At 40.5% G+C, this 72089-nt stretch overlaps 2 protein-coding genes across 4 annotated transcripts in view; one reads left to right on the plus strand and one right to left on the minus strand.

The window, feature by feature from the left end:
- The first annotated feature begins 6652 nt into the window (after nt 1-6652).
- Nucleotides 6653-38315, plus strand: rspo4 (R-spondin 4). The gene is made up of 5 exons (XM_085407129.1): nt 6653-7110; nt 14324-14512; nt 15447-15584; nt 18869-19075; nt 38159-38315. Exons 1-5 carry the CDS (start codon nt 7032-7034, stop codon nt 38311-38313), a joined length of 768 nt encoding a protein of 255 aa, XP_085263255.1. The 5' UTR covers nt 6653-7031; the 3' UTR covers nt 38314-38315.
- A 9579-nt stretch (nt 38316-47894) lies between these two features.
- The window catches only part of chd6 (chromodomain helicase DNA binding protein 6), a 97278-nt gene continuing 73083 nt past the window's right edge, over nt 47895-72089 (minus strand). For all 3 annotated transcript variants that reach the window (XM_085407125.1, XM_085407126.1, XM_085407124.1), the window contains exons 29-45: nt 71021-71150; nt 68001-68079; nt 65694-65751; nt 64150-64522; nt 63758-63966; nt 63100-63197; nt 61684-62514; nt 61089-61343; nt 59186-59507; nt 57321-58862; nt 57081-57232; nt 56433-56696; nt 54943-55581; nt 54518-54757; nt 54193-54333; nt 53819-53923; nt 47895-53261 (exon numbers count right to left, since the gene is read on the minus strand). In XM_085407125.1, coding sequence (XP_085263251.1) covers nt 52014-53261; nt 53819-53923; nt 54193-54333; nt 54518-54757; nt 54943-55581; nt 56433-56696; nt 57081-57232; nt 57321-58862; nt 59186-59507; nt 61089-61343; nt 61684-62514; nt 63100-63197; nt 63758-63966; nt 64150-64522; nt 65694-65751; nt 68001-68079; nt 71021-71150 — 6686 coding nt within the window. In that variant the 3' untranslated portion in view covers nt 47895-52013. The remainder of the gene's footprint in view (nt 53262-53818; nt 53924-54192; nt 54334-54517; nt 54758-54942; nt 55582-56432; nt 56697-57080; nt 57233-57320; nt 58863-59185; nt 59508-61088; nt 61344-61683; nt 62515-63099; nt 63198-63757; nt 63967-64149; nt 64523-65693; nt 65752-68000; nt 68080-71020; nt 71151-72089) is intronic.

Raw genomic sequence — 72089 nt, forward strand, 5'->3', positions numbered from 1 at the left:
CAGGAAGCGGTTAGTAGCTGAATAAGTTCATTACAAAAGTTATTAGGTGAAAAGTCACGTAGACATGTAGATTGCTTAGTGATCAATAAAAAGCACATTTCATGGAGCTGATCACATTATATAAAAACAATTTTCCTTTGACAGGGTGAATGCAAATATCTGACCAACACTGTAAATGCCTTCCTGCCTCGTGATTGGCTAATTTAATATTTATGAGCACTTCAGTCTACATGTAGGTGTAGTTTTTCCCAAGTGAATGGTGAGTAGGGATGAGAATTGAAAACTGGTTCCCTACAGAAACCGTTAACAGTATTTCAATTCCTTGGAAATGTTAGTCTGCTTGCTTATCAATTAGTTTCACTTGCACTTGTGCTACTACAGCTGATTTCAGTGCGTGTTGCAGGAGGGATAGAGTGGCACAGTCTATAGCATGGATATGGATGTTACTTTTATTATTATTGCACAGAATGACAAAAGTGCAATGTTAAAGTGGAAACTGCATCCAGGAAAGAAAAAACAGCATTATGCAACTAACACAACTTTGGCTCTTTGCAAGCATCTAGGCTGATAACACGAAAGTATTTTAACAAGTATTATAATGAATTACTTTTGCCTCTGAGTAATTAAGTAACATACTGCATTACTTTTAAGAAAAGTGTGTAATATGTGTCATACATTACTTGGGGTCATTACTGTTTGAGCGATGACCCCAACACTGATCGCAATAATATGGTGAAATACTGCAAACTAGTGCTGTCAGTGCTAATCTCATTAAAATGGCGCTAACGCGTTGACGCCGTGCAGCCCCATGCACGGGGCGATTCGTGCTAACTTGCTAACGAGATTTGCCACGTTAATGCGGTTATGGCTTTAACATCATTTTAACGAGATTAACGCTGACAGCACTACCCCAAACATGTGAAAACATTTAACCACACAGCATGCAATTAATTAACTGCGGAATGTAATGTCTTTAATATGCTCCTTAGCTGCTTTATTCTCAAAGCAGATCCAGTGAGAATAAATAAGGAATCAAACTGATACCTGCTAATTGCTAATTTCTTATCATTTCACATCTCTACTGGTGAGTGTATTTTTCACATAACTATGAATCTAAGTATTCTAAATGTGCAAAGCACCCATTTACTCACTACATCACATTGTGGTAACTGACTGTTAGTGAAATACTACTACAGTGAAGAAAATATTTTCACCCTCCAACTCCCAATGCCCAAACCAGCGCTAACTGTGTGTATCTGTGTTGAGTGTGTGCTAACAATGTGTTTAGTGGCAGTCTGTCAGCAGCTGGTTAAGTTTGTGTCTGTAGGATAAATGAAGGTTGGTCAGTCAATAAAAAACAGCAGTTTGACATTTTAATAGCCTGCCTCAGTTACCATGATGGAAGACTCTGTGCAGTCAGTTGTGGTGATAAGTTGGTCATGACTCATGACTGACTTTTAAGATCAAAGTATCATTTGCTTAAACACACACCACCTCACATTGACTGTTAAAAAAACATTTTCTAACACATTTCGTTGTTTAGTTGTTGATAGTGACAGATTCATGTTGTGCAGTTTACAAAGGAATTAAACCCATTTACTTTGCACATTCCTGATAAAAGCAGCACCTGTGAGGAACAGCAAACTTTCCACTCTGCCATTTCTTTGATGGCCTTTCTTTTGAGTAAAAGTTTACAGCGTTCCTTAGCTTTGAGAGTCAGGAAATGCGTGCAATGAAGCATTTCTGAAACAGATCAAAATACCATTTTTCTTTTTGCTAAACATGCAGACCCTTTTATGGTCGCTCACCTAATTGTTTTTTGGACTCTAATACCTGGTACTCTGCATACTTCAGTGAGTTGTTTATATGTTTTTTGAGCTCGCTCCTCTATAAAACATATTTTCCCCATTATCAAATGACATTCCAGATTTTTTTTTCTTTTATAGATGATGGAGAGCTACACAGCACTGCCTACCAGGAGTAGGCATGAAGCAGGGAAACCTAATATCAGTGCATTTGTTTAGACTTGATCATTTTAGTAACACAAGGGAATATTTTTCTATTAAATATTTTAATGTAAATATAGCTAGCATACTTCCAGTATAGTAGTTTTTCCTTTCAAATTCTACTTAATAGGATCTTTTTCTGTAATCTTTTCTGGTTCTCATACTTTATTTTTATTTTTGGGATCCATTCGGTCTTAGTATAATTATGCTAATACATAATCTTAATGAATTGGATAAACGGAGGAGAATGCATAGTTGGCTATATGGTAACTAAAAAGAAATGCATGTAACTAAGCCGTCTACAAAATTCAGATCTAAAATAGAGGGGACAGGGAAGTTTGGGGGAAATATTCTATACCCATCATATACCTTCTAGTTTTTCATTTTATTTTACAATAGCTTTTAAAACCTGTTTGTTTACTTTAAGCCGAGCATTTTGGGTGTTTAAGTCCAATTTATTGACAATGCTCATCTTATCCCACTTTGGAAAGCAGTAAACCAAGATCAACAACGGCACACCCTCACTCTCATCCTTTGTTACATTTGAACAATATCTCATTCAAGGTGTCTGTGCAGCAGAACTCCAAAGTACAAAGTAAAACTCAAATTCGGCTTTGTTGCAAACTCTAAAAAACAATACAAAGATAAGTAAGCCAGGAGCAAAAACCAGAAACCTTCACTTTTTATAGAAAACACAGAACTAGGACAGACACAACTAAGAGGGAGAACTCAACAAAGGTCAAGGAAAGACTGAGACAATATATTCATACACCAGATAATTAGAAAGATAGGAAACGCAAGAGAATACAGCTGAATGGAGTTAAGCTAAGAGACAAGAGGAAGCAAAACAAGACAAGGGACTATCAGAATTAGTAACAAAGGACGTAACAAACACTTCTTTGTTACTTCCTTTGTTACTTATTTATTTACTACAAAAAAGGAAGTAACAAACACTGAGACGAGAACCAAGACACATGAACTTAATACAGAGACGGGAGATAAACATGAAGACATGATTGACTGGGGAGACAGAGAAAGGGAACACAAAAGATAATAACTAAAAATGACATAATTTAATGAAAATCACAGACTGGAAACAAAGGGAAACTAACAAAAAACTAGAACCTGTGACCTGGAAATATAGATAATAAAAATCAGAGATACTAGGAATATAGCACACACAAAGAGAACAAAACCAAAACTCAGTCACAATTAAAAGCTAGGGAGTCAAGATGTGTTTTCAGATGGGATTTTAAAATGTCAAGGGTTTGGAGAGATCCTAATTTAAATGGGCAGACTGTTCCATAGTGTAGTCACAGCAATCACAATGGCCCATTCTCCTCTGTGTTTAGCTTAAAACCAAAACTCACCATAACCTAGAATGAATCTAAAGACCTGACAGCATCCTTGTTACATGTCATCAGTAGTTGTTCAACATATTAGTCCACTAGATGCATTAACACAACCTACAGGACAGGGGCAGCTTGTTATAGTGTCTCACTTCAAAATTCTATGGAAAACTCAGGCTGTTATCATAAAAAGCTAATGCTATTGTCTAATAAAATTATCTAATAAAATTATTGCTACTGCTAATTTCCTTAACTTAGTGTTTTTGCAGCAGAAAGTTAACACATGAAAAACGATCTGCTTTTTAGAGGCTACTCTGTTTCATCTTATTATGTTTCACATTTCATGTTTCATATTTTTATCAAATATTGTGCCCAACATTCTGAAAACACAGTAAACAATCCAATAAACTTTTTGGTTCTTTTAAAAGTTCTTTGGGTTGAAAAGCAGCTTTAGTCAGCAGATTTTCTCTTGACAGCAAAGGTTTACTAGTTGTTGTTGCAACACTGTGACAGCACTATCGTGCTTTGTGTGCCTTCAGGAAAAGTTTGTTGCCATCTGGGAGTTTTTCTCAATAGTTATGTCAGAATTGAAATGGCACAGAGGACCCCTTCAGCAGACAGATGAAGCACACAGTAGACAGTAAATTCTCTAAAACCAGTATATTCAAGGCGTATAATTTCAAGTAATTTAATTAGAGGCTGTTTTACAGTTCACCATGTATGTGTACATAGTGGGACACTAACTAACACCCTGCTGAACATGTTTAGAACAAATAAATCTCAAATCAAGACTAAACTTACCATCATCAGTGCAAACACGGGCAGAGCTTCAGACACCAATTCTTCTTACTTGATGTCTGTCTTCTTCTAATTTCACCACAAGCCACGGTTTACTCTGTCCAACTCTGTAAAAAGGCTGTGGTCTGAAAACATCTTAATGTGGAAGCCTGACAGTCAATCGAGGGATTGCAGTATTGCTAAATGTGTGCAGAGGGAAACGAATTAAAACCTTGTATCTCCATAGAGTCATCTCTACTGGACCTCAAGAAAAACAAATTCTATTTTTACAGACTGAAAGCTTTTGTTTTTAACATTTCAGTGGTTTGTCTATTAAAGCAGATTCTAGAATCCCAAAATTATTTGTTTTCATAGTTCGGTCACATCACTGATTTTATTTTGTCAAACTAACAGTCCAAGTCTAAATAATTTGTATGACTCTTGATTCATTGTAAACATTATATTGATTGGTTGATGCCATTAGAGAAAATCTGTTATTAAATTAAAATTAAAAGCAGTGGCATAGAATAGGAGGTAGCTGAGGAGGTAGGGCAGGTCACCTACTAATTGGAAGGTTGGTGGTTCAATCCCTGGTTGCTCTGGTCTGCATGTCAAATATCCTTGGGCAAGATACTAACCCCAGATTGTTCTCCAGTGTGTTCACTGGAGCATAAACATGTGTGAGTTAGATAAAAGGTATATGGAGGTGTGAATGCAGCAGGTTGTATAAAGTGCTCAGGTGGAATAGAAAAGCTCTATATGAGAACCAAATTCTAAAAAGGAAATTGTTTAAATACAGCTGAATCCTTGCAAACTATTTTACTATCATGGCTACTCGCATTCATTTTAAACATTTTCAATTCACTTTTTCATCAAATCACAATTACAGTTCTCTCAAGGCTATTTATATTATAAGATAAATACCCTACAATAATACAGAGAAAATTCCAACAATTAGCTGACCCCCTTTGAGCGAGCACTTGATGACAAAGGGATGGAAAAACCTTCTTTTAATGGGAAGAAGCCTCTTGTCGAACCAGGCTCAGGGAGAACCGGGTGAAGAGAGAGAGAGACGGGACAAATACACATCTGTGGTTTTAAGGAGGTTCTGAAATTACTATCTTACTAGTCTTAAGATTTGGATCTGTTAGCTGCCAGTACATTTAAACATGTAACCTTTCACTGATGGGTTCTTAGATCGTCCAAACTGCTGGAAAAAGCTCCGTCTCAGAGACATAAAGTTGTTTATCAGTGGTAGGCAGTATGAGGATTTAAAAATATTTTTAATATGTAATTCTTTCCCATAAGAAATTTGCCAGTGAGCAATGGGGTTCATCCACTGGTGCCAGCAACAAATCCAAATCACCATAACTGTTTTCTTTTCTAGACTGTAAAAAAACAAAAAGATTTTCTCTGCTACATAAATCTGTATCTTTGATCTAGTAATTAAGGCTGCTGTGAGTCAGTCTTTAAATCAGCTTCAGTTTAAAAGACAATTAGTCTAAATAGAGACATGACATGAAACATTAAGGTTGTTCTTAATAAACAGGATGAAAAAAAAAACAGAACAAACAAAAGGGAATAGCATGCAACATGTGAGTCAAAGCCACAACACTGCCGGCCATGCAGTGGGATTTTTTTGTTTCTTTTTTAGAAGGGCTTAATATTGTGAAATATAAATGTGTATTAAATAAAATAAGCCATTCTTTCTAGTCTACATCTAGAAAACAAATGAATAATTTTTATGGTGACAGTGTCTCTTAATGTCATATTATTATAACATTTTACACCAATAATTAGAAAAAGGGAAGCATGTTTTGAAAGACTGGATAATGTTTTTTATTAGTATGATGTGTAAGTTGCAAAACATGTTGATGCCAAACATATTAGCAACTAGTGCAGTAATTTTGACCAGGGCTGACTTGCTGTTAAAACATCCTAAAATCCAAATGGTGGATTCTATATTTTATATTAAGTTAAAAACCTACCAAATCAGACAGACTAACAAAAATGGGTGTAGTGATGTATTTTGTCATATATTTGTATAATCAAAACAAATTCCCAGCGACTGAGGTTTGGGGTCCACCAAAGAGATGAATTTGCCCTGCCCTTGCCCACTTACCTGACTACTTACCCAAACAGGCACAACGAATCAATTGCCAAAACGTGGCAGGCTATAATCACATTTTAGAGTCTTAGCTCTGCTGTTTCCAGCTGCTTTTTTTTTTCAAGGTGGTCAAATTAAGTTTACTGACTTTGCCATAGAAAACAAAGCTGCCCAGTACTTGCACAAAAATAAATAAACAGGGATAATAAAAAAAAAGAGACTGAACAACAATAGACTGAGCCAGGAGGAGGAGGCTAAAGATCAAGCTGGAAATATGGAACCACTTAGGGCTGAGAGTGCAGCCTTAAAGGGTTAAAGATGGTTGTGGGATAAGTGGAGCTCGTTTATCGCAAATTTGACAGTGGTAGTTAAATGTAGAGTTTTCCCTCCAATCTGCCAGTCTGAGGAAGCAGACAAGCCTCTCTGCTTTCTTCACCACCTATCCGTCTCTCTCCTGTGCTCTTCTTTTGTTGTCTATGGCTGCCTGTCTCATCATCTCAGCCCTAAATCATCTCTGCGAAACAGGACAAAGAGAAAAAGGATTTTTTTTCCTTGTGTTTCCTCTCTTCTCTCACGTCAGCACTCATTCTTATTTCTGCTTTGGTCCCTCACGTTTATCTTCTTCCCTTCATCTCCATCCACCCCTACGTCTTTTAAACCCTGAGTCTTTGCCCCTTTCTATTCTCGTTTCTTTCTGTGCCTCACAGTGGAACTATATTTTCAACTGAAACCCTGGAGTCTTTGCAGATGTCCGCAACCCGGCGCTGAAACGGGTGCTTACCAGCAGCCCAGATGCATTTGCCACTCCTTGTGATGTCTTTGTTATGTGAAGTGATCAGGATGGGGTCCGGCATCATGCAGAAGCAAAGTGGTGAGTACACCATGAAAAGACCACAAAGAGGCTGTTAGCATGATAGCATTACAACAGCAATTACAGCAGTTTCAATTTTTTCCCACTTTCTTAACAAATGAACTTATGTTCCACATGTACAACAAAACAGGAACCAACTGGAGATACTTGTGCATTATTTTAAAAACGTAACGATACAGACAAACGATACAAATATATATTTATTCATCATCATCATCATCATCATCATCATTATCATTTAGGACATGCTTACACTAGAGAGCAGGTGTCATTAAAGAAGCTTAGGTTGATGCAGTTCTTGTTTACACAGCTCTCATATAACTTTATCATCATCATAATGATATTTATCTGGTCTAATTAAATCACCTAACACAGAAAGATCCATTTTTATGTTAATTACTCCAGAAACCCACAAAACAAGTATTTCAGAAACATTCTACAGAACTTATTGTACATAGATTATTTCTTTTAAATAAGAATCACTTTTTATTTCCACGAATTACTTTATTTCCTCGGTATTCAGTGTATAAACTAGCCTGTCTTTTCTTGTTAAACTCTGTACCAGCATATAGTCACAGTGTTTGGGAATTATCTCCAGATCTGTCTCTAATCACTTTCTTATCCAATCCCTCTGAAAACAGTCCAGACCACAGCCACACAGGTCTGTGGTAACCCTCATGCTCACCGGTGTCTGGTATTTCCTAAGAAATCAGAGACTAATAGAGGGGGATCCGGTCTCAATTAGACCAACATTCTGGCTTGTAACATTTTTCTCTCTGCCCCCATCACCCACCTAGAGGTCAAGTGTTAAGATAATAATTATAGGGGCTTCATAAAGCCATCAGTTGCCACTAACACTCACTCAGGTTTATGCGCTTCCAATTCAGGTAGTGAAAAGGCAAATTGAAAGAACGAGAGATACATTTTCAAAATCTTAATTCTGTCATGTGCGTATGATAAACATGTGATGGCACTGGACGCACACAGATGGTAACATGACACATGAATAATTTATTATTTAGTCATCTTTATCATGTTTCACATTTAAAATTAAATCATTGCCACAAAATGGCTACTACTGTACAGCATATGTAAACAACTTCATGCAATTCCTAAAGTGGAATCTTTAATCCTCAATGTTTCCCAAATTAGGCAAGAACATTAACCAAACACATTAGAAGATAGCCTGTAAAATATGCAAGTTATAATGACTTATAAAAAGTCCTACTTAAAAAGTAATACATTATACGAGCTGAACATTGCATACTGGATGACATTTGATGCTAATACCTTAGAACAGGTTAATGTTGGATTGCATTTATAGGTCTAAAGGGTTAAATGCTAGCTGTTGGAATGACTGCTTGACCTGCTGTCAGCATTCATCTCTTTTTACCACGGAGATTTATGCTGTCATTTGATTTTTCCTTCCCGGGAGGAGGCACAAATTCCTCAGGGGTTGTGTCAGGAAAGGGAGGGCATCCCATGTAAAACTCTGTCAAATCAAACATGAGGAGCTACCAGCTGGGACGACCACTTGTGAATTAGGGAGCAGCAGAAAGTAGCTTAATTTTAATCTGTCTTTTCTCTTCATTCCTTGTTTGCTCTTTTTTCTCCTGCAATTATCCCTCACTCTATCAGTATTCATGTTTATGACCGACTGTAGTAAAAAAAAAAAAAACACTCAATGGGGGAAAAAACAACAGAAAATTGTAGAAAAATGCTTCCACCTACTCCTCTCACACACTCAAAAGGCTTAATATGACAGCATAACAACTTGCAAAATAAGTAAGAACTGCACCATTATTATGAGACACATCATCCAAGTCTGTAATGTGCAATGAAGCAAAGTACCATTTAAGTTTGGATGACTTAAGCCTTTTTTGAGCAGCACACTGAGTTTTAGTCAAATCATTGCCTGTCTGCATCTACCAGGTCTGTCTGTATTACTCAAAGTAAAGACTTTGTGGGCACAGGTGTTAGAGAAGTTGTTTACCCAATGTTTTATATTTTATACTGTAGCAATGGCACTGGGAACTTTGAAAGTAGTTAGTACTTTTCTCACTGGCTACACATTTATGATTATACATTAAGGGGTGAGCCACGCATCTTAATTTTTTAATTCTGGTGTTTCTGGTCCGATTGTTACAGGTGTATAAAAATGAGCACCAAGTCTGCCTTTACAAATTGTTGCTAAAAAATGAGTTTGGTATTCTGATAGGATGCCATCATTGCAACAAGTCAGTTTATGAAATTTCTTCTCTCAGACTCTAAGTGGCATTATGGGAAAGTGGAAGCATTTAGGAACCACAGCAACTCAGCCGTAAAGTGGCAGACCACGTAACGTTACAGAGCAGGCTTGCTGAAGGGAATGGTGCAGTAGCTGCAGAGGTCCAAACTTCTTTAAATGTGCATTAATAGCAGCACCACAAATATGCAAATACTATATAAAGCACAGACTTCTTTGATAGTTATTGGTCTGGTTTGCAACCCAAAACTCAAAGTCGCCCCCCCAGTAATGCATATCTTTAATCATTAATACAACAGAAATCAGTGAGTTACAGGAAAAAATCATAACACATACAGTCGTTACGATTGGTAAAATAGTTACAGAGACCAAAACTATTTGTCATGCTGTAAAGTTAAGCGTTTTAACATGGGAGTCTACAGGGAATGGCTCATTTTTTGGTACCAGCAGTACAGTTGGTGGAGGTTCTGCAAAGGCTTTATGTTTCACTTTCTAAGACTGCCACTTGGATGCTACTAGTGATCCATGTCTGTTCACCAACAATTTTGGCTAAATGATTTTGCCTTTTGGGAAAACATAAATAGGTAAAGAATAAAGTCAAAGAATTTTAAAGAGTCAAAATCTTTAAAAACGAGCCCCAGGAAATTGGGGGGGGGGAGCATTATGTTTTAGAAAACTACTGAATCAATGCCCCTGTTCATCAAAGTGTGTGTAGCAGCATTAAACATGAAATCATCAGTCAATATTAAGCAATTGCTGCTACATCTGCAAGAAAAGTCTGACTAATTATTGAGCAACCTTCTTTGAAACAGCATAGAAGATGAAGAACATTGCATCATTGCACTGAAAACAGACAGTAATCAAAACAAGTATAACATATAAAGAGAAAAATCTACAGAGTCTCCTTATATTTCCCATTTATTATAGTTAACATAAAAACAATTAAAAACAAAGCTGCATCAGAAGACAAAACAGCCTATCAGGACCATCATGCAGAGCTCTAATGTCACATAAGGTAACAGTTTTATGCACTCAAATCAATAATGTTGTGCAAACACCTTATGAAGGTTTTACAGATCTCCAGGGGCTCCATAACAACATTTAAAGCTAGTAGAAAGTAGATGAAAATGTAACACAAGCTGGGAGATCAAGAGGTGAAAAAGATGTTAAATTGCAGCACATTTTTGACTCGGCTGCTGTCAAGTGTCTGGACATTGGGACATGACGGTAGCACCCCTACAGCTTGTGTTTTTTTAGTGTGCATCTCCACCTTTTTCTAGTTAATGTACACATTATGGAGCACTGTTGAAACATATCTGTTCCTGTTAAGAATATATTTTAAAATAGATGTGATCATTTTAACTTAAATATATAAACTTATAGCATAACCAGGATTTGTTTGTTTTTTGATTGGGTTTTTTAACTAGATTACATATACCATGTAAAGAAACACAACTTAGATTTTCATTATAGGGTTCATTGCATTTTTTTTAAAGTTCTTAACTTACACACAAATAAACAGCATCATATGTCAACTCAGCTGCAAGCTGAAATTTCAGACATCAGGAACAAACTGCTCATATGGATATGACAAGTTGGAGAACTTGTTAGCTTCAAAACCATTATACAATATTGTTTCCTTATTTTTCCTATTTAAACTTACTAATCTCAGTGATCGTTATGCCGTCACTTTCCTTAAATACTCCAGTTTTGTGAATTGTGTTTTAGGGTGTAAGCTCTTTCCAAAATGTTAACATCTTTCCCTGAAACCCCAACAGATCTTGTTACACCTGGTGCTTGTTAAAAACCCAGGGCAATCCCATACGAGGTCAAAGTTTAGCGTTTTACGCTACCTTAACCTGCCGCTCCTCTGTAAGTCCCTTAAGCCTGCAGATCGATAGCATATGTGTAGAGAACTGTTTTTCAGACAATGAGCTGAGAGCTCAGCGGGTCTCAAAACCCAAATGGATCACTGAGTTATTCTGGGGAAATCTGCTCTGTTCCACTCTGCACTGGAGTTGAAAACTCTGTCTTTGGAAATCTGTTATCTTTAGTAACTCTGCCAAGATCACTTGAAAACAAATCTTCAACACCAGAAATTTTAATTACCTCTTCAAAGGAGTAGAACCTATTACATTTGATTTAGTGTTTTATAAAAAGAAAAATTACCAAAGCACTATTGTCATGTAGGGCTAAAGATGTTTTCATAGGTGAAATATATATATGAAAACAGAATATATATTATATACATTTTGCATTCTGCTCAAATTTTGGTGAATGAAATTCCATTATTTTATTTATATGATGGTTAAGACAAGTTAACCTTATTTGCTAAATCCATGTAGCTTGTATATCTTTGCGATGCAATTATATTCAGTTCTCAACCAAAGTCACCTCGAGGCACTTGATACAATAATTAAGAGAAACGCCAAAAATGAGTCCCCTGTGAGCAAACATTAGGCGACTGTGGGAAGGAAAAACTCTTTTAGCAGGAACCTCATGCAGAACGTGTCATCTGCCACGACAAGCTGAGGGTGATGGGAGGACCAAAGACACACAATGGAAGAGTGCCAGAGATTAATAATAACTAACGATAATAGTGTGAATGCATTAATTTAGCTCCACTATCTCATTCAGATATGGTGAGCTCTGTTTCTAAAAATTAAAGATGGTGACAGATACAATGATTAAATAGTGCCTTCAAAACAGCAGACTGCAAACAGGTGCTGGATCACTCTTCTTATAAAGTCTATGGTCATAAACGGACTATTGACAGACGTGAGAGGAACAGCTTATTTAACATTAATAGACTGATAGTTTGTCACAAAATGTCTTTTTATGGTATCAGGTGCAGTTAAAGATTTTATATGTATGAGAACATACATACGTACAAAAAAAATAATTTTAAACTTTTCATAATGTAGTCCACTTTTTAAATGTTTCTGAGCTTTTTAACTAATCGTTTTATTTCTATTTCACTTAAAAAAAAAATCATAGTCCTAATAATTAACAGAAGCTCTAAAATGAAATCTTTGCCCTTTCTTGAAAGATGAAAGAGTTCACAGGACACGTTTTTCCAACTAGTTTCACTGCTTCTCATCTAAACTAACAGGACACCTATTAAAGAAATCTGTTAATCCAGAAAAGAAAAAAACCCGCAGGAAAGGAAAAGCAAAGGGGAACCCACACTAATGTGGATGACACTAAAAGACTGATATATACAGAAGAGGAATTAAGGAAAGAGGAAACAGCTGGGGACCAAAACACAACTAAAGACAATCAAAGCAGGGACAGGAAGAAAAGCTGCACATCCCATGATTTAGGAAAACTAAGCCTCAAAGTAAACACAGGAAGTAACTAAAGAAAACAGACAGAAATATTGAGAGTGAGGCATGGGACAGTGATGAGGAAACAAATACAGATGAGACAGAAGGAGGAACAGAATGGAAACCAACAGGGGAACTAACTAAATACAACCCTCAAATCAGTAACTAAAGCTCAGGACTGAAAAGAAAGCTAGATTTCACCAATTTACAATCCAAAGAAAACCAAAAATTAAAAACTAAAGATAATTATGCACAAAACTTAAAACGCCAGCTCCAACCCTTGAATGATTATAAGAAAAAACTGTTAAAAAGCTGTTCGTAACTCTTGATTTGACAGTCAAAAAAAGGTCAACATTTAATGAGAAACTAAACAAGACTATACACGATTAAATGTTTTCATAGCTGCCTTGACGTTACATGATCTTCTGTGTCTTTATCTATGAATGAATAACATGATTTGGGTTTTTGAAAACTTTTTAAGACAGGTTTCACTTTTGCTTTTGCACACAAACACATCCTAAACCACAGCCACACATAACAAGGTGAATGTAGTGACCCACAAGGATCAGAGTGTGATTGCTCAGACTCACGCACACTCGCTGTCTGCTGCTCAATCCAAATTTCCATCCTACCTTGCTTGTCTTTCCATATCCCTCCTTATCCCCGATGGATTGAAAGCATTCTTTCTTTCTTTGTCGAGTCTTCTCTGTACCTGGAAGCAGACACAGCCACTTGCTTTTGTTATAATATAAGACTTACCTTGGCTTAGATCTAAGCTTGACTGTCATACTGTACCTCACTGTTACAGTACATATCACATTTTTGGGATAGAAATAGATTAAAATATCTACTTGTTGACATATGTCACTTAATAATATGTGATAATAATATATTTATCAAAACGTTGTAGAGCTAAATTTTATTTTTATGAAAGAAAAATCCCACTATTAGTCATTATAAGTTATAAGTTGAGTTACTGATCAGTGCTTCAGTCTGTAACCTCTGCAGTAGCAGGGAGTCCTCGATGAACAAAAAGAGCGTTGGTGCTGTTTTCATGTCAAATAAAGAATATTTCTTACTAAACGTAAGCCTACTCATTATCAGCGACCTACAGTTTCTAAAGAGCTACTCATACCAAGAAAGTGTTAGACTATCAAGTCATCAGGAGTGCATCGTCAGAGTGACATGTAAGCTTTGTCAGGACACAACTTCCTTTGTGCACCTGGTAATGTACATGTAAGGAGTTAGCTAAAAGGACATATAGACACAGCATCACACTCTGTGCTCTTCTCTATTAGAGCTAACAAGGCAGCAAACTAAGAAATATCAAAGATGCTGAACCTCAAAAAGAAGTGTGTGCCATTACGAAAGCAATTACTACAACTATTTGATGGAGTGAAATACTGTAACGCTTTGATGCATGATTTTTATAGAGTTCCTGGTAATGTGTTGATTTTCAGCAGTGGATCTTTCCCGAAATTCTCTTGGTATCTTGAGGATTTTTGGTCTCTCCTTTCCTTCCTCATCCTCTCGCTTCCTGGCTTTTATTTATTCCTTACTCGCTCCCTCCTCTACTTTTACTTTAATAACTCCTCTCCTGAATGCAGCTCTGGCTTAATCGTCTTCCTATTGTCTCCTGCAGCTCAGAGAGAAACATCAGAGGACTGTCGGAGCTGTTTGGAGTGTTCCCGGGACAACGGCTGCGTGCGTTGCCCAGAGCGACTCTTCCTGTTCCTGCAGAGGGAGGGGATATCTCACCATGGAACTTGTCTCCACGCCTGCCCTGCAGGACACTACGGACAGAGAGGAAAGGATGTCAACCGCTGCATGAGTGCGTTTTGTTTTTTTACTTTCCCCTGCAGAGATCTGACTGTGATCTCTGACTAAATATTTGCTGATAGTCTTACTCACATTAGCACGTATGACTTAACTGTCTTGAGGTCTGAAATAATGAAAAACAACCGACAGTACTCATACACAGAGTCTGCAGTCCCAGACCACTTCTTCTTTCTCTTTCTTTTCAAGATGCACCTTGCTTAATTCTTTCCAGAAACATGCTGTCCTAATAAATGAAAAGAAAACTTTACCCAACAGCACATAGTTTCTGTCTCATTTACTGGGAAAATCAAAGATTCCACAATAGTTCACTTTATTTCTTTTCCAAACATATTTACTATCACTGACTCCCCTTAACCTTAGCACAAAATGCAATATTAAAATCCTTTCTGATTTGCCCTTACCTCGGAGAAACAGTGAAAGAGCACACAATCTTCCCTGACTGCTCTGTGAACCGTGACTTCTAATATTAATATATAAAGATTCTAGATACAACAAATCAGTTGCTTGGCATCTCAAAATGTCATCAGCACAAAGTTTGTTTTTGTTGGATGCACGTATTGCACAATCTGTATCTGTCAAGCACACAAAAGAACACGTTCTGTCTGCTTAAGGCAAACAAGACTAAAGCAAAATACAAATCACCTCTCTGAAAGTGAATTGGTTTTAACTGTTCCTGCGTTTCCTGACATAACAGCAGGTTTCAGTAGGAAACATATGATATTCAGGAAGCAAAGATGCTACTCTCTTTTTTCACCTTTAGTTTTCAGCAGCTTTTCTCTCACTGGACAAATTCAGCTTTTTAATTATTGTGTTCACCCTCTCAGCTAAAATGAAAATATGTGTGACCAGGTGAAAAATTGACTTTTTCATGTAACAATGAATACCCAAGTACTCTACGTTGTGTGTGATAATCTGTTTCCTCTCAGAGTGCCGTTCTTCAGACTGTGAGCAATGTTTCAGCCGAGACTTCTGCACCAAGTGTAAGCCTGGCTTCCAGCTTTACAAAGGCAAGTGTCTGACCCACTGCCCAGAGGGAACTCGTGCCCACCAGACAGACTGCCTTGGTAAGTTACACTTTTGATATCATTTGTAACTTAATAAGTCAAATCCTTTGTCCCTCTGTTTGTGATCCTGAGAAAAATGTATTTTGACATGATTATTATTACAGATAATGGCCTCTAGAAAACGGAATAAGCATTAATATAGTATAATAATATATAGTAATATAGCACTAATAAATGAATGAATGTTGAGAGTGAATGGTTGTCTTTCTCTACATCAACTCTGAAATAGATTGGTGACCCATTCACCCTTCGGTCAGTCTCTCTCCTCACTGCACCCTGACTAAAATCCTATTAGCACTGTTATTGACATTAGGTAGGTAAAAAGCTATTGCTTCATGTAAAAAAATAAATTGTAGTAACAGCTTTGATCTCACCAATTTAGAGTGAGTTCCTTCACTCTCCAAGAGCTGTCTCCAGTGTACAAAGCTAGTTTAAAGGGTTGATTTGAAGGATTGCTTCCCTAGGACACAAGCCATTGTTTGCAGTCCCATTCACTATAATATCTGTCTTTCCACATTTGTATTAGGACTTCTTCTGCTTCTAGGCAGGCATTTCATCTTCCTCTCACACCGGATTCAGGGCAGAATGCATCCATACATTGACTAGCTACTACTAGCTCCACTGCTTCTTGGACTGTGTGGTACAGACTATCCAAATGACTGTGTTTCATCTGTTGTTAGTAAAATTCTTGTATTTTATTACGTTTACTAAGTGCTAGTTAGCAGGTATGTGTTTCTATTTCTATTTCTAACAAACATGAACACTGATTTACTATTGTCTACAAGGCTGCTTTTGAAATTACAAAAAAAGAAATTGCAAATGAATTTCACTTTTGCTACAACACTTTTTGACGGAAAACCTCTTAAGCAGTACAACTAAAATAAACATATTGTTTCCTATCTTATTTCTTGTTCTAACTTACTGTATGAAGTGTATTAACTAAAGCTTTCCTGACTCCAGCTATAACAAATGAGGGTCTGCTGTGCAATGGACACATTAGTGAAACTAATCTGAAAGGTTTAATCAACAGCAGGCCTGTTCTTCCAAGCTCATCTCCTTTTATCTACTTCTCTGGCTCTGTGGCCACATCTCTACTGTGTTTCATGTGTGATTGAGTGAGTATTTGATTATCTGTGGTTTGCGGGAGTTTTATCTCACTGAAATTTGCCTAATAATTTTGCTAAACTGAATTTGACCTGTACCTTTTGTTTCACATGCAAAGGATGTGGCATTAACAGAATTTCAAACTGTTTATCACATTAAATGAAGATGACAGCATGACTGCTACATTTAAAGGGGGGAAAATCTACCTTCTTCTGGAACATGTCCTATACTCCTCTACTCCCTTTCTTTCTCATCCCAGTGAAATTCTTTTTGATGGAGTCAAACCAGAATGCAACACACGATTCATATTAAAGGTCTTCAAAGAGGTTTTAGAATTTATCTTCATATCTCATTGTGTATCATCTCTGCCTTCTGACTAAGTGAGATGTATTGTAGAGCTCACTCATCATTTGACACTGGTCGATATTCCTCTGCCTTCTACAGACACCATCTGCAGCTACTGTTGCTTCTTGGCATCAAGTCCACATCTGTTTTTCATATCAGTGTTAGGGTTTCATGTCTGACTGTTAGTACACACCTCAAGCAACTGCCGAAAACAGTCTCTGGAAATCTCTTTATTTCAAATCTGACAGTGATAATGATAATGATTTCCAATTGTTGCTCCGTTTTGGCAAAGGTTACCGATTTTCCTTTGTGGTCTGTCTGGAAATTTTTGCAGCAGCTGATTTTGAGGGTGACATCACTCACCATTCAGCCAGTTACTGCAAGTGTAATGACCACTGTAGTAACTCTTCATCTAGCATTTATCTACCTTTGATTATAGCAACGTGTTTGTAAGGGTCTGAAATAAAATGTTAGTCTTAATATAAACTGCTCAAAAAAATTAAAGGAACACATTTTGATCAGAGTATAGCATCAAGTCAGTTAAACTTCTGCAATATTGATCAGGTCAGTTTAGTAGCACTTCATCTGTTTTTTCACTAGTTTTGCATTTGGCTAGGTCAGTATCACTATTGGTAGCATAAAGTGATACCTGGGCCCCATCCATCCATCCATCTTCTTCCACGTTATCCGGGGCCGGGTCGCAGGGGCAGCAGCCTAAGCAGAGAAGCCCAGACCTCCCTCTCCCCAGCCACCACCTCTAGCTTATCCGGGGGAACACCAAGGCATTCCCAGGCCAGCCGAGAGATATAATCTCTCCAGTCTGTCCTGGGTCTGCCCCGGGGCCTCCTCCCGGTGGGACATGCCCAGAACACCTCACCCAGGAGGCATCCTTGTCAGATGCCCAAACTACCTCAACTGGCTCCTTTCGATGTGGAGGAGCAGCGGCTCTACTCTGAGCCCCTCCCGGATGGCTGAACTTCTCACCCTATCTCTAAGGGAGAGACCAGTCACCCTTCAGAGGAAGCTCATTTCCGCTGCTTGTATCCACGATCTCATTCTTTCGGTCACTACCCACAGCTCGTGGCCATAGGTGAGGGTAGGGACGTAGATCGACCTGTAAATTGAGAGCCTGGAAGCCAACGTACAGCTAATCATTGGTAATTTAGCTCCTCCAGGAAGGTACTTCAGTAAGTACCATTGCAAGAAGGTTTGCTTTATCATCCAGCAAAGCCTGAAGAGCAAAGAGGAGATTCCAGGAGACAGGCAGTTACTCTAGGAGAGCTGGACAGGGCCGTAGAAGATGCTTAACCCATCAGAAGGACCGGTATTTGCTCCTTTGTTCAAGTAAGAACAGGATAATTAGTGTCAAAGCTACAAAATGTCCTCGACAGGGCACTAGTGTGAATGTCTATGACCAAAAAATTTGAAACAGACAGTTGCCAGACAGTTACTGTGGAACCCAAATGGCAATTGCTATAGAATACAAGAATAGGCAGGTCCACCACTGGTGCACTGTGCTTTTCACATATGAGAGCAGGTTCACTCTCAACACATGTGACAAACACAAAAGCGCTATAGAAGCCATAACATTGTTACACTTTTGTAACAACATTCAGCATGACTGGTTTGATGGTGGGTCAGAGATCGGCTGAGGAAGAATATCTACGAAGAGACACACAGACCTCTACAGTTTAGGCTGCTGTTAGATATTGGGATGAAATCATTGTCAGACCCTTTACTGGTGCCATTATTTTTACTGTATTGGTACTGACAATTACAGTCTGTTTTGTGTTAAAACACTCTTTTTGATGAGGTTTTTCTATTTCTTCCATTAGAAAACTGTGTCCTAGCTCCAGTGGGAGAGTGGAGCGAGTGGAGCGTCTGTCTCCGGGATGGCGTCACCTGTGGTTTCAGGTGGGGTAAGCAGACGAGGACTTGGGTGGGTGGCCAGACCGGGAAAACGCCTGACGATAAAGCAGCACCAATCTGCCCACCTCACAGCGAGACACAGAGGTGCAGGATGAAAAAAAAGTGTACCACAGGTGAGAAAGGATACGAACCAGTAAGAAGGATGGCAATTACAGGTGCGAACAGTAGGTGCACTCTGGGCTGAAAGATTTAGCGGTTAATGGGTTTAAGAAACAACAACAGATTCTATCATCTGCTTCTAATAAGTCGGATGCCACTGATCATTTAGCTGCTTTATTTATTATGTTGGGCTGCCAACATGTGGAATTCCCTGTGGTGTTTGGTATTGTGTTCTGTTCTGTGTTGTTGACACACTTGTGCACTTTATAATGCCAAGTGGGGGAGAATGAACCCTATAAAATATTCCAACATGTGCTACTTCTAATTAACACTTGTAGGCAGACGTTACTAGTTTTCTAGTCCCTGCAGCATAATCTAGGAGTGTAGAATGAAACGGACAGCTATGGGGCATATGTTGTGGGGATGAATGGAAGCAAAAGTTAATTTAAAGATTCAGAGTTTTTTTATTTGCATTGCTTAGAAGAGTCTAAGTGGATACAATAAAGCATTAATTTGTACAGGGCAGTCTTTGATTAATGCTGAAGTCAGTGTCGTGGTCAGGGTTTTGCAGGTTATTGCAGTGGTTCTTTAACCGCGAGTTGGGCCCAAATAGCAAGTTTTCAGAGGCTCTCCAGAAAAGTTGTGCACCACTAGGGAATTAATAGTGAACCTTGGCTAAATATATGTGATTTACATTAATGGTAAAATCAAATTTAATCAGAGTATGTCTGTCGGACATATTAGATTGTGACATAAAATTTTTTTTAAAAAACTAAGTCATTGTCTGAAAAATTTACACACACGATTCAATCCGGTTGTTCAGTCTGACGTCACTAGCCGTGTCTGGACCTAAACTCCGCTGCAGGTCCATATATCAAACGATCACTATGGCATTACTGAGAGTTGAAAAACTGTCTAAAGTCTTTCATCTTTAATAAAATGATCAGCGTTCTGCTCTACCAGGTGTAACAATTAAGTTTAACATCCAGGCATCCATGAAAACTGAATTTATGACATTTAACGGAGTTAGAAGTTAGCAGGGAGTTAGCTCGCTAGCTTCTATCTAAATACAATATAGCATGTCCTGACTGCAGGGTTTTGGAAACAAATTAAAACGTACAGCTCTGCTATCACTTCCAGCATAAATGAAGACAGAAAACTAAACAGCAGTGACGTTTGTAGGGTTACTGAAGTTGGGCTAGCTGGTATATAACGATGTGCTACGTGACCGCTAGCAACACAGCTATGTTAGCATAATATAAACAAGCTAACTTTTTTCCCACTCCATAAAAGTTAACGTGAGTGTTCTCGGTGGTCAGGAACAAATGTAATCGCATGGCAGGATGCTGTAAAAGGACCAAACTTCAGCCAGGAGAACAACTGAGATAATCCATCCACAATACGAGGTTAGTCATTCATATACTGCTGCATGGGCTGGGCTGTAGTTACATCCTAAGGTTTTAAAAACTGAGCTTAAATAAATGATTAGCGGTAATAAAAGCCGAGGGAGGTCAACAGTGATCACTGACTGTTTTAGGAGCTTTTTGAGATCAAATAGAAGAAAATACATAACATTAAACATGTTAACAACACAAAAGCCATATTAAACGCAGACTACTTTAGGCCCGGAAGTAGGATTCGTCGCGTCATCACTGAACAACCGGATAGCTTGTACGACCTGTGGCAGCAATAACTTGAAGAAAATTCAAGTACTGTATTTGCTTACTGTATGACTTACTCACATCATTCTGGTCTACCCTTGTTTACAAAGCTGCAGGCACTGGTTCATGCACAACTCTCTTAAGGTCCCAGTGCAGCATTTCGATTGAGTTGAGGTCTTGGCTGGGTCATCACGACATGCAAATTCTTTCTTTTGAGGTGGGATTTTTGCTGTTTCTCTGAGCACTACAGTGTCATTGGAGTTAATTTTCTGGAACATCCACTCCTGGGAAGATTGGCGCCTGTCCTGAATGTTTTCCACTTCATCAGTGCAGAATAATATCCTTCAGATTGTTTTGAAATGGACTTATAACCCTTCCTGCATTCATAAGCTAGCAACAGTTGCTTCTCTAAGATAACTGTTGGTGTCAAATGGCAAAAAATAATTTTTTTAAAGAGGTGGCCACGGTTCAGTTAATCAAGGATCAGTTAATCAACTGCATTTGACTAGCAAAACCTGGCCCCTCCTTAACCTCTTAATTTCTATGGAAGCTGTAAAAAAGTTTTTTGCACACACTGCTTCTCCAATTAATTGGCTTAGTTTCTGTTAAATAAATATGTCATTTTTTTATTTATCTTAGGTTGTATTTACATTTGCAAACCTACTAAGGACCAGATTATTTTGTTATGTTCTGATACGTAAAACCTTAATTTTTAAATCGGGTGTACTTTTTTTTTACAAATATTTATTTATATTATAATTACCTGTAGCTAGTTTTGGGGTTTCATGGCATTTCTGTTTAATGACTCCTGTCCTTTATTGCTTCTGTGCTGGGGACTTCATAGTCAAATTACAGGATAAGCTAAAACTCAAGAACAAGCAGCCCACTGCCCCCCGTTAACCATAAAACACAAAAGCATTCCTTCACAATGATTTTTCCTTAGAAGATCACCGATAATCCTTTTTTAATCTAATGTGTTTATCAGCATGACACCACAATTTGTCTCTAATGTGCACCCAATCTTACGAATGACAAAATATTGGTTTTCTGATTAAACATCGTCGTGGTTAGCTTTTTAAGAATATGATTAATGTTTAAGTGTCTGTAGGAAATGGAAAACAAATAGCGAACATCATGAAAAATCAGATAATTTTGTGCCTAAGTTTCTGGACTTGCTCTGTTGCTTCTGATAGCTTCTAGTCAGTGACTAGAAGGGTTTGTTGCATTAATAGAAACCTACGTCAGTTTGGAGAATTGTTTTTCTTTTTTCTTTTTTTGGGCTGGACAATCTTGAAGACAGATGAGATGAGTTTCATTCTATACGAAATACCCTGAAACATGCATCTATGGCCTGTTATTGAGGATTTCCCTTTAACATAACATAGATAAAAGTGAGAACCTCTAGTATGTCCAGCTTGCTTTGCTCCCTGTGGCTAAAAATGTGCTTGTGTTTCTTTATCTTGGCCCCACCGCAGCAAGCTTACATCTTAAAACATCACACATCCTCAGCTACATCAGAGGTTTGTGCATTCAGGCTGCTTTCACCCAGTGAAATTGAACCTCTTGAATTTGGTGTGGAGATAGACCGATGATCACGCCCAGGGCTTAAAGCTCATCATGTGTTTTTGTTTATGAGAGTCCAAGGGAACCTGAAAATAGACTCCACTGCAAAGCATAAAAAAATAAATAAAGATTTTGGAGCTCCCGCGTTGTGGAAATGCTGTCACTACTCGTTAAAACTGCATTTAGTCCCTTGTTCTTGGGCCTTGATCAGAACTATTGTACTGGAGTCGGTCCCTGGCTCTTCTATTAATGGTTCATATCCAAAACATTATGAACCAAACTTGGCAACAGTTTCTGCCATCAAGTAAAAAAAAGTTGTTGTGACTTTTTTTCTTGCCGCGTAATTTCTCCTTCGTGTACAATCAACACTTGAAGCTGTGAAAAAGTTCAATAAAGACAGCAAATCAAAAACAATGCACATGCATAGGGCTTAACTTTTCTAAGCCAACACTAATTTCTGTTTAGAGCTGCAAATCTTAGTGTGTCTGTGCACAATGCTGTGTATTTTCCATTTCTTCCACAATGGAAGGCATGTCATTTGAAGTAATTATCATTATCATTGTCAGATCGTATGTCTGGTGGCATTAGCAGAGGAAGAAATCTGATCCAGAAGAGTCTGGAGCAGGGATCAAGCTCCTGGACCTAATAGCACACATCTGGGATAAAAGAGTGCTGTGGCATCTCCCTAGCATTCCTCCGGTGTCCCAGATTAGACAGCTCTAGTCTTTTAATGCCCAGTTTCATGTTGTCTTATTGTTTTCAGATGATGGGGAAGGACGTGGATCTCGTCTCCCAACCCTGCTCTCCCCTCTGTTTTCACCAAAGGCAGCAAACTGTCATGGGCGAACGAAGATATGTTTCTCCTTTTCCTGGCAATTTAGAAACATCTGACATAGGCAGTTAGGATGTTACGTTGTCAGAAAATGTGTTGGCTAGACTATTCTGTCGCTTTTCATTCTTTTTCTTATTAACTTATCAGCATTAACTGTGGTGCCCAAGGTCTGAGACAGAACATGTTCAAACACAGAGTGACTGACACTGCCATGGCAAAGAAAAAAGCTTAAACAAAATAAAAGAACTATAGATATAACTTTGGCAGATCTCCCCCATCAGGGTGCATCCTTGTGAAGCACGGCTTCCAGTGCTGCTGTTATTTGACTTTTGCCTGAAAGCCCCTTAAGATCAGATATATTTGTGCTTTTGTGATTCCACGTTTAATGTATGCAAAGAGCAAATGTAAACTTGTATGACAAATGAATGCATCTTTAATGTTGAGGGTTTTTTTTTACTTACTTAATGTAATAAGCTCACCATTAAAAATAGAAAGCAGTCATCCTTTCTTGCTTGGAATTTCTGTGGTTAATGTGAGGCTGTCAACTAAACTAATGCTCTAATATTCTCAGTCTTGTATTTATTGTGAGTGCTTTCAGTTGTGAGAACATTAACTAAATATGTAGTTATATTATTTTTTACAATCATTACATATTTGGACAATGACCCTTTTCTTGTAATTTTCTCTCTTTATACCATTACAGTGTTTTTGAAACAGTCCAGATGTGACTGAAGGCACTTTCAGTTTCAAATCAGACTTAACAAAGTATTGCAGTAACTGTGTTAATTACAGTTACTGTAATTACAGCTATTTTTATTTTTTTATTATTATTATTATTTATATAAGAATTGCACCGATTTGTAAAGACAGTTCCTCATTTCCTTATGTCTGTCAGTGTTAAGACTGCCAGTGGATTCAGTGTCCATTGTTCATGTGACTGCTGGATTTTGAAGTGTACAGGGCTATACTCTCTGCTCAGATTCATTCAAACAGAACTGCAAAAGTGATCTGACCGTGCTTTACAGTGCAAATGGATAATGACCCAAAGCATATTCCAAAAGCAACCAAAGAGTTTCTCTAGCTAAGGAGTCAAAGGAGCTTGCAAAGAAAAGCGTCTGGACTTCTTTAAGTTGCTTGAAGACGTTTCACCTCTCATCCAAGAAGCTTTTTCAGTTCTAAGGTCAAATGGCAGAGAGTCCCAGATTTAAACCCAGTGGGAGTTTCCCCCCAAAGAGGGACAAAAGGACCCCCTGATGATCCTCTAATCACATGAGCCAAGGTGTGAAAACGGGTGTGGGTCCCAATCAGCCAGGGTTTCGGGTGAGCTCATTGTGAAACCTGGCCCCACCCTATCATGCGAATTCCTGAGATCAGATGGCCCAGGATGTGAGTGGGCGTTAAGGCGTTTGGGAAGGGAACTCAAAACTGGATTATAGATGGCAGAGAGTTGGTGTCGGAAACCCCCGCCTCTGTTCAAAGATGGTCGCTCACAGTGGACATAGATGGCTTCTTTCACTCCTCTTTCAAATCATCTGTCCTCTCTGTCCAAAATGTGAACATTGGCATCCTCGAAAGAGTGACCTTTAACCTTAAGATGCAGATGGACTGCTGAGTCTTGTCCTGTGGAGGTGGCTCTTCTGTGTTGTGCCATGCGCTTATGAAGTGGCTGTTTGGTCTCTCCGATGTAGAGGTCTGGGCATTTCTCGCTGCACTGTACAGTATACACTACATTATTAAGTCTGTGTTTTGGCGTTTTGTCTTTCGGGTGAACCAGTTTTTGTCTGAGCGTGTTGCTGAAGTAAACTGGGATGTTGTGCTTAGAGAAAACTCTCCTGAATTTTTCTGATACACCGGCCACATAGGGGATGACAATGTTGTTGCATCTGTCTTTCTTATCCTCCCTCGCTGGTGTCTGATCTTCTTTTCTGTTACCCCAAGTTTTTGTTCCAGATGGAGGTGGGAGTCAAACAGGAGGTACTGGTCCGTGTGTGTGGGCTTCCGGTAAACTTCAATGTTGAGGTTGCCGTTCTCTTCAATGTGCACAGCGCAGTTCAGGAAAGGCAAACAGTTGTCCTTTGTGTCTTCCCTGGTGAACTTGATGTTTTTATCCACAGCGTTAATGTGCGCAGCGAAGGATTACACTTCTTGTGTCTTGATTTTGACTCAGGTGTTGTCTACATATCTGTACCAGTGGCTGGGTACTCTTCCTTTGAAAGAGCCAAGAGCCTTCCTTTCCACTTCCTCCATGTAAAGGTTGGCTACAATAGGTGACACGGGGGAGCCCATGGCACAGCCATGTTTTTGTCTGTAGAAGCCTTCGTTGTATTTGAAATATGTAATGGTGAGGCAGAGGTCTAACAGTGTGCAAATCTGATCGGGTGTGAAGTTGGTCCTGTCCTCCAAGGAGCTGTCTTCTTGTAGTCGTTTTCTGACAGTCTCCACTGCCTCCGTGGTGGGTATGCAAGTGAAGAGAGAGACTACATCAAAGGACACCATGGTTTCATCTGGATCCAGGGTAAGTTTCTGGACCTTGTCGGTGAAGTCGGTGGAGTTCTTGATGTGGTGTGGGGTGTTCCCCACGAGAGGTCCAAGGATGGTAGCAAGGTGTTTTGCAATGTTGTAAGTGGCTGAGTTTATGCTACTGACTATGGGTCTGAGTGGGACCCCTTCCTTGTGGATTTTAGGAAGTCCATAAATGCAGGGTATGGCATCCCCTGGATAAAGGCAGTGATATGTGAGGCGGTCAATGATTTTGTCCTTTTCAAAGTCTTGAAGGCAAGCTATAACTTTTTTTTTTCTCCAAGCACGACATCCCAGTTTACTTCAGACCCAACAACACACTCAGACAAAAACTGGTTCACCCGAAAGACAAAACTCCAAAACACAGACTTAACAATGGATCATCGGGGCGTCCTTTTGTCCCACTTTGGGGGGAAACTCCCACTGGGTTTAAATCTGGGACTCTCCGCCATTTGACCTTAGAACTGAAGAAGCTTCTCGGATGAGAGGTGAAACGTCTTCAAGCAACTTAAAGAAGTCCAGATGCTTTTCTTTGCAAGCTCCTTTGACTACGATGACCTGGATGACTGAGAACCTTCACAGAATCTAGGTAAGGAAATGGATTATTCTTGCATGGTCAAAAGCTGTGGTTCTATAGAGCATGCTTTCAGAATTCTTGTGGAATTGCAGAAGGCAGTTACACTAAAGGCCTGCGGAGCATATGAAGGACATGTACATAGTGATGTGCATAGGTTTTAGATGCCAGGCAGTCAGTAACTGCAAGAGATTCCAACCAAGTTTTTATCCAAATCAAGTATTAAAAACAGACCTTATATTATTATGTTAGTTTTTCCACTTACTTTTGAGCCCGTGAAACATCTTGATTGTCTGATTTCAAATCAGCTGTGGTAGTGTACAGAGGCAAAATTACAAAAAAGTGTTTTATTGTCCAAATATTCATGAACTTAAATGTATGTGACAAAAATGAGGCTAGATGGTCCAAGTACTACATAGAGAAAATCATGTCAGTACTTCACAAACACCCAAGGCACTAAAAGTACACCTTGAGTTTTTACTTATCACTTAATTGTACACATTCCCCAGTCAAAGTGTGGATTATGTGTGGGTGCTTCAATTAACCAGGATTTAACCACCATTTAAGAAACCAAAAATAGTCTAGGTATTTTTGTGCATTTTTGCATCAACTTGTAAACTAAGCGACCGAAAATCAGCTGGTTGTAACCCTAACCTGCATGAGTGAGGGGGAAAAATCTAATCACAAGCTGAGTGATCTGTATTTCATCTGCATGTGGATAACTCAAACAATCTTTCCATAAGTTGGGTCTGCATGTATGTATTTGTGAAAGGGCTTTGTGGCTACAGACACATGCTTTCCATTAGCATGAAAACATTAAATTGTATTTATGGTGGTGATAATCTCCCCAAGTCAGACTGATTTACTCAGCTTGCATTTAAAAAAGGGAAAGCAGCAGCATAGCCCCTATTTAGGCCTTAATGTATTTCCTCTGCTGTAAAATTGAAAGTGGCTGCATAGCTAGTGTTTTATGATGCAGTGCAACGCAAATGTAAACTGGAAGGAAACTTCTATGGTTGAAGTCCAGCAGCATGCATCTGTCTTGCATCTGTATTACAACAGACAAAAACAACTGTGGTTGAACTTCCCTGTCAAAGGTCCATTTCTCATTATTTTTCCATCAGTGCCGCAGTACTTTACATAATTATAAAACCAAAGTGGTTTGCTGACCCCATCTATAACTCGTTTGCTCGCTTTCGGAATGAAACATTTTTTTCTACTCCATGATGTTGACAAGAGACATGTTCTGGACTGGGCCCACTGTCAATTAATAGAGACCATGTGTGACATTTATAAAGGGACTTTTGAGGCGACACGGGGATATTATCCAGATCATTTTATATCAGGATGTGAGCTCATTTACTGGTCTGGCACAACAAGAGAATTTGGCTAATTGTGATGCAAGTAAGACGTCAAAAAGACCACAAACGTCCTGTCAGCCGCTGTCAAATGAAAAACAAAATCATTATATGGCTAATCGTTAGTTTCAGTTTGGTATTATTACACCTCTCAGATTAGATAATTATATTTGTTAAAATGGAAAGTATGGCTTGTTTATGCGATGTTCTTTTAGCAGCCTCATCGTGAAATTTCACACATGCCGATCATGTTTCTTACTTTACACATGTTTTGAAGTAATGTGTGATTTTACCTTCAACCAAACACACTTGAGAATATACTTCTGTAGGCTTTTATAAGTATTCAATTGTCAGACTTTCAGTTTGTTTTTTCTCTCATTTTTTGAGGATAAAAGGAAAATTCTAGCTGTGATGCGTTGGATTGTATACCATCCTCACTCAGAGGGAGTTATTTTAGATTTCAATTTCAAACGCTGCTACTTTGGTCTGTACAGTACAGAACTCAGTGTGCCCTCTCATCCCATAACATATGGATCTGGGTAAAGTTGCAGTGTAACCCAACACAGACAGTGAGCTAAAGTGCTTTTTTCCAAGTACCACATGTATTAAGTTACTGCACATTGAACAGTGCAGAGGTAGCCTCGGGGCAGCTAAACCCTGGACAACAGGTACTTTTTAAGGAGTAAGTTTGCTCCACAGTGTCTCATTCTCTCACTTTCATTTCTTAGATGTCTTTAACCCCCGAACTCTTCCACGGCATGCATTTTTAATTTCTCTTTGATATATGGGCTGATTGGGGCCTGATAAATGTAAAAACAAAGAATTAGCAGATTTTTATTTTTTTTTAACCTAATTTTAGTTTCTAAGAAAAATGAGAGCCACATATGAGGATATTCATTTAAAATTTCGATAGAACAGTTGCAGTATAATGTCCTCGTAAGTGGATATCAGGCCCTTGTAGAGCAAAATTGAGTATTTTGGTCTAAGTAACCCAAAATATGATGTCCACATATGTGGATGCCAGGTCCTAGGAGGTTAAAGCATTTTTAAAGGCAGAAAGTGAAGAAAGCAAGTAATGAAACTTTCACGCATTCTTTCAGACTGCCCTTCAGTCTGTGGGCAGAGATGAAAAAAGTGTGTTCTTAGGTGGTTTCCAAACATTTTCATGAGGTTTTGTGTTAGTGTGACTGATTCAATTTGGCAGGATTCAACCAATTTCAATGTACTTTTCTAACATCTTTATAAGATTATTGAGATTTGGACATCTAGTGAGCTGCACAGGTGGTCCTTGTATACAGTGAATGTATCAAAGATGCCCCAATGTTCCGCTTCAGTACTAATTTTGCAACTAGCAGGCATCTTTTGTCCTTAAGGATCTACAGCAGTTTCCTGCACGACATCCTCCGCGATGTGCCTGAAAGTTAAAGCTACCTACACACGCAATTGTTCTCACTGTACCTGATGTTCAACTTTTACTCAAGCTTTTTTTTTAGCTTTCGGTGTACTTTTGACAGTAGCTGTATTTCCCTATTTTTGCTATAGGGTAGGGGATTTGTATGTGGAAGCTGTGGATTAGGCGACAGAGTGTTTTTTTTAACTTTTCAGTATAGCTGTTTAAGATATGGTTTAAGAATCAGAATCAGAAAGGGGTTTATTGCCAAATGTTGAGCAGGTTTACAACATTAGGAAATTGCTGCGGTGCTTCAGTGCAAACATAGTGTCATAAATAGCACTTAAATAGACATGAAAAAATAAAAGTAGGGATAAGAATTAAAAGTGCTACGTAGAAAGATATGTGCATGAGATATACATGAGATATATACATGAGAATAAGAATTATGAGTGCTACGTTGAAAGATATATACATGAGTGCAGATGGTGATCAGTGCCAAACATGGAATGATGCAGTGAACACAGCGTAGGGTCATGTGTTAGTGGCGGGGACACTCATATGGTTATTGTTCATGTGTCCAACAGCAGAGGGGAAGAAACTGTTCTTATGGCGAGAGGTCCTGGTGCGAATGGACTGGAGCCTCCTGCCTGAGGGGAGCAGGTCAAACAGACTGTGTCCAGGGTGAGAAGGGTCAGCTGAGATCCGAGCTGCACGCCGCAATGTCCTGGAGGTGTACAGGTCCTGCAAAGATGGGAGTCTGCAGCCAATCACCTTCTCAGCAGAGCGCACAACACGCTGCAGTCTCTGTTTGTCCCTGATAGTGGCTCCAGCGTACCACACGGTGATGGAGGAGGTGAGGATGGACTCGATGATTGCAGTGTAGAATTGCATCATCGTCCGTGTTGGCAGGTTGAATTTCTTCAGCTGCCTCAGGAAGTACATCCTCTGCTGGGCTTTCTTAATGACGGAGGTGATGGTGGGCTCCCACTTCAGGTCCTGGGTGATGGTGGTACCCAGGAAGCGGAATGAGTCCACAGAGGTGATGGGGGTGTCAGTCAGGATGATGGGGGGGAGTGGGGCTGTGTGCTTCCTGAAGTCCACAATAATCTCCACTGTCTTCTGGGCATTCAGCACCAGGTTGTTGTGGCTGCACCAGGACACCAGACGTTCAACCTCCCTCCTGTAGGCAGACTCATCCCCGTCCGAGATGAGTCCGATAACGGTGGTGTCATCTGCAAACTTGATTAGCTTGACAGACTGGTGGGTGGAGGTGCAGCAGTTGGTGTACAGGGAGAAGAGCAGAGGTGAAAGAACACAGCCCTGAGGGGAGCCGGTGCTGATGGTCCGGGAGTCCGAGACATTCTTTCCCAGCCTCACATTTTGTTTGATGTCCATCAGGAAGTCAGTGATCCACTGACAGATGGAATCAGGCACATTCATCTGGGAAAGTTTGCCTCGGAGAAGGTCTGGAAGGATGGTGTTGAAGGCAGAGCTGAAGTCCACAAACAGGATCCTGGCGTAGGTTCCTGGGGAGTCCAGATGCTGCAGGATGAAGTGTAGGGCCATGTTGATGGCGTCGTCTACAGACCTGTTGGCTCTATATGCAAACTGCAGGGGGTCCAGGAGGGGGGCCGTGAGGGTCCTGAGATGGGAGAGAACTAGGCGCTCAAAAGACTTCATGACCACAGATGTCAGAGCCACGGGTCTGTAGTCATTTAGTCCAGTGATCCTAGGTTTCTTGGGGACAGGGATTATGGTGGAGGACTTGAAGCAGGCAGGCACATGACATGCCTGCAGTGAGGAGTTGAAAATGCCAGAAAACACTGGGGTCAGCTCGTTTGCACAGTGTCTGAGGGTGGCAGGAGACACACCGTCTGGGCCGGGAGCTTTCCGAGCATTCAGGTTCTTAAACTGCTTCCTCACATCTGCTTCATGAATATGAAGAGTTGTGGTGGGAGGAGGTGGTGTGAAATCCTCTTTTGTGTGGGGTGAGGAGGGGGGTGTTGTAGGTGAACAGTTTGAAGGTGGTGATGGCTCTATGGAGGGGGGAGAGGTGGGGGAATTAGTGTCCAAAGTGCCTTTATTGTTGGGGCCGTTGGAGGTGTGAAGGCTGCCTGATGGCTCGTCAAAACGGCAGTAGAAGTCGTTAAGGGTGTTGGCTAAGAGCAAGTCATCAGTGGAGTGGGGGGTTTTAGGCTTGTAGTTTGTGATATTCCTAAAACCTTTCCACACAGAGGCCGAGTCATTCTCTGAGATCTGCTGCTGCATCTTCTCAGAGTGCTGATGTTTAGCAATGTCCACTTCTTTAGTGAACCTGTACTTGGCCTCTCTGTAGCAGTCCCTGTCTCCGCTTCTGAACGCCTTTCTCTTTTCCAGCCACAGCTTTTTGAGTTTAGGAGTAAACCAGGGTTTGTCATTGTTATAACTCACCCTGGTGCGTGATGGCACAATGCTGTCCTCACAGAAGTGGATATAGGAGGTGACAGTGTCCGTAAACTCGTCCAAGCTGTTAGAAGCAGCCTTCAATGTGTCCCAGTCTGTGGTCTCCAAACACGTGCGAAGCTCCTCCACAGCCTCGTTGCTCCACAGTTTTTTAGTCCTCACGACAGGTTTGGAGAGCTTCAGCCTCTGTCTGTACGCGGGGATTAGGTGGATCATGACGTGGTCAGAAAGTCCGAGTGAAGCGCGGGGTCATGGACCCCGAGATTGGTTCTGTGATTCATGATGGATGGATGGATGGATGGATGGATGGATGGATGTTCCTTCCTACTTGCACCACCCATTACCGTCTCATTTTGAGTTTATTCCTTTGTTTGCCGTGACTGCATTTGATTGGACCATGTTGACGTTCCACATACCACTTGTAGACTGAACTAACATTGGATAGTTATCCAACCCTCCATCTGGTGAGGAATTTAAAACTAAAGCATTCCTTTTCACAATCATACAAAGTCATGCAGTAATACTGTCACCACTGGAATCTTCCTAACAGAATGGACACTCACCAGTCTCAGTGAAGCTCCAGTCAAAAATGTTCCTCATAGATATTTTCGACCATAATTCAAGCATGGAAACGTCTATTTTTTAAGTAACTTGTGTCATTGCTCAGCTGTACCACTTGTACGTGTTAGTTGGTTTCACTATTCTGAGGATGTGCACACCCAAAAGGGCTGCATGCTGATTTGTCATCCATTATGCTGATGTATGTGCTTCTTTTTTCTTTCACAACATGTGGCTCTGATTATAACCGAGTTGTGCAAGGAGTCAGTATAGGCTCAAGAGCATAAAACCATAAAATTTGATCTTTTTTATCCTTGTTTAGTAAATGAGAGCCATTTGAGATATGGCCACATCTCACTGGGATATTATCTGGATTTAAATGGCCACTACACATTTTCTCTTACAGACCCGAAGTAAACAAAATCATTGTGCCTCACTCACACATGAGTGTTCATACCAAAATGGGAGAATAGATTGTCATCACTTCACAAAACTAAAATTCTAAAATGAACTGACATGTTGTTCTTGTGTTCCACATTGATGGTAAACATCTTGTGAATAACATCGCTTCGTTTTAGTGGTTTGGCTAAAAAAAGAATCTGAGCTCGGCGCTGCCACTTTCATCAAAATTAGGTTGTTTGATTAATGACCCAGGGCCCAACACGGGAAGTTTAGACCAACTACAGTCATTTCAAGGCTACACATTCCAATAAATAAATGACAAAACATTTTTTATCTAACCTTTTAAAAATCTGTAATTACAAAAAAAGAAGAAGAAGAATTAAGTATACTTTATTTTACACTAATGCAGGAAAACAATATCCATCAGTCTGTGTTCTGATGATATCATCACTAATAAATCCAATCTGGTATTTTTCATAGAAAAGTCTGTCAATTTGGGAAAACAATCAAGAAACTGTGCCCAAAAACTGTAGTGTAAAAATTCCCACATGAAGCGGAGACATTCAGAAGTTTTGGCTTGGTGTGTTCAGGTCAACAGTTTACTGGCGACACATGTAAGAGTTTGATGTCTGTTTTCATTGTTTAACATAAAAGTGGAGAAATTCTCCAAAAGAGTTTGTGATGTGGTCGCATTTTTTAATGTCATGGTTTTAGTGCAAAGATGGAATTCAGTAGAATAATCACCAGGGCAACATTTGTATTTCTGTGTCTGCACACTAACTGTGAATGTGAACGTTTATGTTTGCGTGTGTGTTTGTAGTCTTCCTGTGGTCAGATTGTTATGGGATGAGCAGGGGAGTTTTCCAGCACTATGCTTGATTCAGTTAAGATGGCTGGGAGATATTCCACTCTCATGACATACCAGCTTCCAACACATGTGGTTCGCTGTCTCCATTTTTTCTTTTGTGTGTGTGTGTGTGTGTGTGTGTGTGTGTGTGTGTGTGTGTGTGTGTGTGTGTGTGTGTGTGTGTGTGAGAGAGAGTGTGTGAGAGAGAGAGAGAAAAGAAACACCTAGAGCAGGAGAAAAAGGGTGAACGCTGTTGCATATAAAGATTTTTTTTTTACTTGCAGGCAGAAACAGGTCTTCTCCAACTCACATATGTGGTCAAGGTGTGTGTGGCTGAGGGTTCTGCGCTTACAGGAATCGGGTTATGATGCACACATCACAGGTTGCAGCTGATTCTGTACTTTACATTGCAACAAACAAGATAGCTTAAAACTAAGCAACCACTAAAATAATAGATCAAAAGTTCTGAGATACTCACACAGAAAGCACTTTGACTCAGCTCTGCGTGCTAAAAGCCCGGGGGGAGAGAAAACGAAGTGCAATTTTTGTTTGTAATATTGGAAGAATAAATAATCCACAGTAATTACAGTCAAAGGTAAACACTTCACAGCAACAGAGATGATGTCCAAGCTCTGCAGAAGCAGAGGAATAGTAATGGAGTGGTGCATTATCTGGGTACTTTCATACATAGTCTGGATAAATGTGGCGAGTAGTGATTTTTCTCGCAGAGCTACAACCAAAAGGTCTTTCTTTAAGTGTGGAAGCACAGTGAGAAGATAAGAAGTGGGGTCCAGGAAAATGATAGTTATGATAGATAGTCCTGTTGTGTAATCATCTATGGCTATAAGTTTACTCAGTGTAGAGTTGATGCACACCCTTATCCATAACATAAAACTATCCCAGATCCAAAAAGTAAATATGTTTTTCAGACTTTACTATAGTGCTCATAGTTTGAGTTATTTTCTTCCATGAATTACATCGTTTCCTTGTTACCCAGAAACGGATGTAGAGGCAGACTCAAAATCGCATCAGTGAGCTAACAATGTATAGTAAACATGAACATATTGCTGTTGTACTGATAACAACGCCACACGGTTCAGCTAGTAGCACAAGGATTTCATCATTTGTGCCACCACGCTGAAAGCACTCTGCAGTTCGTTCATTCGTGACCTTGCAGCTGTAGCACTGGTAGCTGACGCCTTCCACCATCTGAAGCAACGACATGATGTAACCTCACAGCAGTTCCTGATAGGCAGAGTGGAACGTGAAATTTGAAGTTATTATATCTTGACGTATTAACTTGAAATTTCGAGTTATGGGTGGAAAAAAATAAAAACGTTTCAGCAGCAGAAACAAGCTCGCATGCAAACTATTCCAAGTCAGCTGATTCAGTCAATGTAGCCGTTAACCTCCTATCTTACCAAGATTTATAGAATCTGTAGTTATTAAAAGAAAAGTAAGTCTGGATTGTGAACTTACACCATTATCACTCACACAAATTCAAATGTAACGCGTGCATGTTCATATGCACGTTTTAATAGTCACCACAGGGTTTCAGTTTTAAGAATTAGTGTGTATAATGTAGACACACAGATAGTACAGAGGCATTTTGGGACAACCTGCCCTTATTCTCAATCATCAACACAGCTTCCAAAATAAAACACTTTGTGACAGCACTAATGAAGGACAGATTAAAAAAATGAAGAGATGTCAGGGGGGGGAAAGGAGAGAAGAAGTGCATGGAGAGGGGAAAGAGGAATTGAGTTTTAAGAAGAATATAAGGAGAAGAGACAGTGTGGATTTAAAAAGTCCAATCTGTGAGGATACGCTCTTATTACTAATGAGGGGCAGATGACAGCAGTGGGGGGTGAAAGTATTGAACACAGTATTAAACGTTCTTTTCATCACTTTAGCTGTTGACGTGACAGAAATATAACTAAATATCAGTAAAAACAAAGTGTGAGCGTCAATATGTAACTAACCTACGAAGATGAATTGGTTTCACTGCCACTGCCTCAAAAACACCACACACACAGCTGACTTAGAGACCGCCAGTCTGAGATATCTGGATTGGTTTGTGGGAAGAAAGTAGAAACTCCAGGATTGCCCCAAAACTGCAAGGGATGTTCTGCTGAACAAGGCAGTTACAACACCACCGTGCCGCTGTGGAGCTGCGCAAAGGCAACCAGCAGTTTGAATTGATGGATGTGATTTTGTGTGCATGACACAGTGAAAGCACCATCTGTATTTTCTTCATCTGTGCAATGTGCGCGGCGCACGTCCAAATGTTTTGGATGGAATGAGATGGAGCGAAAACAAAAGGAACGACGGCCAAAAGAAAAGAAAGGAATTGTAATTCTATTTTAATTGTTTGTGTTTTTTCTGAGCATCAGTTTTCGAGTTCACTTTAGCCTTTTTCAACCCAGCGTGAAACCCAACTTACCAATGAAGTAATAAGAAGAGAAAAGAAAAACCTTTCAAATTTAAAAACAAGTCCTTACCAAGCCTTACGAAATACATTTATTAACCTACCAAAATACTTTTCTTTTGCATTAATTCTACTAAAAATCAATTCTTAATAATTGGAAATTCTACCAGCTATTTGACATGCCAGATTTATTAAGGAGCAAACAGCATTGCGTCAAAAACAGTTGCTTAGAAGTGAGTGACAAACAGCCCGTTTGTTTCACTGACTTTTAAGGAATACTTTTATTATAACATAAAATTATAAACAGGTTTGTATGTTATATGGCTGACACTCAGTTTTCATGTCACTGCTTAATTTTAGTTTTGCATCCTTGTAATGGCGTCTTTTCGTGGTCGGTCTGTCTTTATAAATGTTGAGCTCAAGAGGTTAAATAAAGTGAATGAATTAAAAATGTCTCTTTGATTCAGGGTTTATACTGAGTAGTGCAGAATAATTACATTGCACATAAAAAAAGAACGTTTTAACACTGTTATATGCAGTCCCATAGAAATCCAACTGAAGCCTTAATGCTTTTATTGCTTCTATTGTAGTCTTAGTTTCCTGTTCTTAGCTTGTGGCAGCCTGTATGTTCCTCCGTTTCAAGGCTCCACATGTGTGTTCAGACACATTCTTCTACATAACTTGGTTTCAATAAGCGGTTTTTTGAGTTACTGTTGCCTTCTTATCAGCTTGAAGCAGTCTGGCCATTCTCCTCAACGAGGCAGACTGGATATCCTTTCAGATCGTTCTCTGTAAAGATGTTTGTGCGGGAAAATCCCAGCAGGTCAGCAACCCATCCGTCACCAAAAACAAGCCATGTTCTAAGTCACTTAAATCTATTTTCTTCCTCATTCTGATGATCAGTTCGAGCAGGTCTTCTTGACCATGTGGCTCATTAGAGATTGGCTAGTGAGCACATATTAGTAGATATGAAATGGATTACTTGTTAAGTTAGAGATATATTTTTTATTTTTGGCAGGTGGGGCAGAAAGATTCTTTATAAACGCTGGTGTGACCACGAGAGTATGTTTCTTGGGGTTTGCTTCCTTTCTTCTTTTACTGCCTCTCTGCATGCAGTTGTTTTTACTCTGATGTCCAACCAAGCTCTAAATCAACATCAGTGCTATATATTACAGAAAATGATTCCACCTTTAAGCTTATGCCAGAGATACTGAAGCTCCCCTCTCCTTTCCTGAACATTAAAACCACATTTTCTATCTAAGCTAAACTTTACCTTAACAGCATGAGACAGCTATATGAGATCTATGGTTAAGTTTTAAACTAATATGTCATGATGTATTTTGAAATACCAAAACATTTGTTCATTGTGTTCAGACCCACTGAAGTTTCATTTAAAGTCCTCGGGTCTTTAAAATAAATGACATTACATATGATGCATGTGTGTCCACAGCAGATAATGCATCAGATCAGTGCTGAAGAGCATTAAAAGCTTTCTCCTGTCTCTGTAAACATACGGCCCATTATCAAAGCAGCTAAACATCACTGAGAACATTTTACTGAAACCTGCCTGATGTGGACCGTCAGCCAACAGAACCTCAGAGCATCAGGTCACAGAATACAGTAATTGTCCAAGACCAGAACATTTTACACACACATTAAGTAAATTATTAACAAAGCTGGAAGGGTTAGCCAGTGGAGACCAACTGGGAAGATGAATCAAGCTGTTTAGGTTTAAGACAGCCTGATGGGTTTCTAAGGTAGAAGACAAACTACTGTCTGATGAGTCACACTGCAACATAAAAGTGTTCTTTTTTACTGTAGTGATTTCCAAACCGATTGTGTTTAAGGACACCTCAAAAAGCCTTTTTTTAATTTTCACTTTAAACCAAACACAATGGATGGAAAGATGGAAAACAGTTCTGAAACATTTAGGAGTGCAAAAAGTTATTAGATGTAAAAGCTTTTAGGTTCTGCTCTTTTTCCAATCACCAAGCTCAGATTTCTTCAAGTTTTATTTCTTCTATTGCAGTATTATTTAGACACTTTTCACTAAAACAATGCTGACGTTTAGTAAGTGTCTTATAATGGAATTATTAACCTTTCGATTCAGGAGTTGCAAAAACTGTTATTGGTTACTTTAGTGTGTTTTAAGATAAAAACATGATGACAACATTTTCATCTAAATAAGGCATCAAAATTAGCTTGATATAGATTTAAAAGTATTCTCTTCACCTTCAACACAGACTATGACTGAATAACTGGATTTATTTATAAATGTCTAAATTATGATGAACAGGAGAAAAAAAAATCCTTCCATTTACTTTAGCTGTCTAGTGTGTTATTCACTAAATATACTCATAAATATGTATATACACATGCATATATGTTATTAAATAAAGTTTTTCTTTTAATTATGATAAAAAAAATATGCATGTAGACAACTAATCTGAAATGCAGATGTGCCATGTGTGATATTTAATGTTTCATGTCGACTTGTTTTATATTTTTTTATCTGTCAGAAAGAAGACAGAATAAAAAAGGAGGACTTGGAAAGAAGAAGGAACGAAAACGGCTACGACTGCACACCAGCGACAGCGTTGGCAACTCAACAGAACAACCACAGGGGAGCAAAGACATCATGGAGATCCCTGAGGGGGAGACAGACACGATGTAACATGGAACATATATGAAAATATGTCATAAATCCGTATCGTTTCCAAGCGGTCAGAAGCATAAATCGAGACTGAACTAAAAGTTCCTAAGAGGTCGTGCTTTTCACTAGTGTATTAAAACTGTCTAAAGTAGCAGCTTGGTGCGAGGAAAACTCTCCCTTCACCAGGTAAAGCAACCATTAACCTGCCTCCTTGGACTGAAATCCTCCCCAAAAAAAAAAAAAAAAAAAAAAAATTTGCTAATTTCAAGCTTCCCATGCAGGAGCAACATATGAACCATCTGTTACGTTCCCCTGAGGGGTCTAGGCGGGGAGGGGGAAGTAACAAAAGTGACCGGGTCAGAAAAAGGAGTCAGGGAGGCAAAACAGTTAAATAAAACAGTTTTATTGAAGTAATTCAACTAAAAGAGACGGACAAGCCGTTATCACCATAAAAGAAACAAACAAAAACTCAGGCGTCGGTCAGTAAGGCAAAAAGTCAAAAGGAAAACGCAGCTCACTAGCTGACAACCACAAAACACAGCTCACCAGCTGGAAACACCACAAAAACACTCAGCTCACTAGCTGTAAACCACACAAATGGCACTCTGGCCCAGAGCTCACCTTTCCCTGGGCTTAAATCTCCTTGATTACTGACGAGAGTCAGCTGCACAAAAGGGAAAGGTGGCACCTCAGGCAGAAGAGGTAGTGTGACACGCCCACACAGGCGCCTTCAGGAGGAGGCCCTGCTAGGGCCGTAACACCCCCTCCCATAAATACAAACCCGTGGTTCGTCAAATGATTATGATAACCAAAACAACTAATCAAGTCCGTAACCATCGCATCAACAAATCGCAGGCTTTCCACCTACCAAACCCCATAGCAACGGTTAGGCATTTCCTGCGGAAGCTGCCAACCCCATCTCAGTGGGTTCACAACATTGACCGAGAGTGGCCCCAGACCCTCGAAACAGTGTCCCATGTGATAGCCAGGGCTTTGGACCATCACATGTGGAGAACACAGCAGGCAGTCAGAAGACCTTACTGCAACAGTTTTCAGACGATTGCTCAGGTCACGGGTACAGGCATGTTTGTTAGTCAGGGGTGCAGGTCTGAGTGGTGGTGTTATACATGATCTGTCCACCTGCAGGTCATGTTGAGGAACGGGGACATTGTCAACCAGCAGCAGCTCAGGGTTAGGTGACCTCTCACACTGACTACATGACACGATTGAGCAATTATGCTCCAAGTGTAGCCTTTTACTAGGCCTGGCAACCTTGTCGGTTTGAGAACCACGACTAGCTTTTCTCAAAGCAGGCACTTGTTGCTTTGAGTCGGCTTTCCGTTTGAGTTTCAATTTTGAACAGTCAGCAATGAGGTGTCCAGGGTTGTGGCAGAAGAAACAAAGCTTTGTTTTGGGTCTCGAAACCACAACTTTTTCAGCCTTGTTAGCTGGCTCCCTCCTAGCTCTCCAAGATGTGTTACCGTGAGAAGGGATGTCACATTCCACCGCGTTTGTTTTATGAGTTAGGGTAAACCCATCCGCCAGTATGGCAGCCTGCTGTAGAGTGGAAACCCTTTGCTCACTTAAATAACAAGAAATAGACTCAGGAACAGAGTTTTTGAAATCCTCCACAAGCATGAGTTCACGTAACGACCCCAAACTGTTAACCTGGCTTGCAGAGCACCACCTACCAAAAAGCTTTGCCTTCTCCCGAGCAAAGTCAAGGTAGGACTGACCCTGTGCCAACTCCAAACCTCGAAAGTTCTGCCTATAGGCCTCAGGCACAAGTTCATAGGCTTGGAGGACGGCACTTTTAATCTTTTCATAAACTAGGCTGTCCTGCCTAGACAGACCAGAGCAAGCTTCCTGAGCCTTAGCTGTGAATTTACACAGCAACATCACCCCCCACACATCTTCAGGCCACTGTAATGCAGTTGCTATGCTTTCAAACACACTGAAGAAGCTCTCAACACTGGATTCACAGAAAACGGGAACCAGGTGGATGTTACTGCTTACAAACGAGCTTCTAGACACCTGTGCACTGATGGCTTCATCAGCCATTTTGGGGGCCGGAGAAGGGTTAGAAAACACCCTAATTAGGACACTACCACACCTGTCTGCCAACTCACACAGACTACCCAAAAATTAACCGATTAATGGAAAACTACACAACTTACCTCTTGCAGTATACACTAAACAAACACAACTTACCCAGTTCCTAAGCACAACAAACTTTACCTATCTTCTGGAGCGTGCCGGGCTCGAGGCAACTTGAAAGGCGAAACTTCAGCGACTGGAGCCCTGAATTGCCTACCCCCAACAGGGAACTAATCCCCGCCCAGGATTACTCCGAAAATAAAAAAGGCAAAACAACAAAAGAGTGCCCGAAGGAAGAACTTAAAACAAAGCTCAGCTGGACACTCACCTAACTAAACTGGGAAGTTGAATCTCCAAAGGTAAAAAACAGCCAGATAATCAAAAACCAATTCCAACTCAAAACTCCCTTTTCAACGATCCCGGACGAGCCCCCACTTGTTACGTTCCCCTGAGGGGTCTAGGCGGGGAGGGGGAAGTAACAAAAGTGACCGGGTCAGAAAAAGGAGTCAGGGAGGCAAAACAGTTAAATAAAACAGTTTTATTGAAGTAATTCAACTAAAAGAGACGGACAAGCCGTTATCACCATAAAAGAAACAAACAAAAACTCAGGCGTCGGTCAGTAAGGCAAAAAGTCAAAAGGAAAACGCAGCTCACTAGCTGACAACCACAAAACACAGCTCACCAGCTGGAAACACCACAAAAACACTCAGCTCACTAGCTGTAAACCACACAAATGGCACTCTGGCCCAGAGCTCACCTTTCCCTGGGCTTAAATCTCCTTGATTACTGACGAGAGTCAGCTGCACAAAAGGGAAAGGTGGCACCTCAGGCAGAAGAGGTAGTGTGACACGCCCACACAGGCGCCTTCAGGAGGAGGCCCTGCTAGGGCCGTAACACCCCCTCCCATAAATACAAACCCGTGGTTCGTCAAATGATTATGATAACCAAAACAACTAATCAAGTCCGTAACCATCGCATCAACAAATCGCAGGCTTTCCACCTACCAAACCCCATAGCAACGGTTAGGCATTTCCTGCGGAAGCTGCCAACCCCATCTCAGTGGGTTCACAACATTGACCGAGAGTGGCCCCAGACCCTCGAAACAGTGTCCCATGTGATAGCCAGGGCTTTGGACCATCACATGTGGAGAACACAGCAGGCAGTCAGAAGACCTTACTGCAACAGTTTTCAGACGATTGCTCAGGTCACGGGTACAGGCATGTTTGTTAGTCAGGGGTGCAGGTCTGAGTGGTGGTGTTATACATGATCTGTCCACCTGCAGGTCATGTTGAGGAACGGGGACATTGTCAACCAGCAGCAGCTCAGGGTTAGGTGACCTCTCACACTGACTACATGACACGATTGAGCAATTATGCTCCAAGTGTAGCCTTTTACTAGGCCTGGCAACCTTGTCGGTTTGAGAACCACGACTAGCTTTTCTCAAAGCAGGCACTTGTTGCTTTGAGTCGGCTTTCCGTTTGAGTTTCAATTTTGAACAGTCAGCAATGAGGTGTCCAGGGTTGTGGCAGAAGAAACAAAGCTTTGTTTTGGGTCTCGAAACCACAACTTTTTCAGCCTTGTTAGCTGGCTCCCTCCTAGCTCTCCAAGATGTGTTACCGTGAGAAGGGATGTCACATTCCACCGCGTTTGTTTTATGAGTTAGGGTAAACCCATCCGCCAGTATGGCAGCCTGCTGTAGAGTGGAAACCCTTTGCTCACTTAAATAACAAGAAATAGACTCAGGAACAGAGTTTTTGAAATCCTCCACAAGCATGAGTTCACGTAACGACCCCAAACTGTTAACCTGGCTTGCAGAGCACCACCTACCAAAAAGCTTTGCCTTCTCCCGAGCAAAGTCAAGGTAGGACTGACCCTGTGCCAACTCCAAACCTCGAAAGTTCTGCCTATAGGCCTCAGGCACAAGTTCATAGGCTTGGAGGACGGCACTTTTAATCTTTTCATAAACTAGGCTGTCCTGCCTAGACAGACCAGAGCAAGCTTCCTGAGCCTTAGCTGTGAATTTACACAGCAACATCACCCCCCACACATCTTCAGGCCACTGTAATGCAGTTGCTATGCTTTCAAACACACTGAAGAAGCTCTCAACACTGGATTCACAGAAAACGGGAACCAGGTGGATGTTACTGCTTACAAACGAGCTTCTAGACACCTGTGCACTGATGGCTTCATCAGCCATTTTGGGGGCCGGAGAAGGGTTAGAAAACACCCTAATTAGGACACTACCACACCTGTCTGCCAACTCACACAGACTACCCAAAAATTAACCGATTAATGGAAAACTACACAACTTACCTCTTGCAGTATACACTAAACAAACACAACTTACCCAGTTCCTAAGCACAACAAACTTTACCTATCTTCTGGAGCGTGCCGGGCTCGAGGCAACTTGAAAGGCGAAACTTCAGCGACTGGAGCCCTGAATTGCCTACCCCCAACAGGGAACTAATCCCCGCCCAGGATTACTCCGAAAATAAAAAAGGCAAAACAACAAAAGAGTGCCCGAAGGAAGAACTTAAAACAAAGCTCAGCTGGACACTCACCTAACTAAACTGGGAAGTTGAATCTCCAAAGGTAAAAAACAGCCAGATAATCAAAAACCAATTCCAACTCAAAACTCCCTTTTCAACGATCCCGGACGAGCCCCCACTTGTTACGTTCCCCTGAGGGGTCTAGGCGGGGAGGGGGAAGTAACAAAAGTGACCGGGTCAGAAAAAGGAGTCAGGGAGGCAAAACAGTTAAATAAAACAGTTTTATTGAAGTAATTCAACTAAAAGAGACGGACAAGCCGTTATCACCATAAAAGAAACAAACAAAAACTCAGGCGTCGGTCAGTAAGGCAAAAAGTCAAAAGGAAAACGCAGCTCACTAGCTGACAACCACAAAACACAGCTCACCAGCTGGAAACACCACAAAAACACTCAGCTCACTAGCTGTAAACCACACAAATGGCACTCTGGCCCAGAGCTCACCTTTCCCTGGGCTTAAATCTCCTTGATTACTGACGAGAGTCAGCTGCACAAAAGGGAAAGGTGGCACCTCAGGCAGAAGAGGTAGTGGGACACGTCCACACAGGCGCCTTCAGGAGGAGGCCCTGCTAGGGCCGTAACACCATCTCTCAATCAGATTTTCAAATAATTATCTTTTAGTGATTTTATAGCCACAGATTGTTTCACAGCTACATTTTCTCTGGTCATTTCATCAGTTTAGCAGAAATTTCAAGTTAGTTATATAATTAATATTGAGTGCAGATTTAATTTTAGAGGTTGAAGTAAAATACCATAGGAATTACAGATGACCTATTTTATGTAGGTTTAAGTTTCATGTACAGTTTTGACTTTTCTTCAGTATTTATTAATAAATTAAGGGGCTTAAAAATAAATCACACCCTACCCCAAACAACCCCCCAACCCCCCCAACATAACTCAGAAGCTTAAAGTCCTGGTCGTGCATAGAAAGGAGCAGTGGCTGGTGAGCAAAGGATTATTAAATAGTAAAGACAAACAGCATCCAGCTAAGTAAAGAACAGGAGGTGGGCATATCATCATCCAAGCACAAAGAGAAGATTACATGAGAGAAATAACCAGAAACTACCCATCAGCCCCAAGAAGAGACAGACGACAAAAGCCAGAGCAGCTCTAGTACAGACAGACTGGACAGAAACTTGGATCAAATTGGACTGCAAAAATATTCAGTTCAATTTTATTTATATGAAATTTGTGAAGAAAAGAGCACGTCAAAAGCTTGGAATGGCTCATAAGTGTACCTGCAATATAATGTGCAAAAGGTGTGCTTTTGCTTCCCGTGGTCATCAGTATTTACTGAACTCTGATGTGTGTAGAGCAGTACTTTCTACTCATATTTAGCCAAATGCAGCAGAAGCAACCCAGACGTTTCTGAAGCTCACAAAGTAAAAACTGAAGACAGATGTTATAAAAGCAAAAAGCATGACATAAATATCAGGCTTTTTAAAAAAGTGATGGGCATTATTTCCAGAGTTTAGGCTAACATTGCCTACAAATTATTTACTTTACTTGCATTTGAGCTCCTGAAGACTGTGTATAAAGTGTCTGTTATTCATTATCATGATAAAACTAATATAACTGTAACTTGAATCAGTTTAAGAAAATAGCTACGATAACCACAACAAAGCTGTCAGTATCCAACAGAAAATAATGTTAGCAAGAGCACAAATTGTTCTTTGCTTCTTTTTCTTCTGCAGTTTCTAAAGTTGCTATTCCAGTGAACCTAAAAATGATAAGACTTGCTTTATTTATCTCAGCAGTTGGGAAATTACTGTCACAGCAGCCTGAACATGAAAACCAAACTATCTCTATAAAATTAAAAAAAGCTTTAGAAGTCCCACATATTCAAGCTTGTTACTACAGAGTTTAACCTCACACTATGAATTTTATTTAGTTATATGCCAGCTTCTTTCTTTTATTTTCCCCTGGCTTGTCTGATATGCACAAGTATACCTTGGTATGCATAGTTGGTGTAGCAAGATTGAATATGTGGGTATTTCTTCTGTTTTTTTTTTTTTTTCTCCAGAGCTGATAAATGGCTTTGTCTTTTAACAGCTTGCTTGCATGTATTTATCAATATTTCAAGGACAAAGTGGTATTTTTTTTTTTATCCACAGCACGAGTGTACATTTCAATAAATGTTTATTTTGATGCGGCATCCATTGTGCAGTTTTAAATGGAGTTGATCTGTTTGAGTGAGATCTTTTGTCCACTCAAAGTATCTAATAGAAATCTTCATGTTATATTGTTCACCTTTAACAGACTGAAGTCTCTTTGTCTACAGGAACAGTTCTCCGGGCTTCTTGAAGGACATTCAGAGCTCTTCTCTGGATGTTGGCCACCTTTTCCCTTCCATTCTCTGTTGAGATGATCAAAAAGTGCTTAAATAATGTTAAGGTCCAGGCTTTGGGGAGGCCAAACCATGACTGATAGTGTTCCATTATCTGTTCTGCTGTGTGATTGAGACTGAAATATGAAACTGTTGCCTTCCAGATGGTACTGCATGTTGGATCAGACAGTACTTTTCTGTGACAATAACTCTATCAATCTTGACAAGATCCCAAACACTCCTGGCTGCCATGCAACCCAAACCATGACAAAGCCTCCACCGTGTTTTAAAGATGGCACTCACTTTTATAACTCTCTCCTGATGTCCTTCATAAAAGTTGAACTAAAAGTTTCCAATTTGGACTCCTCACTCCATAAGACCTGTTGCCACTGATTTTCAGTCCAGTTCTAGTGTAACCTCAGCCTTTTCTTCCTGCTTTTTCCTTAAGTGTTGCTTCTCAGCAGCCAATTTTCCACTTAGACCATGAAGGGCCAGATAAATCTTTCAGGTCCTGTGTCAGGTCATTTTTCCAGAATATGACATCCAGATAGTGTTCATCTGCTGTAAATATTTTTAAGGGTTTTTACTAATACCCAAAGTCACAATGTCAAAATGTTGTTTTCCTGATTACATATTTGTTCCTATATCAGTCTAAGTACTTCTCACTATTGAATCCTTTAGATATGACTTAAGTGGAAGGTCTTCCTTTACACAACACCAGCAGCAAACATATTTTCACATTGCTGCTAACTAATACAACAGCATTACAAGGCCAATGCATCTTTCCGAGTACACAATGTGCAGAAAGCTGAGCAAGAACAGTCTATAAACTAAAAAAGAAAAGCAAAAACACTAGAATTACATAAGGATATCAGCTAAAATATCCATGTTTAGTTAGTTAATTACTCTCCACGGACAACAGAAAGTTGAAAGTCATCTTTTATTGCACAATAAAAGATCACACATACCATGTTTTGACTCATGAGATTGGTCCACATGGGAATACAGAGTTATACTTACAAAGAAAAAAAAAAGAAGAAAAAAAAAGATAAAACCCCACCACATAACTTATTTATTAATGACCGGGTTTCTGACTTCAGGATCAGCCAGTGAATCACAGCCTGGTGAATTACGTTGCACTTGGTTCAGCAGTGCTTGGAGAGGGCCTGCGAACAGTCAAATATTCAACTTGCCCCGGGTTCTGGAGGGCAGTTTCACAGACATGAACTGGACAAAGGTGGTGACGTTTTTAGATCCAGTCTAAAGATTTATTTTACAGTTGCCTTTCACCATTTGTCATCATTATACCTAAACTGCAGTTATGCTATTTTTAAATCTCATGGTCGCTTCAAACTTTAAATGACACTTTCCCTTCGGTAAGATGGTGCAACGAGCTAAAAGCAAATTCAAGAAAAGCATGGCTGTTAATTCAAAGATAAATTACGATCAGGTGTTCCTGTCACTTTCGACATAAACCCATGTTGACGACTTCTGGTAGTACGAGTGTATATCAAAAGGTAACAGCTTTTCCACCACATTAATGTCTGAAGTTGACAAAGGAGAAGAAAATAATTGCCGGGGCAATAATTCACGTTTTGTCTTCTGCCAAGAAAACATTTTAGTGTCTGTGAAATTCGATTGCAATGAACTGGAAAAAACACATATGGAGACTGATATTTTTCAGCTTTTGTAATGACTGGCTTGACAAATAAAATAAGTTCTAATGTTTTTATTTTTATGGATTGTTTTCAGGGGTTCTTTAACTTCTGAGGCTGCGTATCAGGGGTGCTCTTCTAATAAGCCACATAGGAGGCCTGAACTATGGAAATGAATAAGACTCATCATTCCCTAATGTAACCTCGAACACTGTCAAATAACACAAAGACTTCATAACCTGTTAGTTTGAGCCTATCAGGATGGAGAAAGAAACAACTATATAACATCCTTAACCAGATTTAGTGCGATATATTTGCATGATGTTGTAGATATTTTCAGAGTTCTAACTTTGCAGTTTGAACTTTAAATGCATGATTAACACGTCATGAATCTGACAGACTCTTCAGGTACTTTACTTGTTTGAACTGCAGATTCCCTACAATGTCAGCTTCAAAACCTGCTAGTTTTCAGTCATCTTCTCGTTCTAGAGGAAAAAATAAAAACAGGTTTTTGAAAAAGTATGCTACTGTACTGCAGCTTTAGAAAGGATCCTGCATCTGCAGACTGTACCAAAGGGTGGCTCACGCTGGATTACCGTGGGGACTATGAAAAGAAAATAAAGAGGAGTCAAAGGAGCTTGCCAAGAAAAGCGTCTGGACTTCTTTAAGTTACTTGAAGACGTTTCACCTCTCATCCGAGAAGCTTCTTCAGTTCTAAGGTCAAATGGTGGAGAGTCCCAGATATAAACCTAGTGGGAGTAATTGAACATCCCTCTGTGGGGGGATACTCCCACTAGGTTTATATCTGGGACTCTCCACCATTTGACCTTAGAACTGAAGAAGCTTCTCGGATGAGAGGTGAAACGTCTTCAAGCAACTTAAAGAAGTCCAGACGCTTTTCTTGGCAAGCTCCTTCGACTACGATGACCTGGATGACTGAGAACCTTCACAGACAAAATAAAGAGGAGGTATTCTAAGAACTCTTAACCATTTAATTTTGATGTAATTACATCTAAAAAAAAAAAAAAAAGGAAGAAGAAGACAAATTAAAAAACAGGGCATGTGACATTACTAGATACTTTAAATTCCACGTGAACCAAAATGCTTTTGTCTTTGAGAAAACTTAACAAAACCAGCCACTGGTCAGTCAACAACGTAAAGACGAGAACTGTACAATAAATACATTTTTTTATGATAAGAGATAAACGTTTACATTTTTGAGGTGACTGTTTTGAAGAACATTTAAGTTAACCAACGAGAACTTCAATGAAAAGAAAAACACTGTTAAAGAAGGCATGGTGTGACACGAAGAGACAATACAGAGCCATCGCCAGTCGACTTGATTAACCCCCCCGCCCCCGAGCTGTGGTTACATACTGCACCTGCAAGTTTGTTTCACAAGTTTTTGCACAAGAATAAGCCATTAACAGCAAATGATGTGCACACATGACCTCTGGAACGCAACGCTTGCCCGTTCCTTTGAGATAAATCATCTGTGGTGCAAAGCGACTGGCTTCCCCTTCTGATTTGCTCTTTCGGGAATCTCGAATAACACACGACAACAATCAAATACTTAGGCTGCATACATACTGTGTGCGCATTATCATCCTAGATGTGCTGGATACCAGACACAAGGCCCCGTGAAGGAAGAGAATTCTAAAAGATTAAGTAGCATTCCTCAAAGGGAAATTCTGATATTTCCCAGCTTGTGTCTTATTCCTCTAATTATCAGCAGATTTCTTGTGGAGATTTGAGAAGCTAAACACTGCTAAGAATGTAACAGGTCAGGGTACGAAGCATGAATAATTACAGCTCTGAGTGCAAAGAAAAAAGCTTTAAAAACGACTGCAGCAGTGAACTGCAGAGCAGCTAGGGTGCAGCGCTCATCTCCATTAACTTTACAGCTTTAGTCAATAAAAGTGTGCACGGTATTTACCCTACAAGTTTAACTTTGGGATTCTGAAAGTTGCAGACGCTAACCCTAACTCTTCAATAAGACTCTGAAATTTAGATCCAGACTGAGTAATCCCAGAATTTCCCTTTAAAGAACAGCATGGCATCATCTAATGATAAAATCCAACACTTAGATTTTCAAATGTTAACCACTTTCCAAAAGATAATCGCCACACTGGAAACGTGAAGTCAAGATAGCGTGCAAGTGAGGCTCACAAAAAGAGAAATGAAAGCAATTTTAGAGGCACTGGTAAGCAAACAGTCACTTTTTGTTAACTCTCCATTTGTGCTTTGAGGGATGATTGATTGACCTTTAGGGATAAATGTAGCGATTTGAGCAGTGGTACCTTCCGTTACTATTGGCTTCTGAAGATAATGCACATCACCAATGCCGTGTACGCATAAAAACAAAAAGGAAAGACAAACAATAACATGACCTAATAAGGAGATGTAATTGAACATCTATACAAAAAAATACTCGCTAAATAAGGCATTTTACTTTGAATAATACATAATGAAACTAACAGAAAAAGAATGTCATATTTGGTGAAAGTTTGGCAAAGCAAAAGAAAAGTATAATAAATTATATGTAGCCACAAACTTGTGACAAGGCAACAACTATGTTTGTTTTTTTTCCCCAACAAGAAATGTGACCTGTAAGGACGAAACAGAGTAGAAACTGCTCCACCACAAAATGTGTGCGCATGCATGCACACATACACACTTTCTCCCATTACAGCACACTCTCGCATACACACACACGCACGCACGCTCACACTCACGCGCACACACACACACACACACACACACACACACACAATGGAAAGTAAAAGACCACACGGAAACAGGTTAACATTCACAAAAAGACATTGTGCAAAAATAATGTTTTCATATATGAAAACAAAAAGAAGTGAAGTTATACGTTACATCAGAAACATCTGACATTTACCCCCAAAATACACACCCTGTCGTGAAAAGACTGAATAAAACCAGCAACTTGCATCCTTTTAATGTACAGTACAGTCTGTTTGATACAGAAAAAAAAACTGGGACTAAGCTCTATGCAAAAATCCTCTGCGCATATGTCAAGTATTCTTCCCCCTAATGGAGGAACAAAGTAAAGACAATGAAGAAATCAATGGTGCGCTTAAAACAAAAAAAACAAAATCAGCAATATACAGCGATAGATTTACATATTTAGAAACTCTTAGTATGAACTGCTATTAAAATTAATGTGACGGGGGAAAGCCAGAGTGATTCATACTACTACCATATCCCTCCTCTCCCTATTTTATCTGTTCTTCATTCTTTAAAAAAAAAAAAAAAAAAAAAACTAACAAAAAGAAAAACAAAAAAAACAAAAACCAGACTGTTCCCTTTCCCTGGACAGAAGATCGACACAGCACAGGTAATCTCTTTCTGAACACACTAAGGAGAAAAACAGGAAAAGGACAGTGGGGGGGATGACCGACTGATGCTACAGGTCATGATTGTAATCATTATGCAGCATCATTTTGCACTGTTCCTGATGAGATGCTGGTTACCTGATTTGTTGTAAGTAAATGCAATTTAGGACTTGATGAACCCCAAGGGACCAAAAAAAAGAGCACCTTCTTTTCCTCTACTCTCCCACAGCCCTCCTCCCCACTCCTGTGTTTGCAAGACAGGATATCACATCTACCTCCTACTGCCCCCTGGTGGCCAGGATGAGCTTAGGGTTGATGTTCCTGCCCTTTCATGTTTTCTGATTAGAGCTAACCACTTGAGGGGAAGGGAGGGAGGTGGGGGTCTCCCAAAGTGACTTTGTGGCTGAGTTAAAAAATAAAATTACATGAGCTAATAAAAGTAATAAAACAAATGAATCTCATGATTGTTCCTTGCCTTTATAAAGAAAAGCAAATGAGAAAGCATATGCCTAAGCCTCTCTTGATAGCTGTTCGGAATTTCTGCTGTACTGCTGTTGTGGGAATCTGGATTCATAATCTAGTGTTCACGTTCGATTTATCTTTGTGATCTACTTTATGGAGGAGTTACTGCAGCAGCAACACAATATTAAGAATCATGATAACATTATAATTAAAATAAAATATGCATCTAAAGCATGGAGAACTTGCAGAATATCTTAAAGTTAGGATTTAACATTCGTGACTGGGATGGACTAACCTGGCTCGTATTTTGTGATCTTCTAGTTAACATTATTCTCACAATTTTGTTAACTTTATTAGGTATAAAACTAGTAGAGACAAATTAATTTCTTCTAATTTGGCAGCCTTTTTAAATGCACTAAACATACTTTTATTCAATAACGCCCACAATCATATCAACGTGATTTAGATACATTTCAAAAGGGCTACTCTCTAAAATCTTTGTGGGTCTGTTGTGTTTCTGCAGCAGACACTGGCTCTTGCATATTTAGATACTTAGGTTGTTTTTTCTGTTACTATCAACTAGGAAAAGGTGTTTTAGTGTCATATCTGAATGACTGTTCTCCTTTTAGATTAATCTAGTCGGCATGAACATTGAACATTGCACAAATTTCCCTAGATTTAGTGGAGTGTGTCAAAACACAAGATTTAATCGCTCCCCCGCATGAGCTTTTCAGAATTTCCAAACTGTGGTGAGAAAAATAACTTCGGAAAAACCACTTCTGGCAGCTGTGCCCCACCTTCCCAGTCATCCTTGTGTCCATACAAACCAGGCGAAAACCAAAGCTGCCTGTCCACCTTGGCTCACCTTGAGCCTAAAACGGTATCAATACTACGGTCAGAGTTGCTCTTGGTCAGGCCAGGTTGCATTCGGTGTGTGTTGGGTGTGTTCCTGTTGAGAAGTATCCCTCCCGACTCAGTCTCAATGGAGAATGAAGGAGAACACTACAGAGAGGATCATTTTTTACACTAGTTTTCTTTGTATACAATGAATGAGTGGAGAGGGTGGGTGGGGTCTTGGTATATAAACATGACCGAGCTGAATATAATCGTCATCATTATTAGTCATCATCATAATAAAAGTCTTTACATGGACATTGACTGACAGACACGGCACAAATTTTACACTGTTGCTCAGCTGAGAAAGGAGAGCAACAAAGGAGACAGGAGGAGAGAGCAGGAAGTGGGCTGTCCTTCAGGCCTCTGCAGTTCCTCTCCTCTATGCATCCTCTTGTTCCACTTGTCTCTGCTCCTCAGTGTCCTGCTTCTCCTCCTCCTCCTTTGCCTCCTCCGATCTTTTCTCATTGTCTTCTGTTGCTCCCTCAGTGTGGTCATTGGAGTCCGGTTCCTGGGGCTCTGAAGACCCACCCTCTGCATTCCCCTGCCCAGTCTGGAGCTCGTCAGCTGGAGTTGGGTCTGGGTCTGAAGCTGAGGTAGAGGGGATGGAGGGAGATGAAGAGGTGCCTGGGTGGGAGGTACCACCAGCCTTATCTGTACTTTCTCTCTCCTCTCCATCTCCAGTTGCTGCCTTCTCCCTCTCCTCTTCTCGCTCGCCTTCTTCTCTTCCTCTCTTCTTTCTCCTCTTGGGGCTGCCTGGAGAGCTATCAACTGCACCAGGGGGCATGGCTGGAAGTGCCATGATGCCACCATGTGGCAAGAACATGTGTGGGTAAAGCAAACCGTGGGACATGCCCGGGATTAGGAAAGGGTTGAAGGTAAGATGGCTGCCAGTGCCAGCTCCAAGATGTGCAGAGCTGAGGTGGGCCCTGGTGGTGGAGGTAATGATGGCTGCTGCTTCTGCCGCTATTGGTCGTTTGTTAGCCTCTGCAGCGCCTTTCTCCTCCCGCGTCCTGTCCTTTTCGCCACCAGCAGCAGGGGCGCTGCCCTCTCTTTCTGCAGGCGTTGTCGAAGAAGGGCTGGCCGCCTCAGTTGCAGACGGTGCAGTTGTCGTGGTGACCTTCACAGCAGACGCTGAAGAAGAGGAGGAAGTCGAGGAGGAGGAGGAGCTGGGATGAGGAGAAGGTGGCGGTGGCGTGTGTGCCATCATGGTGCCAACGCTGAACAAAGCATGCTGTGGGATTGCAGCCCCATGGGGGTGCGGGATTCCATGCAGCATCATGGGTAACATACTCAGACCATTCTTGGCATCTTCGGCAGACCCCCCAGCTCCTCCCGCTGAGACAGCTGCAGGGAAACCATGCGGGAATCCAGCTGCCATAATCCCAGAGATGGGAATTCCAGGGATACCACTGCGGAGATTTTGCATGGCCACCATGGAGTCCATGCTGCCAATCAAACCACCATTCATGAAGAGAGGAGGACCGAGACCCGGTGAGGAAGAGTCCGAGACGGACAGGAGAGGTTTAGGCATTTCGCTGCGAGGTCGACGTCCACGGCGGCGGGAACTTGGGTCCTTGTTGACGGGTTCTGTGAGGATCCGAGAGAACTTCCCTTCAGGAAGGAAACCCTGCAAGAGGAGGCCATGAGACAACACATTAGTGCACAAGAACAACTGGAACTGACAAAGTATCGCAGGTAGAAGAACAGCCATAGGAAAATTCAAAAGGACAATTAAAAGCATCATTTTTTTTTAGTCTTTCACTGGTCTGACACTCCTGTGAGAGTAGAGATGACGCTACATCTCTTTCCAAATCTACTTGCTTGCATACTTGCATTTTTAGTATGGCACCAATTGGTTGTTTTAGCATGAAAACTATACAACTAACTGAATGAGAGTGAAATAAGTTTCAGCGCAACAGATTTTCAAAATTTTCAGGGCTTTCACAAAAACATCCTAAAAAGTGGCAGTAATTACAACTCATGCCTGATTCTCTACATCAGAAAAAGATCTGTAGCTTCTTATGTCAGCCTTCTGCAGTCTGTGATATCCTGCTACACAGGCTTGATGTGCATGGCATTTCTGAGGAAATGTTACACTTGGGGCTCGTTGTCTTTTACAACTGATGTCAGAGAGGGGCAAAACACACCCTGTTGACATCCAATGCTACACAGTATCATACTCACAGAGTGTTTGACCACATCAGCCCAGTCTGGAGCCACATAGTATTCCGAGTTGGCATCCAACCATCTAGAGAGCTCCTTTATGGCCGGAGCCATAGCACCACCAAGCTGCAAAGTAGGAAAACCAGCACAGTGTAGTTGCAATGATATCAAATTGTATGTAGGCTTTTTCTAGCTTCCCCTACTCAAAGGCAGCCTGTATTATTGGTGGACAGCAAAGCGCCACCAAACTGCAGCAAAGGAAGCAATAACACAGCAATCCTTCTACTTCCCATGGCTGAACTTTCATTGGTTCAGTTTTATGTTTTAAAATGAACACTTTTATTTGATTTTTGTGTTTCATGTATTTTATATGCGTGTCTGTGTGTGTTTTCTACCCTGCGTCCAGTGCCGCGGTGCACAACTGGGACCCTCTCCTCCCCCGTCAAAGAGTTTATATCCAGCTTGGTGGGATCTTTACAGCGATGCCTCCTCTGTTTGGGACGCTCTACAAAACCATGCAACAGACCTGCACCAGACTGCACAGTAGCCAGGGAGGGTAGATGGGGAAAAAGGTTGTAAGTGCCAATTAATCTGAGCATAAAAGAATAAGTGCTCAACTGTAGCCTCAGCAGAGGACATTCCAATACAGAAAAGGCAAAATATAAAGAATACAACACAGCAGGATTTAGAGCATTACAATCCTAGAAATCCTCGACTTACATGAGCAAATGCCGGCAGATCCATGGTGTAGCCTGGATTCTGTCTCAGCCACTCAATTAGACCTTTGCCGGCTGCCTCTCTGTCAATGGCCACAATCTCTGGCTGAGGAGGTGTCTGGGTTGGGGTGGGAGTAGAAGAGGAGGACGGTGTGGGAGGACCTGCAGGTCGCTCTGAGGGAGAGGGGGATGGCGAGGAGGTGGAGGAGGAAACAGAAGAGTGGCTGATCACCTCAACCCGGCCCTGTACATGGAGAGACAGACACATATAGATAACACAAGATTTACTTTCTTCTTTCTTTTTTAATCAACTTTATCTTTTGTTTTTTGTCCCCAAAATGTTCTCGGTGGTGCTTCTCTTTCACTCTGAAGTAAGTGCAACTATTCTAAATGCCCTTACTCTGAAAAGGCCCTCCTCCCTCTACCCACCTGTGATTCAGGGAGGTGCAGTCCTCGGCTCTTGGTGAACTCAGAGTACAGAGCTTCCACATTTCTCCTCCTCCCTCTCCTCCTCCTCATTGAATCATCTCCCCTCAGGCTCCCGTTAACTATTTGTCCTGTTACCGGATGGATGAGCCCCGCCTGCAGAATTCCGGCCATGTCGATTCCCACGGGGCCTGGCAGCGGGGCCGTGATGGGAGGTGGCGGTGGTATCTTATGACTGCTGCCCGCACCAGCATTGAGGTGGCTGATTCCTGGTGCAACCACAGCTTCATTTGTTCCAATGCTACTCGTGGTGCTTATTTCTCCTGAAGACTTGGTCAGATCTATGGCTGCTTCTTGCCAGCCATTTATCAATATGGCTCCTGTACGGTGAGAGGGCGGAGCAACCACGGGTGCTTTATCACTACTGGAGCTTGTGGTAACAGCAGTGTGGCATGACGATGCAGATTTTCCAGCTAAAACCTTGGCAGCTGCCGCAGCAGCGGCTTCATAGTCGAAAGACCTCCGACCTCCTGCTCGTTTGAGCTCAGGGAGGAAGGCAGGAGCCACAAGCCTCTCCTGTAACAGAGGCAAGGAGGTAAGGCGCCAAGCTCCGCGCCCGCATGCGCCGCCCCGCGGCATGTACTGTCAGGGTGGACAGGGTGGGTGAGGGGTAGACAAGAATGGGAGAGAGATGATGGCTTTATTAAACATACATATGGACTGAGACACAACACAGTGGCGGCTGTCAACTAGACCTGGGTAAAACTGTTAGATATTTAAAATGTTTTTGTTTGTTTTTTTCCTGAGAGTGAGTGTGTCATCTTTGGATGCTGCTTCAGGCACCTGACAAGTTAACTTGTTTACATCTGAAAGTATGAGACACGGAACAAACAGCTCATAATCCATCTGTTCGCTGGCCTATGGTGTCAAACATTTTGTAAACAAACCTCTTGGTTTAAAAACACTGAAGGCTAAGCAGCCAGAATATAAACTCAAAGCAGAGACACAAATCTGGTCATTATTCTCACTCTCGCATATATGAAATGTGTCTTTATAGATATATGACAACTTGCCCAAGTCTAATCTCCACATTTATATTATCAACAGTACACATTACTGAGACAGGAAACTTCACAATAAGCAACAAAGCAATGGTGTGGATTAGAGGTGCCCAGTGCTAATAGTTTTATTTATAACTATTGCAGTTATATTTTATATAGAACATAACAATGAAGAGTTAAGGAGACACATACAAACAAACAAAATCTTTAGCAGAAAATGAACAACTCGGTCAGACTCATGATGCATTTTGCAAAGACCTGGTCAGTCAGTTGATTATAGTCAGTCTAAAGTCAGCCTTGTTAGCACTTTAAGCAAACTGGGCACAACTTGTATGAGCCATGGCATGGGAGAGATAAATGCTGACAGATGACAGATACACCGATATGTGCAACAAAGGGAGTTAATTTATTCATTCACTCTTCGAGTCTCACCTTAGGTAGTCTTGTGAGAGGGGGAGGAATGGAAAATCCCAGTGCAGGATTCGCCTGCTGCACCCTGGCCTGGGTTGGGACAGAGCCCGAGGCCGTGGTGGAGAGAAAACCTCCTCGGTGTTGGTGGTGCTGGGCTAAACTGTTGGCCAAGCAGGAGTTGGCAGCCAGGGCGGCTGGTGAGTCATACTGCTCGCTAGATGAAGGCCACTTCCCCTTAAGGATGGCGTGGCAGATGCTGTCCAGGCGGTTGATGATTACTCTATCCTACAGGGGCCATAAAAATAAGCGGAGAAATTAATTAATAAACACGAATAACTTAATTTACAAGAAGTGTACCAAGTGCCACAAAATTTAGCTAAAATGTAAAACTCATTTTGTCTTTTCAGACTTTCTAAGCAGCGTCAGCACTGTCCTCTAAATGAAAGCAGTGAAATTGCCGGTGAGAACTCAAAACAGGGTATTTTTGCTTCTAATCGGCAAAAACGAAAACATTTTCCTGCAAAAGAGGAAGAGCAGAATTTATAAAAATAATTATTCTAACTTTACTGTCAAAAATGTTTTAACCATGGGAGAATCAACGTCTACTGTTAAATATTTTGTAAACACATCACTGAGAATGTTACAGTAATAGTTAAACATATATTTTACCTTTGGCCACTCAGAAAATGAGTACAGTGCTTTCTCCTGTAACAGCTGAGCGATGGTTGGCTCTCTGGTTTCATGAAGGCTGTCAGGAATCTCACACACTGAAATGGGAGCTGCAAACCTGGGGCTGGCAGAAAACCCTTCAACCACAGGCACTGTGCAAAATGGAAATGGGTTAAGTACAAACAAATGAATTTAAGTGTGAAAGGTGAATTAACTTCATGAAAGTCTCAGCATCCTCACCGGGTGTACTGGGTCTCTCCTCCTTTACTTGGCCTTTCAACTCTGCACTTTCTGAGGTTTCTACTAGGCCATCATTCTGCTCAAGCTTTGGGGTCAGGACTGTGCTATCTGCCTCCAACATCTCATGTTTTGTCTCAGTTTTGACCTCAGATAACGCTGTAAACCCAAGGACCTCTGGCTTGGCCTCAGGTTTTATCTCAGAACTTTCTGGGTAGCTTGTGAACCCCAGACCCTCAGCCTTGGCTTCAGGCTTGATGACAGATGTCTCAGGAAAAGCTGCTAACCTCAGGTCTTCAGGCTTTGCCTCGGTCTTAAGCTTAGGACTCTCTGGATAAGCACTAAACCCCAGAGCTAATGGTTTGACCTCTGATTTGACTTCGCTGCCACCTGCATAGGCTACAAACTGCAAAAATTCAGGTTTAGTGTCTAAATGCTCTGGCTTCATACGAAAGCTCAGATCTTCAGGTTTAGTCTCCAGTGTTTCAGGTTTAATCGGATATTCTAACTGCTCTGCTTTGGTCACCAATCCTTCTGACTTTACGGGGTAGGAAAAGAAACTGGTGTGTTTGACTTCAGAGCTATCAGGGCAAACATCCTCAATAGTCTGTGTCTTGGTATCTTCAATCTTGACTGGTAGCAACAATTGCTCTGGTTTCTCCTCACCATCGGGTAAATGAGAAAATTTAAGGTCAGATGGTTTTGTGTCGATGTTGTTCACAGGCAGAGTTGAGCCCATTTTGATTTCATTTTGATCGAGCAGGTTATCTTTGCTGTCCTGATCAAGGGAGAATTTTAGTGCGTTATTCTTACAGTCTCTGCTGCCATCGGGCAAGTTCAGGTCTTCGTCTGAACCCTTGCAGTGTGCCATAGAGGCTTCATTTTTGGCTTCCTCCATGCTGTTGCTCTCTCTGGTGGTTTCAGTAGAGTTTGATGGTTGTGTAGGGGATGACACAGAAACAGAAGGGCAGGAGAGCTGTCCAAATTGCGAGTAAATGCTACCCAACTCCATCTTATTGGTTTTGACATCTAGTTGTTTCAAACCCTTTTCTTCCTCCTCATCACAGGGTTGTACAACCGGAACATCAAACGGAGAAACATTATCCTCTTGCCCTTCGGAAATCTCATCTACCTGATCTGCTAGATCTGTGCGACCCATCAAGCTGCCCTGTCTAGACTTTTTTGGAATTCCTTTCATTTGCACAAACTCTTCAGTTGTGTTGCACATCAATGCTTCAGTGTCAAGAGAATTTTCAATAGACCGTTCCTCCACCGTTTGGTACAAAATCAACCCCTCCACCTCCTCCGTAGGCTCTTCAATAGATAGGCTGCCCTCCTGTTCGAGCTTTCCAAGATAAGAGTGCACGTCTTGGGGTGAGTCCTTTTTATGCTCTGCTTGGTCAAAGCGACCCTCGAGGTCTTGAGACATTTGGATAAAGACTTCCTTCCTCTCGCCCTGTTCTCCAAGGGCAGACTCTGATTCTATCCCTTCTAACTCTGGCACTTCCATGGGTGGATTCAAAACTCCCAAACTTTGGTCTGCACCTGCAAGCAAAAAACATTGAGATGTAATGTAGGGGACATAGCAGTGGTTGGTGTTATCTCTTCATTTTTTTAATCCTCAGATTGGGGCGTAAAACATTAGACGGTTTAAAGTTATTAAGAGGCTTTGCCATAGTGTATACGGCCTAAAGAAATCTTAAAACATCAGGACATTTCATTAGCAACTGATATAATTTATGATATATTAACATGTATGTATGACAGCAACTTGTACATCTTTACAAACTGAATATTTGTGATCATTCCTGGAAAAAAAAAAAAAAAGTAGGTTAAATACTATGCTCAATATTTTCCCTTTGACATACCTTGGTTTGGATTACATTCCTCTCCTTCCAGATGTTTGTCTCTTTGTTTTTCCACATTCTGTTCCAAGGTCTCCCTTGACAAGTCTTCAACTTCTTCCTCCTCCTTATCATCAAACTCAAAGCCGGTACTTTCCTCCCGATCATCTCCATCCTCCACAGGATTAGTCAGGCTCTCAGAGACATCAGAGTGCCCCAGTCCATCCTGTGGCTCATGGGCAGTGATGTCAGACAGAGAAAGTGGAGGAGGGGGTACGTACGGCAGAGGAGGACTTGCTGACAGGTCCGTGTGATCTGCACTCGGTTCTTCATTCACACCAATGTCCTGGACACAAAATATAAGTGTTAGATTTATTGAAGCCTAAATGGCATTGCTCATTTTGGCAATAATATAATACTACTGATTATTAACTTTAGTTTACTTGTATAATGATGGTGTGATCAAGTCGCAGCTTTCCAACATTTAAATTGATTAAAAAAAAAAAGAAAAACCACACACACACACACACACACACACACACACACACACACACACACACACACACACACACACACACACACACACACACACACACGAAGCTATTCATCGCTGCAATTAAAAAAATACTGGCGACACCAGTGCTACCCCTCAAGCTCCTAGTAGACAACCTATGGTATCAATTTTAAAATTCTACATCACCTTGTTTTCAAGTTATCATATTCACGAGATTTTCAGAAAACTTGACCTTTGACCTTGAGGTCGAGGTCGAGGTCACTGAGACTCAAATTCATCCCAGATTTTTAATCAAAACATTTGTGAAATGAATTTGAAACTCCTATGTCGCCTTACTCTAAAGTATTACATTCACAAACTCGCGTGTCCATGCCGCCTGCAGGGTGACAACAACATGCCATCAGCCTTTTACGGCTGAGGGGTAAAAAAAGAAAGATGTAAATCGCACGATGTGAACATAATCTATAATGAACATTTCCAATGTCATAAAAATTAACATGCTATTTTTTTAACATTGATGTTAAACTGCAGCTAAAACGGCCATCTTTGAGAAGTCTTTCAGAATTTTCTCTCAATTATTACAATTTTTTTTTTTTTTTTTGCAAACTTTGCAATATTTTTTCTTCTATTCGACTGTGCAATAATCACTGTGCAATAGACTCACTCAAATGTGCAATCCACTGGTATCCCTATTTATCCATATTATATATTCTGTATTTATATATGTGTATATATGGTATATTTATGCTTATATCTTTACTCTTATTCCCCTCTATTGTATCTGTAACACGCAACTTCTGTCGGTGCTGTGCTACTAGAAACTGAATTCCCGGAGGAACCCACCTGAGGGATTAATAAAGTTTCATCTAATCTAATAGAATTTGAAAAGATGCCATTTTAGAAAATAATTTGGCAAATACTTGATAAGTGCAGCCCTTAGTGTTTGGCAAATGTGTTTTACAGATCTTAAAATGTAAAATATGCAAAATCCAATGAATAGTTTCACTTGGAGCAATATGACCCTGACAAACATCAAAGATCAGCATTCATTTGAGCTTTACTGAAACACAACCCGTTCATTGAATATACTAACCGAAAGAAGAGGCAAAATGTCAGCAGTTAACAATGCAGCTGAGCACTTTTGTGTTTTCAATATTCCCTACAACAGATTTTCCCCTTTACTTTTTCCTCTTTTGTTAGAGCAATTTTTCCATGTTTATCTACCGTCTGCCCCACTGGACACATTGCATTACATTATTTGAGCATTAAGCCGATAATATGAAAAGGGTTTCAGATTATTGTTATCTTGAGGGCTGTGATTACAAAGACATTTAAGATGATTTTAAAATTCATTTTATATTTATTTTGTAAGATGGCACTGTTATCCAGAGGGCACAGGCTGGTGAAACCAACCTTAAAGAGCATGTAACTTGAGGACAGTGGCTCAACAGAATCGCCTGCTGATGGATGGGAAGGAGGGGATGAGGGCGGAAGGCCCAAACACTCCTCCAGAGTTCCACCTTCCTCCCCTCCTCTGTCTCCCCCCTGTGCCTCCTCATCCTCCTCCTCCAGGAAGCCCGTCTCTAAGGTAGAAGGACCCAGGATTGGATCAGATTCATTGAACATATGGTGAGCAGGACTAGTGTGGTCCGTACTGTCCCAGGGAGCCTGCAATACAGAAGTGTAGGATGTCAAAGCACAGAAATAAGAAAACCTATGTGAATAACTTGAACTGTTAAATTTCAAATGGTTAGTTGATGACCAAAAACATTTTTATTATATTTTTATTAACCGAGTAGGTGTCATAACGTCAGATATTTGCTATATCAGACAATAAAAATGCTTAAAACATATAAATTATAAATTTCCTATAAATTCAATTTTTTGCTTAGGGCAGAAACAAAGCATCTCATGCAGTCCATACAGTTGACATTTCAATCACAGACATAGTTTATTATACAAGTCTTATTTAAATATCAGAGTAGTTATCTCAAATAACACTGCATACCTGTAACTGATCCAGCTCCACTGATGGTGCCATCAGCCCAGTTTCCTCAGACGAGCCCTGCTCACCAACGAGCACATCACTCCTTAGTTTTGAATCCAGGTCTGTCCCACCCACACCGTATGAGTTGAGCATGCTTTGACCTCCTGCAGCTGAGTTAAAGGGGAAACCGTTGAGGGCATCTTTGGAAACCTTTCCTCCATGTAAAGAATCTGCAGACATGGTGTCATGCTGTAGCGTGCCCAGCTCCAGAGTTTCATCCAAAGGTGGACAGTCAAGGAAATCTCCTCGAGGTCCAGGAACTATTCCCAGACTTGGTGAAGCTGAATCATGAGCATCCAATGGTGGAGGGTGAAGGTGAGGGTGAGAAGAAGAAGAAGAGGAAGAGGAAGGAGAGGGAGCAGATGGAGGTATAGGGTGTTGCGAGTGATGATGATGGTGGTGGTGATGAGAGGATTGGTGGGGATATTCAGGAGGCTGAGGAGAGTGGCGACCGAGTCCCGAATCGTACAGACAGCAGTGAGGATGAGGAAGCTGGGGATGAGATGAGGAGGAGGATGAGATGCCAGGATGAGTCGCCAAGCCAGTGTGATGAGGGTGATGGTGGCTTTGAGGATGAAGGTGAGCAGGGTGTCCCCTGACATAGTTCCTGTGAGCCTCCAGGAAGCTCAGCTGAGGGTCGTTGAGGATGTAGAAGTCGGTGCGGCTCAAACCGTGGCGCGCTGCCCCAATAAGGAGGTCGCGGTCGTGTTTGCCAGACTCCCACCATACAGGGAGGTAGAGCGAGGGCCGGCACAGCTGAAGACGGGCTGAGAGTAACGGATGGCGGAGAACCTGAGAGAGGGATGCAGTTCAGAGACCAAGCTACTTTCTTAACCGAATGAAAATGTCTACATTTTATCCATTTTTATATTCACATAGTCAGAGAGATGGTCAGGTTTAGTAGACAGAAGTGTCGTTCTTTTGTTTTATGCTTTCTGGACAAATATGTTTTGACCCTTGGCACTAGACTCCCCAACACAACTAGCGAGTTAGCTGTGGGCATTACCTCAGCCCCAGTTTTTAGCTGTGTAACCTAACGCATGATAAACAGTCTGACTTATAAACAGTTCACACTTTTGACCATGTAGAAAATGTCTAAATGTCTATTCTGAGGTTAGATATGACATCATTTGTAGGGAGTGTCTTTTTTTAATGACTTGTATACAGGTTCACCGATGATTCACTTTTTTATCTTTAGCCTTCTGAAAAGAAGGGAGCTAAGGAGGGACAAATGAGGTTAATTTGAACCCCTCTAAACCATCAACACAAACTCAGAACAGTAAAAGCAAGATAAACTTTGAAGTCAATGTCTAACAGAGTTCCATCGATGAAAAGGACGCTATTTGTTATTAAGCTTTGTTTCTTCAAAGAGCCCACCTGCTCTCTGATCTTGCGCAGCAGCTCGATGCGGTATAGCGTCCTAGCTGCTCTTTCTTCTGTCAGAGGCTCCACAATCACAGCGGGATCCACCAGTCCTGGGAGACGCAAGAGAAAGGGAGGGGAAGCAGAGAAAGAATAAAAGGATGAGAAACGGAAACAGTGACAGTCAATGTTGGCATAGAGACAGTGGAGAAGGCAGGAAAAATGCAGACCAGAGTAAAAGGGATGGAGAGTATTAGTGTGTTCAAGAGTCACTCCTGTCTTTAAATGATTTTGTGTTTTATCCTGCGTATATACAGGAGAGTAAGTTATGTGTAAATTATATGTTAACATGCAATTTGTAGTTAAATGAGTTATAAAAACTACATCTATGGAGGCTATTTTACTAGCAGGGGTCAGTAATGTTCCCAATGACGAGGTCCTCAAAAATGATCTGCAAGTTGACACTCTTATGACAAAGTCTAAACGATGTATTGTTTAACTGTAGGCTTAAGAAGTGTGGCTGAAAACCAAAAACCTGCAGTGCCCAGAAAACATTAACTGGAACATGAAGCTGAGCAATAATACAAATTAGCAAGGGTTACCCTGTTGATAAACTAAGTCCATCACAGATGTCAGTAACAACCCCAACCGGCATATTTATCATAAACAGTACCTTCTTCCTTCCTGGGTGGAAGCTTGCATGCTGTCCTGCACATGTTCACAAAGGAATTGAAGTATCTTTCCAGACTCTCATCAGTCTTCCTCTCCAGTCTGGCAAGAGCTCTGAACTGGGACCAGTCAAATGCCTTCCTCTCCGGGTCATACACCACCCCAAATGATGATACTGTGCGGTAAAAATCTGCTTGTTCTCGACGAGTCCACCTAAAAGGTCACAGAAAAATACAAATGACTGATAAATACATATACTGAGAAACTGCATATAAATGCATGTGAAAGCAGATGCGTTCGTGTCTGAATGAAGATGCCGAGCAGCAGAGCCACAAAGGTAAGATTAAAGTATACGACAAAAGCTTGGTATCTCTGTCTTATGTCAAACATTTCTACCTTCTCTGCCACTCCAGAAACAGAGGGTCAGGTTCTGTAGCGACCACAGAACACCTTCTTAAATCTTCACCCAGCTGCCAAGCCAGTGGCCCACCAGCGTGATGACTATGAGCAGCTCCAGCTCCTCCGATTCCCATGCCAACGAGGCCATCGTGAAGCATAAAGTCATGCCTGAGCAGTGGCTCGCGTCGTAGTGTGAAGCGCTGGTAGGCAGTGATGAGGCGACGTAATCGGGCCGTCAAGGCGGGGCCTGTGGGCCAGAGGGGCCGGGCTTGGACAACATGGAGAGCTGCCACCCCGGTCCCGGTTCCTGTTGTCGTTGTGGTGACCAAAGTTCCATCTTGGGTGCACAGGTCACCTGACATCTGAGAGTCTGGAGAAAAGCCAGTCAGAGTCAGCACGTTAGATCCTTCACACACTGGATGTGTTTGAAGGTATACAAAAAAAAGAAGCATCTAAATAACCACTTATCATTCAGTACAAATGTGTGTCTATGTGGATAAAGCCTGCATTATTTATGTATTCTCTTATTTTGTTCAGCTCAGAGGGAACGTGAGGGTGTGATCCTATAAAAACACAAGGACCAGAGTATATTGCTGTCGATGTGTTTCTTCTCTTCTTCGTTTCTGTGTCACAGATATATGAAGAGCACGCGTGAAAGCAAAAAAGCAAAAAAGCCACTGCAGGCAAGATGAAGCATGCCTCTCCCAGGATTGTACAGACGTGACTGTGTTTAGTCATTGAAATATTAAAAAACTACTGCAAAAGAATAAGAAAATACATTTTCATATCTCTGATTCACAGCTTGGTTATTGGCACCGGCATCACCTCTCAACACGCTTCACTCTCGTTCACTGAACCACATCTTTTTCTTTCTTTCTCTGTATGTCTTTAAATAATAAAATGTTGTGTTTAAAAAGAGTAATCAACAACTTCTGAATATTATACCTTTAGCTACTAATACTGCTTTTGGTCGAGAATAAATAAATACCTCAATTTCAGAATTGAAATTAAAACTGTAAAATGATGTTTCCATACCAACTTTAAAGGAAACATGTGATCAAATATTTGATTCAAATAGAAATCAACACTGAATCTAGTTAAAAAGAGCATCGCAGCTTTCCCTTAACAATGTGTGTCACTGCACTTATAATACTACAACAAAGATTTGAAGAAGCAAGCCTCATTATAACAATTATCCAAGTCCTTAGTAGAGCTCTAAGGAAATCAAGACTTCAGTGGAAAAATGAAATAAGTTTTGATGGGAAATGTCGTGTTAAAACACCTCACGTCAGAACAGAGGAGTGAAATGTAATCGAGTGGAGGGAAATTACTGTATTTCAAACCATTTGAAAGAACGTCAGAGTAAGAAAAGAAAAAGTACAATTTGAAAAGTTAGGTTAGCCTTTAACAACCCACGAATGCCAAGAAATTATAAAGCTATCTATTAAAATTTGAATTATGTGTATGGTTGGTCCTTGAATGAGTAGTGGAACTCTTCATTTGGTCTTCATATTAGTATGTAACACTTGTAACTGTCTCACCTGGACCAGTACTGTCTGGCTTGTCTGATGTATCGGTGCTGGAGCAGGTTTCCTCTCCCTGTGAATAACACAAAACACACAAAAAAATAAAAAAAAATAAATCACAAAAATCATCTTTTCTGTCACCTGGCTAAAAATATATACCTTTTTATTTCTTTATTATCTGTTACTGTTATTAGCTGTTACTTTTATCGTTGTGCTGAATATTATTTTTTTGTATCACATTTTCTTCTGTTGTTTTAACTCCATCTTTTCTTTACCTTAATTTAATATTTTTTGGTTTGTTGTGTATTTTGCCTGTATTTGTGAATATTACTATATCATGTCCTTTATCATTTTCTGTTTTTTGTTTGCTTGTTTCTTTTGCCCAATAATTAGTAATTGTTACAGCCGTGGCTCTATCTGACCCTGATTATTCCTTGTCTATGCTATTATCCACCGTTTTTCTACGACTGTAGAAAAACTCTTTGCTTCTGAGGGTCTCTTGAGTGTCCCTCAGAAGGTGTCCTCCTGAATGGCTGGCCTTGTGGGCTTGCGTGTTGATAACTGTGCTGGTTAATATCCAACACAGCATCTTGCCATTTAAAAAGCCTGTCAGCACAGTACTCTCACGACAGCAGCAGCATCTCAATCCTGACCGAGGTCTCAGTCAGAATGGGCACAGTTCTGTGAAAAGGACTCTAGAGTGTCCTATGATTCAATAGCTTGTAAAAAAAACACTTTTAGAAGCAACGATTTAAAGTTTTCTGTATGACTTTATAAGTCTCTCACATCAGTGTGGAGGAATTTCAGCACAGTTTGTAGGGATGCACTGCTCTCTTAATACTCTATGGCAGGGGTGTCCAACTCCAGTCTTTGAGAGCTACGGTCCTGCAGCTTTTAGATGCATCCCTACTCCAACACAGTTGAACCAAAGGGTTGGATTACCTCTTCAGAATGCAATCAAGTTTGGCAAAGGCCCAGTAACAAGCCATTCATTTGATTCAGCTGTGTCGGAACAAAGATGCATCTAAAAGCTGCAGGACAGTAGCTCTTGAGGACTGGATTTGGACACCCTTGCTCTATGGCATAGATTCATGTCATAGAGTGGTTTCACCACTGCATGTCTGTTGGGTTGCAGTATGTACTTTGCGGGCCACTGCAACGCAAGGATTCTCCTTCTTTTCAGCCAATCCCCATTAGATTTGCTGGTGTGTCTGGTATTATTGTCCTTTTACATCACCTGGTCTCACATGATTCATATGCTCTGCTCCCCTTACCCCTAGATCAGGGTGTAAGAGTAACAATTCTTCTATACAATAAATCATTCTTTTAGAAGGATTCTTCAGACTGGCCAGTATAATTCTAATTAAAATCATGATACAGTAAGAATATTTAAATTATAGAACAGTGGCAGCTGCCAGTAGTACCCCTTAGTCTCCTAACAGATGCACCCGGGGTATGAATTTGAAAATCCCGTGCTGTTTTGTTCTGAAGTGATCACATTCACAAGATTTTTAGAAAACTTGACCTCTGTGACCTCAACCTCTAAGTCAAAGATTCAAATTCATCCGAGATTTTTAGTAGATGCACCTATGGTATCAATTTGAAACTTTTATGTCGCCCTGCTTCTCGAGTTATAGCATTTACAATCATGGATGTCCTGACTGCAACAACGGCAGTACCCCGTCAGCCGTTTTGGCTGAGGAGTAAAATAAATGATAATGAATGCAATACCACGCTGTTATTAAACTATGAACTATTGAAATGGACTATATGATCATATCACAAAGACACATTCCCTGTGAATGCCAGGTTTCTACAGATTGACAAAAACTGATCTTAAGCCAAAAAATATTTTTGGAATTCATGTTTTGAGATGGTCGACAGCTTTTATATTCACAGGTTAAACTTTCATTTTGGAGTTTATGTTAGTCACGCTGGACTTGCCAAATGAAACCTGACTCAGTAAGCAATAAAAACCTAGAGATGAGATTTTTGCATTTGGAAAACATTATCTGTTCTGCTGTCAAATGTATTAGAGCGTTTAAAAATGCACCATTAACTCAACCATTTTATTTTAATAGTACCTAGTAGCCATGCAAGTATTCAGCTTGCAAATGTCCAAAACGTAAAGAAATTCTTCCCTGAGGCAATTTTAATCCCCCTCCCCCATGCAAAATTACTTTTCCTTTTTTTTTATAACACATTGGAAGAAAGTATTCAAAGAAATCTCAAGTTGTCTGTGGCATGGTGCAGAGCGAGAGAGGAAGAGAAGACAACAAAAAACATATCACTAATATAGTCTCAGGAGAGCTTTTACTTCACCTTGCTGCTCTCGTCTCTATCTTCTCCTCCATCTGGTTTGTTTTCAGGATCATCCTTCGTCTCCTCAGTTTTGCATGCGCTGACAAGAGAAACAAAAACATAGAGGAGAAAAGCGTTAATAACAATATCCTAGTGAGCTTCTACCATATACGACTGGGCAACACATGTAAGGACAGAATTCGGGGGATGAATTAGAGTAAATGTGCAGTCTAGGACAACAGATTAAAAAAAAAAAAAAAGTAAATACAGGCAGGAAAACACGATGACAGAAGAAGAAAAAGCTGTTAACGAAGCACAACAACAAACAGCCTGCCAGATTATGAGCTGTGACAATGTGATAAGATGTAAAAAAAAACATTTTGTATGGCACACGTGTGTGTGTGTGTGTGTGTGTGTGTGTGTGTGTGTGTGTGTGTGTGTGTGTGTGTGTGTGTGTGTGTGTGGGGGGGGTGATGGGTACTGTAATAACAAAACAGCTGAACATGAATTCACATCTTCTTACATTTTGTTATTTTGTTGGTGGCAATTTATTAATGCAATGAAGAAAAACAAATGTGATTATGAAAAATAAAACAAAGCCTCACTGAGGAGTCACATCACAGGCTCCACACAGATCTGCTTTAGTTTCCTTATGCTGGTTTAAATTGTTTGTTTTTTTTATTTATTTCCTCTTTTTAGTTCTTCACAAATTTCTCAAAAACCCAGTAAAGAGCAGAGTGGTTATTCTAATGTCTGATATTAGTTATAAGCTACTATTGAACTGCTGTTCAATGTTTTGGTGCACAGCATATTTCAAAATTTGCTAATGAAAAAAGACAGATGGGTCTCTGCAGAGATTTGATGTTTGTGGCATATGTTCATGTTTTTGAATGTGGGTTGCTATTTCCATTGTGCATTTTCACAGGGAGGAAATTAATAGTTTTTCCCTCATGCAGATTTTGGTTGGGTAGACGCTATGGCGACATAGTTAAGCATTTTATTTTTCCCCCCTATTTGTCAAACAGGCAAGACGATGTGAAATTTTTAGAAAATCACCCTTTTTCTAATTTCAAAAATTCACCTGCTACTAACCATCACGCTGGCCATTCAGCTGCCTCTCCGGAGTGAGATTCAAACTACTGTATAGCAGCAGGATACACTCTGCGAGTCAGACTGTGAGTCTGTCGCAGGGGTTTGCAAATGACTGTCTTCTAAATCAAATTATTTAATCATTTATTTAAAATTCTGCACCAATGCGATTCCAATTTTACTGGGGAAAATGAATTAATGAATTCACTGAAATGAATTCAGCACATGGGTTAATTAAGGGCACTTCTTAAAGGAAAAAAAATTAAAAAGATAAAAGGGTTTATTAGCTGTGAATAAAGAACTTCTATTCATCTTGGAAGGAACTTTCCTGTAGTACCAAATTTTCTTCTATTTTTTGTAAAGACAGAAATGAGAATTCATGTTTAGATTTTACATTATTTATGATCACTTGCATAAACTGTTAATGAATTAAATAAGCATTGTTCATGATCGCTCATGGATTTTTATTTCCTCAATGTATTTTTAGGTTTCTGCAAAAGTCCTGAAAAATCCTTCTATGTATAATTGCTGTTTCTTTTGGAAGGCTTCCTACCAGCATTTCAAAAACTTTTAACATCCAAAAATATCACACCTGTGCTGTGTGTGTTGTAGATTCAACATAAAGCAAAAACTCCTCGGGCAGCAATAAAGAGAAGTATTAGCACACAAAACACTTTCACACCTGTGCAGGTTCTGCATGGCCACATTTCCTGTACTACTGCTTCTGCATGCACAATTTCATCCTTGTAACATCGTCTCCCTGCATTCATTTATTTTCTCCTATCCTGTTCTCAAAGCTCTGTAGGAACCCTGCAGAGTTAACATTTTGAGACTAGAAGATCTTCCTGCTACACAGTCGCTGTGCTCAGCTGGGCGCAGCTTCAGGTTGAACAGGTAACAAAGCGAACGACAACTTCAATTACCTTCAGGAAGTGGATCAAAGCTTCCTGTTCAAATGTATGCGTCTAATCTTCACAGCGCTACCATTAGCCGAGGCAGCAGCAGCACCCAGAAAATAAATTTCCCACACTTTTCTCGGTCGTCTATTTCTCTGGCTCACTCCCTCTCTGACAGTTATTCCTTCGCGGCTCCTGGCAGCATTGCTTCTTCTTGCAAGACTTGCAAGTATAGTGAAACTACCAGAAAACATTACTGCTGAAGCTGATTTTAACAGTTCTTATAAACTGTTCATGGGTATGGTGAGCCTAAAATTGAATACTTTATGATAATGTCCTCACAATAGCTGTGAGCGTGTTAGTCTGTAAGCTATATGAAAAATATTATCTGGTTGTTATCACCATAACAAGCACCTTAATTCCACCCTGTGCATTTATAATTGTATGTCTACGTGCTTTCAATCTTCACACTCAGTATGTAAAGCAGGTGTGTGAGCGGGGAGGTGACAGTGTAAACACATACAAACAGGGAACAAGAGGAGACAGGATGTGTTGGCAACCTGCTGTGAACACTACTACCAGCAGTACAAATAAATATATAAATAAAAGGCGATGACTGGAAGAAGTACAAAGAACTGCTGAAGATCTGCAGGGAAGCTAATTAATGGCCCTGTGCTAAACAAAGAGGTTACTGAGGGTCAGCTGATAGAAACTGAGGTAATATCAACAAAGAATTTGTTTTTAATATGCACGACCAAAACACGGTGTGAGCTGCCACAGTAAGTTTTTGAGGCCTTTTTATAACGTGCTGAGAAGGGTCTCTGTGCCAAAACGATCAGTGTGTTTAATCATCGTTTCACATACCAAATCTAGTACGACGTACTCATATAAACATCTCATTGTTACACACACACAGCAAAAAGAAAGACAAAAATTACAACAAACAGAAGATGATAATGTTTCGAATTTTCCCGAATACCCGAAAAACCTTTTCAGCAATCTATGAACACAATCGCGGTGGTCTGCTGTGTTGGTGTTTGTCTCCGTGTACCTTACCTGTCAGCGACGTCAGAGGCCACCTCTCCTCCTGCTTGCTCTGAGGACAGAGCTGTCACATCAGGCATCCCCACTCTTTCCAGAAAACACAAGTCTGGATCAGCACGCATTGCATTGTACCGCTCATATCCTGTCAGAGGAAAAACACTTTTACTAGTGTGAACAAGTATTTGAGGCAGCAGGACGTTTGCACATTGTGTATGCATGGAAAAACAAACACTTAATAAGTTAATAAACAATACATTATATCAGTAATGGAGCAATTATCAGCTGTTTTTTTCTTGAAGAAAGATTAAAACTCCATTATCATGTTTTGCTCTGCAGCCTTAGTAAGCTCAGCATAGCATGTTATAGTGTAGCAAGAACTAATATAACAGTGAAGTCTGAGTGGTGTTGGCATCTCCGAAAACATTAGAGCACTTTTGCAAATATGTGATGTTTTGATAAATCAAACAGATATTTGAAGTTTACACAGCACCATTCTCTCATAAAAATATCTTAAAAGTTTATTTTGTGACCCAGAAAGAGCAATATTTCAAACTCCGCCACTCTGCATTCCTCCACCACTGCCTCGTTTGAGACGAAATGGATTCTGGGATATTGCATTTCGTCATTTCGAGCTGATTGGAGACCAAAACAGCCAATCAGATTTTTTTTTTGCATCCAAGTCTGTGATTGGCTGGTTTTGTGGCACAAATATAACGGTGTACAGAAAGAGTTGAGCGCGCACGGGCAGAAATGTTGAGAGCGCGAGCAACACATTGCGAGCAAAAACTGAGCGAGAGGGGCTGCTATTGTGTGCGTGTATGGATAATAGCAAACACTGAAATGCATTTTCTGCACGCAGCAATGAATTTTGTTCACTCAAATTTAGCTTTTCTTCATTCAAAATAAATTTCTCCTCAAAATGCAACACTTGCACCTGCAAATTTTTTTTACGTGTGCTCACATTTTTTTTTTACGTGCACTCAGAATAGTGGCACAAAAATAACGCCACAGTCAGTTACCATCTAACAAGCATCAGTCACAAGGCAAACGTATCTAATATCAACTGTTGTGAGTGGATGCT

Source organism: Rhamphochromis longiceps, linkage group LG5 (genome assembly GCF_057381845.1).
Source record: "Rhamphochromis longiceps isolate RC_006_pf linkage group LG5, R_longiceps_female_GT1.1, whole genome shotgun sequence".
NCBI lineage: Eukaryota > Metazoa > Chordata > Actinopteri > Cichliformes > Cichlidae > Rhamphochromis > Rhamphochromis longiceps.

Bases quoted from the DNA above. Each gene is read 5' to 3' on its own strand.
- rspo4 (XM_085407129.1), top strand. From the start codon at position 7,032: ATGCATTTGCCACTCCTTGTGATGTCTTTGTTATGTGAAGTGATCAGG. The intron at 7,111-14,323 runs GTGAGTACACCA...TGTCTCCTGCAG, and splicing joins CATCATGCAGAAGCAAAGTG to CTCAGAGAGAAACATCAGAG. The intron at 15,585-18,868 runs GTAAGTTACACT...TTCTTCCATTAG, and splicing joins CCACCAGACAGACTGCCTTG to AAAACTGTGTCCTAGCTCCA.